The following is a 50494-nucleotide window of genomic DNA, read 5'->3' as shown; positions in this document are numbered from 1 at the left end:
CCATTCTCAGTCTGGGCAGGCACCATCCATAAACTCGGGGTCCTGATGAAAGAGAAGATATTTTCTCCCTCCCCTTTTCTTGGTTCTTCTTCCCTGAGCAGGACACATTTTCTCCTGCTGTTGCCCTTGAACGTAGATTCCAGTTGCTTCCATCTTTGGGCACTGGGACTTGTACCAGTGGTCATCAGTGGCTCTTGGGCCTTTTGACTTGGACTGGAGGCTGTACCATCTGTCTTCCAGGCTCAGTGCTCTGGCATCTGGACTGAGACTTCACTGTGGTCTTTCCTGGCTTTGAAGTTTGCAGGTGGTCATTGTAGAATTTTTTCAACCTCTTTGATTGGGTAAGCCAAGTCCCTAATCACTCCCAACATACAAAAAGTTAGTTCTGTTCCTCTAGAAAACCCTGCCTAACACAGCAGATAATTCATGAATCAGCATGTATGTGTGCTTCTGGCCATTTCTCAATGCCAGGGTCAGAGGTCAAATTTACTTCTTGGTTTTCTGCTACCGGGAAGATTTTCCATCAGTACAGGGTCATTGTTCAGTGGTGCTTTAGTGCAGATCCATCTGGGAATTTGGCTTCATGTTGGTCCTCTGGGCATCAGGAATACCTCGAGAAGCAATAGGCATCAATCGATGGAGAACATGCAAGGCAAATGGAATGTGTTGACTGAATCTTTGTCAATTTCTCATACAATTTACTTGCACTCACAGAAGCTGTTAAGAATTCAGTGATATCTATGCAATTTTCATTTCATGGTAGGTTGCTACTATATATGCCCAAATTAAAGGCTTGGTGGGGCAGACAACATGCTGTTCATGATGGGAGCTCACTTCCTTGGTCATTTGGTGTTCCATGATTAGGTGCTCCATCTCTATAATTTGCCAGTAGTAACATCCCCCATTTCTGATCTTATTTGAGTCTTCTGTTTTTAATCTTAGGCTAGCAGGATGTTTATCTTATTTTTTATTTTATATTGTTATTTTATTCAGTAACCACTGAATTTTATTGAACCCAGAACGTCACACATGCTGGCAAGTTCTTTACCACTAAGCTACATCCTGGCCCTTTTTATTTTATTTTGAGACAGGGTTTTGCTAAGTTGACTAGGCTGGCCTTGAATTCGTGATCCTCCTGCCTCAGATTCTAGAGTAGCTGACTTCAGGTGTATGTGTAGCTGGTTACAATTTTTTATATTGTATATCCCTTAAGAACTTGTAGCTGCTATTATTTCTATTTTTTAATTAATTAGTTTATTAATTAATTTTGGTACCAGGGATTGAACTCCAGCTCACTTAACCACGTGGAGCCACATCCCAACCCTTTTTTGTATTTTATTTAGAGAGAGTCTCGCTTAGTTGCTTAGGACCTCACAAAGTTGCTGAGGCTGGCTTTGAACTGGCAATTCTCCAGCCTAAGCCTCTTGAGCCACTGGAATTACAGGTATACCTGGTTATTATTATTTTTCACAATTTAATCTTTTAATCTTCATAATAACTAGATGATATTTAAACAATCACTTCTGTCATCCAAATCTTTTTTTTTCAGCATTCAATAGTGATAATGGTATTTGCTGTGGAGTTTTGTTAAGATGGTTTGTGTATGTGTTTGTGTGTGTATCCCTAGTGTAACCTTGAACACATAGAAATCCTCACTAAATAGTAGTTGTTGTAACTAATATGCATGTTATAGAGTATACTGTTTTCAGTGGCTTCATCTTTTATTACCAACATAGAACTCATGTATGATTTTTTAAAATTGTTAAGTAATATTTGTTGATTAATGATCAATAACTAAAGGAATCCAAATAACCCATTAGTCAGAGGAACTGAAATTGCCAGTATCCACTTAGATTCCCACAACCCTGACATGTCCTTGTAATCACAAAAGAGAGTGTTCAGACATCAGCTTTACAGGATGGAAGCAATCAGTTTGAATCTATTCAAATTGTTCTGCTGATACTATTTTTCAGAGAATTTGCTTTACAGTCCCATTGCCCAGGATAGATTCAAATGACCTGAATAGTCACACTGCTTATTCATTTCAGAGATGCTGGAATGGGCCGCAGAGGTTTGTTTGGTAAGTCAGCCCTGGTATGTGTGCTTTGGCTGTAAATGCTGCATAATCTCAGTCATGAGTTTTATCACAGTCATCTCTCTCAGGGCTTATGGTTCTTTACCTGTAAAACGATACTATTATACTTCTCATGATGGGTGCACAGCTCACCATGCCTTTTTCTGGCTCCGGGTAAGGAAGACTGCTCTGGCATCATATGGCAATAGTGTGTATGTTTGTGGATTTTCCTAAGTGTGCTGAATTATATGGGAATTTCAAACTAGGATGGAATGCCTTCCAGGTACATGAATATGGAATTATGGTCAGCTGTGTTCTCAGGCCTTTTGCTTTTCCAGGAGGTCTACTTTCTAGAGACCCGATCTGCCTTCCTAAAGAATAGACAGAGGCAGAAAGAAAGATGGCTGTCTGCCGAATGATTATCAGGTATGTGGAACATGTGTGCTTGTACGAAATTATACCCTCGCATCCAACGGATGAACACATTTCCCTCTACTTAGACTTTCCAGAGCTTCTTAAAGCAAATAAAGCTTCTCTCAAGCACTGAGTCTTAGTTGGATTTTCCCAGGGAGTGGATCCTCTTATAAATGGTGAAGAATTACCTTGAAAATCATCCCAGGAGGGCTGGGGATATAGTTCAGTTGGTAGAGTGCCTGCCTCGCAAGCACAAGGCCCTGGGTTAAATCCCCAGCACCAGAAAAGAAAAAAAAAAAAAAAAAAAAAAAAAAAAAAAAAAATCATCCCAGGATTTCTGCAATTACTAATTCATCTTGGCCTTTATAATGCAAAGTCATGTTTCTGATTTTGTTGAGTGCTCTGACAGATGACAAGGAAGGTGAAAGTGTCCTTTTCTCACAGAATTTATTCATTCATCACCATTTATCAAATGTATGAAGTTTGTTCAAGGGCATACTTTTATAGAAGGAAGTAAGGCAAGAAAGAGCTCCCACTCTGGTGTTGGTGAGGTAAGTTCATGTTTGAGATGTGCCATTAAAGCCAGAAGAGTGCAGAAGATGAATAGTGGGTTTGATATGAAGAGTCCATAGGGCCAATGAAGCCTGGGGTACACAATAGGAGAACCCCCGACTCTCTGAGGCATTAGATCCCTTGTCCTCTTCCTTCAGTGAACTTTTTGTCTCTTTTTTTCCCTTTCCTCCTCCTCCTCTTTTTTTTGGTGGTGCTGGGGATGAAAGCCAGGACCTTGCACATGTGTCTGCTGATCTATTTACCCCCAGCCCCAAGAGTCCACCTTCAACAAACCTTGTGTGAATCTGCAGTAGGGGCCCTGTCATCTGTGTTTTAAAATCTATCCACATGAATCTCAAGCACTATAATATTTAAGAATCACTGCTGTAGTTCTTATTCCCACGGTAATAAATATCTCCTTATTTCCTATTTCATTAAAATGTTATGTTTTGTTAACGTGTACATAAGCATCAATTTGGGTTTCAGAGTTCAGAGATAATGTATTTGTGAAACAGAATATTAGCATTTAAATAAATTTAATCAATTCGTTTATTTTTGGTGCTGGGAATCAAACCTGGGGGCCTCCCTCATGTTAAGTGCACACTCTACTACCGAGCTACATTCTGATGTTTGCATTTTAAACTTCTTATAAATAATTTCACTGCTGTCATTATAAGTAAACTTCCTGAACCATGGGAAGAGTCACCATCTCTTACAGGAGCCTCTTCCATGAATGAATCATTCCTTATGTACAGGATGTCATCTCATCAAACCCAGTCTGATCTCTTGGTTGGAGGAAGAAAAGTTGACTATAGTGGAATAATACATTCTTCAAGGTGGTTGTGGAAAATATTTCTTGTCATTGAGATGTTCAGTGTGCTTGAAAGAATAATGAGGAAACTTTTTTTTTGGTGGTGCTGGGGATTGAACCCAGGGCCTTATGCATGCGAGGCAAGCACTCTTCCAACAAACTGAGCTATATCCCCAACCCATGGAAACTGTTTTAAATGCTTTTTGCATCTGAAGGGTGAGGCCATTGGATTAGAAGTTTCAGGATCTCTCCAAATACCCATAATTGATGACTTTCTGTGCATGAGTATACCTTTCCTTTCACATTCTCATCAGAAATTATTTGTATTATTGAAGATTGCCATTCCAACTAGAGTGAAATGAAATCTCCATGTAGTTTTGATTTGTATTTCCCTGATTGTTAAGGATGTTGAACATTTTTTTCATATATATGTTGGCCATTTGTTATTTCTTCTTTTGAGGAATGTCCATTTAGCTCTATTGCTCCTTTCTTGTCTGGGTTACTTATTTTAATATCCAGAATATGTAAAGAATTTTTAAAAAATATACCTTTTAACTTTTTTGGCCTACCATTTTTGTTGCATAAACTCTCACATATTTCTGTGTTTAATTTCAGCATGAGAAATGCACCTTAAAACTAAAGGGACAGCAATTAGGATTTTTTTTATTAAAAATATGAAAAGGGTTGCAAATGGTAAAGTTGACAAAGAGATATTTCTTATTTTCCTCTTTTAGAGAAGATTGGGAATTCCATGATAGAAATCAGCACAAATGAGAGATATTTGAGAGAAGTATCTTTCTCCCACAGGTAGTAGTGTTTCTAGAGAGATGCCCCAAACTTGCTGTGAAACTTCAGAGTTTCTACCTGGACATACTGTCACCTTTATCACTAACATTGAATTTTAAAAATTATTTCACGAAAAGCTACATGAATCTTTTCAAAATTACAGCAGATGTCTCAGAATTCTTCCAATAGGATTGATTAGTTCACATTGAAAGACATTCAAAGGGCAGGGACTCTACATGTTATAAAAATGGGAAAAATCATCATCATCATCATCATGTTTCTGTCCTGAAATGGGTGGAATCTATTCATCAGTCTGAAAAATGCTTTAACCATTATTTAGGAGAGTAGCCACATGCAGGGAACTTGGCAATCAGTGTGGAAAGGTCTTCAGTGAGCACTCATACCTCTCACCACACATGAGTGTTCAAAGGATAGGGAATAGTTCTGAGTACAATCAGTATGGAAAAGATTTCAGCCAGGCTCCAAATGTTACTTACCAGAAAATGTGCACCCAAGACAAATCCTTTGAGTGTCACACCTGCAGGAAAGCCTTTGTCAATCAGTCACACTTGCAGGCCCGCAGGAGAACTCACAATAGAGAAAAAGAAAGCAGACAGAAGTACTGTAGGAAAGCTTTTACTCACTCCACAAGCTATGTGGTGCATGTTCAAGCCCACATTGTAAAACTATCCTGCAAATATACAGAATTGGAAAATGTTTTAGATATTTTGTCCACTTTAATATTCATAGGCAACCCCACACTGAAGAGAAGCCCTTTGAATGTCCAGTGTGTGTGGACATGCATTCCTCCTCCCTTCACAGTCACATGTGAGTGCACAAGGAATAAATCCCTATAAATGCAAAACCATGGTTAAGTTTCACTGGGTTATAGGGTTATGCAGATACACTGGGGAGAAACCTTATACATGTAAGGTATGTGGGAAAGTCTTCAGTTTCCTTGTACCTAAGTAAACATGTAAGAATTCACATAGAGGAGAATTATAAGTGGAAAGAGTGTGCGAATGCCTTTACTACAGCACGGGGCCTTAACGATCAGATGAGAAACATTTGGATGTCACTAGGAGGGCCTTTGTTTCTTCCTCCTATCTTACTTTTCATTTGAGGACTCATACTGGAGAGAAACCTGAATATACCAGTGTGGGAAAATGTTAACATGTTCCTACTGCCTTCACATTCACGTGTGAATTCACACCAGAGAAGACCCTATGAATGTAAGAAATGTGGGAAGGCCTTTACTGTGAGCTCGGGCCTCAATAAACATGCACAAACACATGCTGGAGAGAAGCCCTAGGAATATAACAAAGCCTTCCCTGGCTTCTGTCAACTCACTGATTTCATATGAAAATTCACAATGGTTAGAAGCCCTCTAAATCTAACACATGATTAAAATCCTTTAGGAATTCATGTGTTAAGAAGCACTTGTGAATTTGCACAAAACCATATAAGCATACAATTGTGGAATAAGTGTACTGCCTTTACTACGCATGTACTGACTCACACTGGACAGATACCATATGAGTGTAAGGGATGTGGGAAAACTGTTAGTACATCTTCAGGCCTTATTGAGCATTTAAGTCATTACAGGAGAGAAACACTGAATATGACCAACATGGGAAAAACTGCTTCTTCCTCATGTTACTTTACATGTGAGAAGTCACAGTAGAAACCCTTTGAGTGTCCAGTTGAAGAAGAGCATTTATGTGTTCCTCCTACCTTCACAGGCACATTGGATGTAAGGAATGTGAGAAAGCCATTACTTGTTCATTTCATCTTACTGAAAATACCAAAAGACATGAGAGAATCCCTTTGGATATAAAGAATGACAAAACTCTTAGTAGAGTATTACTCTTGCCTAGTAATACATTCAAAACTATAGTGATGAGAGACATGGTAAGTATAAGCAATGTGTAAAAGTGTTAGGTGTTCCCTTTCACTTCAAGGACATGAAATAACTCATTCTGAAGATGCTTTATCAATCTAAGGAACATAGGAGAGTCATTGGAATGTGCTCACAATTTGGAATGTAAGCATGCAACCCTGAATCCGTATTATGTAAAAAACATGGGTGGGGTGTGGTGGTGCACACCTATAATCCTAGTGAATTTGGAGCTGAGGCAAGAGGATCAAAGCCAGCCTCAGCAATTTAGTGAGGCCCTAAGCAACTTAGTGAGACTGTGTCTCAAAAAAAAGGGCGGGGATGTAGCTCAGTGGTTAGTGCCCATGGGTTCAATCCCCAGTACCAAAAAACAAACATACAAACAAACAAACAAACAAAAAACATGGAAAGTATTGTCTTTTTGGTTCCATGGATTCCATAAATGGCACGATTAGACTGGCCAGGGAGACACATTTCTTTGTAGGTAGGCCAGTCTCCAGAGCTCCTTAGAGCAAAAAAATATCTTTGCCAAGACTTAGTCCCTACTGAATTTCCTAGAAAGTCATGCTTCATAGATTGGTGAGGGGTTACCTGAAAATTATTTCAGTATTTTAATAATCATGTTAATCTTAACTTTCTGGGTGCTGATTGGATATTTATTTCTCTGGGTGCTCTGACAGACTGTAAAGAAAATGAAAGTATCATTTCTCAAATAATTTATTCATATATTGCCATTTACCAAGTCTTTGTAACATGCTCAGGAGTGTGTTGTGATAGAGAAATAGGACAAAAAGAGCTGTCTAGTTATGGTAAGGTAAGTTCACCTATAAAAGATGCCAAAAGCCCTATGATGGAGGAGATCCACAGTGAATAATTGTGGTCAGAGATGTCCTAGGACCACTGACTATGGATAGAATATTGGAGACCTTAGAATCCTTTATAGGCACTGGTGTCACTTCTTTACTTAATAGTGATCATTGGTGGACATATCACTTGGCTCAATTAGCATATGTGTGATGGTCTAAGACTTGATTACCTTTGAGGATGTAGCTATGGACTTCACCCAGGAGGGGGGGGGTCTTTAATGGACCCAACTCAGAGAAACGTATGTAGAGATGTGATGTTGGAGAACTATAAGAACCTGGCTTCAGGTTCTTAAGACTAGAATTATTTATTGTAGCTACACAGGGAACAGAAATATATTATGCAGCACACCTGAGCAGAAATGTAGGTTTTTTTTTTTTTTATCATGGGAAGCTTTGTTATCTCTTACATGAGCCTCTTCCATTAATGTATCTTTGAGTATAAAATATCATCTGTTCAAACACAGCCTGATCTCTTGGTTGGATGAAGAGATTGAACTGATAGCAATAGAAGAAGGCATTTTCCAAGATGTTTGTGGAAAATATTTATCATTGAGTATGTTTTGAAGTATAATGAGGAAACTTTAAAGATCACCTTAGATCTGAAGGTAGAGGTCATTAGACTGTAAATTTTGGGATATCTTCTGCTTCCCAGATATGTCCCTGTAGTCCCAGCTACAGAGGAGAAGGAGGAGGAGGCCAGTTTAGGCAACACACACTCACATACACAGAGAACTGTTGCCATGAACTCAGGCATGGAGATGTCTCAGGTAGTGATTTTATTTTCTTGATTGTATACCCAAAAGTGAGTTTGCTGGATAATACTATAGTTATACTATTGTTTTTTGTTTGTGGTGCTGGGGATCAAATCCAGAGCATCTTGCATATGAGGCAATATACTCTTAATATTATAAGGTATTTAAACATTCTTTTTTCCAAATGACTACCAATTTTTTTTTCACATAAGGGAGTTTATTAAGCAAACAGAGTGTCTCCCTGCAGGGTAAGAGAGAAAATGAGAGGAAAAAAAAAAGGGAAAGAGAAAGGGCACTCGCTAGAGAGTGGAAAGCAAGGAGGAGAAAGAAAGCAAGTGAGTAGGAGAGAAAAGCAAGAGAAAAGATGGCAGGGAAGCTAGCCTTAAGCAGTTGAATTCCGCCGGGCTAACAGGGAACCAATAACGGAGAAGGATACTTGCAAGCTGACTGATGAACCAATAGCTAGCTAGGATGTTTACAGACTGACAAGTAGTTGGGAGGTGGGGAAAATGGCTGCACCGGAAAGGGTGGGGAGAGCAGCTTTCAGACTGACAAGCTAGGTTGTGATGCAAGGGGGGGGGTGGGAGCAGCTTTGTATTACATTCCCCTGTTTCTGTTTTTATAAGAAAATCTTTTGTTCTCCAGTTCTTTGACTAGGGCTAGTTTTGCAGGTGAGATGTAAAAAGTCCATTCTCCCAGGGGCAGTCTTCAACTTCCAGTCTTCCAGAGGCAGATGGTCATGGACTTCATTTCCTCTATTTGACTGATCCCTGATTTCTACACTAACTGCCTATACCCAATTCTGGCTTAACTCCTTTACTGCTGTAGGGAAAGGGGGAGGACCGTTCTGGCTTCTTCGAGTTGGAAGGGGGCAGCCTGGGGCAAGCAGTTTGGAGTTCCCTTTTTAGAAATCGCCTTAATCCAGGGGTCCATGGTAGAAGTCTGGTTGGGGAAGAGCAGGTTGTAAAGGCGTCTGGGGGTGCTTCAATCTGAAGTCCAGTGATGGATGCAGAGCAGAGCATCCAGGCAAAATGGAAGGTGAGGCTGTGTCCGGGGTACACTGGGGCGTCAGATGGGTTTCCACTTGCTTAAAAGACAGTGGAAGAGCCCATCCGAGTCACGGCACCAATGTAAAAAATCCCATGAAAACCATGCTGGACATGGGAAATTGCATAAGGGAGTTTATTAAGCAAACAGAGTGTCTCCCTGCAGGGTAAGAGAAAATGAGAGGAAAAGAAAGGGAAAGAGAAAAGGTGCACGCTAGAGAGAGTGGAAAGCAAGGAGGAGAAAGAAAGCAAGTGAATAGGAGAGAAAAGCAAGAGAAAAGATTACTACCAATTTTTAAAAAAAATTTTTTGTAGTTGTAATATGGACAGAATGCTTTATTTTTATGTGGTGCTGAGGATTGAACCCAGTGTCTCACACATGCTAGGCAAGCACTCTGCCACTGAGCTACAGCCTCAGCCCATGACTACCAATTTGTATTCCTACTAGCATTGTACAAGGCTTCTGTTTCCTTTACCATCTTAACATTTGTTATCTGAATTTTTTATAATAGTGATCCTATCATGCATGGGAGTATATCTCACTGTGGGTTTCATTTGCATATCCCTGGTGATTCCTGATGTAGAGCATCATTTCACATATACCCACTAGCTATTTTTGTGAATTCTATGGAAGAATAGCTATTCTGGTTCTTTGCCTTTATTATTTTTCATTCATTTACTTACTTACAGGTGCTGGGGAATCAAATCCAGGGTCTATGCATGCTAGGCAAATGCTTTGCCACTGAGCTAATCCCACCCTCTCCTTTGCCTTTTTTTTCTAGAGTTGGAGATCAATCCCAGGGTCTTGCACATGCTAGGACACTGGGCCACCTCCCCAGCCCCTGCCTTTGCCTATTTTTAAATTGGGTTATTTGGATTTTTTCCCTCCTCAGCTATATGAGTTCCTTATTTATTTATTTATTTATTTATTTATTGGCAAGTAACCCATTATCAGATTTATGGTTTCTCCCGTTCTTTATTTGTTTGATAGTTTCCTGGGTTTTTCAAAATCTCAAAATGAGTTTGAGATAACCTGTCTTGTTTATTTTGTTGCTTGTGGTTTGGGTGTGAACTCCAAAAAATCATTGCCAAGGTAAGTTTCAGGAAGTTTTTCTTTTGTTCTCTCCTAGGAGTTTTCTGATTTCATGGCCTTAGGTTGAAGTCTTTAGTTCATTTAGGATGGATTTTTGTGTATGGTGTAAGACAGCTGTACAACTGCATTCTCTCCCATGTGCAGTTTTCACAGTATCATTTATATGAGACTCTCCCTTTTGTGTGTTTTTGGTACTTTTGTTGAAAATTACTTGACTGTACATACACGGATTTATTTCTGCGCTTTCTATTCGCTTTCATTGTTCTGCGTGTCTAATTTTATGCCGGTACAACACGTTTGTTCTGGTACTACCTTGCATCGGCAGGCTCATCAATATGAAGAATCACTTTGTATGATCAGAAAAATGAGATTACACTTCATTTATGTATGATCCATCAAAATGTATAAATGCATTCTACTGTCATGTACAACTAATTGGAAAAAAAACTAAAAAAAAAAAAAAAAATGAGTCAACTCTGGGCTCTGCGGCTACGGGCGGAGTCAGCAACCGGGCCTGGTCCGGCCCCTGAACACCCCGTTCCCCCGGCCTGGCTCTCACCTCGCCCTCGGTCTCTGCGCTAGGTTCTCCCTCCGGCCGCAGCTCTGAGGGAGCTACATTTCCCTGACAGACAGTGGTCGGCGGTGCGACGCTGGAGCCCCGGAGACTGGTTCCTCCGGTCGTAGGTCGCAGACGGAAGTGACGTCACGGTTCGCTTCCGTCTTTTCCGCTGCTGACTCCGGGCAGCCGAGTACCTTTTCACCTTCGTGGTCCTGGGGCTTCTTACGGCTTCGGTGGGGCCGGGTGGGACCGACCGGCGCTGGAAGGGGGCGGTGAAAATAAGCGTGTGGCCCGGGCCGCCGAGGAGCCTCTCGGGTGAGGCCTCACCCGTCCCGCTCGCGTCCGCCGGGCTGCGCCTCCTCCCGGGGTCGCCGGTGCTGCTCGGCCGCTCGGGCTGTCCTGTCAGGAGCCACGTCGTGACTGCGGGTAAACGCGCTTCCTCGGGGTTTTTACAGACGCGACGATTGCCTCTTCAGGAGCCTCCGAGGCAGGCTGTGTGGATTATTCCCGGGAGGAGAGACGTTCCGGCCGCTCGGGTCCCGGTGGCTGCGCCCCGCGACCCCGCGCCGGGACCGAGGGCTCGCTCTGTGCTGCGGACCGCTTCGGCTTGCGCGCCCCGCCTGCGTCTCAGGCACGTTGCCTTTAGGTGTCTTGGACGTGCTGCTTTCCGTCGGTAACCGTGAACTTGGGCAGACCGCGAGTCCTTCCCCTAAAGGACAAGAATACTCGTTCTTATCTGAAGTGCGTGGCTGCGCCGCCCGCAGAGCTTCGCCACGGTGGCCTGTGGAAGACACGATGGAGACTTGATTGCACTTAATATTTCAACTTATCATTTTCTCTCCAGAAAGGTGAGCCTTTTTTTGGTGAACTACTTGAAAGGCAGTATTTGAAAATTGCAGACATATTGAGCTCTAAGTGCCTGGTAAGGCGTCCCTTAGAAAATAAAATTTAAAAAAAGGGTTGGGGTTGTGACTCGGCGGTAGCGCGCTCGCCTAGCACGCGTGGGCCCTGGATTAGATCCTCGGCACCGCATAAAGATAAGGTGAAGGTATTGTGTCCACCTACAACGAAAAATATATATTAAAAACGTAATAAAAAGTTATTAACACATAGGCTGGGTAAAAAAGTAAAAGCATGGTTTTGGTTGTTTTTGGTTCTTATCTTTATTCGAGGTTCATATGTTGTAATTGCTTTTTAATTTTCTTTGAACCTGGAGCAGTGGCTGTTGTTTTTCTGTTTTCTTTTAGAAATGACTTATTTTTACAGAAAGTCATACACTCTGATTGTATTCTCTTAGTATGTTTAAATGTTTTTCATTTCTTGTTGTCCCTGCAGATTGAAGAGTGCCTGAATGACTGGGTACGGGATAGTGACAAAATTCAAAGTAGAGCTGTTCTTAGGGAGCTTGTAAATTAGTGGAGGAGGTTAACATATAACTAAGGAAATAAATGGATTTTTACAAATCGACAAAGGTAGAGACAATGCTAGTTTCTCATCTTCATGGGGGGGGGTGTAGGTGAAACAGAATGGAGGAGATTTGAAAGCTTTATATGAATTGTTGGATTACATTTGTGGGGAGAAAGAGGAACTTGCATCAGAGATTACTTCCAGGTTTGATACTATAGTTATTTTCTATGGAAAATAAAGCTAAGGAAATAATTTACTCTTTAATATATAAGTGACAGGGAAACTAAGTTACGAATCTGGCCTTTTTTTTCTTTTCTTTTTCTTTTTGCAGTACTGGGAATTGATTGAATCCAGGGCTTCACACATGCTAGGTAAATGCTCTACAACTGAGCCACACCCAATCCTTTAAAAAATTTTTTATCTTGAGACAGTATCTTGCTAAGATGTCCACATTGACTTGTGATTCCCATGCCTCAGCCTCCAGTTTTGGGGATCACAGGCATGTGCCACCACACTAGGCTTTGTTTTTTTTTTTTTTTTTTCTCTTTTTGAGATGGGGTCTTGCTATCCTGTCCTTACTGGTCTTCAGTTCCTGGGCTCAAGTGATGCTTTTGCCTCAGCCTCTGGAGTAGTTTGGGATGTGAGCATGTGCCACTGTGCCCTGTCAACACACTCTTATTATCTCAGTTTCTTTTAGTCAATTGATTGCAATCAATTCATTGTTAGGGTTGCAGTCTCATGTAGCTTAGCTTGGGAAGCTTACATAGGGAAAAATCTATTTGTAGACTTACTCAGATAGTGGGTTCAACTCATTTCCTTGCAGTTGTAGACTTTGTTACTTGCTGTATGCTGGTGTCTGTCCTTAGTTCTTAGAAGCTATCTGTAGCTCTTGCCACATTCCCACTTTGTTAAACTAACTAGAGGAGTGTCAGAACCTTCCTGTCATAACCTGCACTTTCATTTTGGAGGTTATAAAGTGATCATTTGGTAAAATGCTTGTAAAGGTTAGGTGTTATGTATAACTAAGGGGAAGGAGAGATTGTGGTTGATGAGGCAGACCATGGGATGGTGGGAGAAAGTGGGAGGAGGGTAATAGGAAAAGGCAACTTGTGAATAGGTGGTCCTTTACTGGGCTACAGAGTTTGGTGATATGAGGGAAGGAAAACAGTAATCTCCATTAATTTTAGTAACAGATTTTCCTTTATGTGTAGATGTGTGGAGGTGTACATTTGAGCAGAGAAAAAATAAATTTTGTACTGGTATACCAGGAGCATGGCACAAGCAGACAGTGAGTTCAGGAGGAAAAGCAAAATTATTGTGTCCATTTTTTGCCTCAGGTGAAGGAGTCTGTGGGTATTGTTTTGTGGAGGTTTAAGTGTAGTAGAAGAAGCCATCTCCAACTGCAAGTTCCTGAGTTGGGGCTATGTTGTCTGAGGTGATGTCATGTTTAGCAGTGATACATAGGGCCAAGGTTGAGTCATCTGGGGTGTGGTTTGGGTATCCTTTTTAAGTGGGTACCCGGTGGAGTTAATGTGGCCCTCTGGATTGTAAACCAGTAAAACCCCCAAGCCAGTGGTGACAACACCAGTGGTTAACAGAATGTTGTTTAGCTACACATGAGAGAATTTTTTTTTTTTTTTGCGGTGCTGGGGATCGAACCCAGGGCCCTGTGATTGCAAGGCACTTTACCAACTGAGCCATCTCCCCAGCCTGAGAGAATTTTTTGGTTTGTGTTATTTTTGTTTTATATTGGAAGTTTAGATCCTGTTAATAATATCTCTAACTCTGAAAGGAATAAGGGGTTTCCTGACAAGGCCTTATTTTATGGCTTAAGTATATGTGGAGATGTGTCATTTTGATTTACATTTGGGTATCTGTCAGTTAAGAAATTCCCAGAGGAGGACTGGGGATATAGCTCAGTTGATAGAGTGCTTGCCTGGCATGCACAAGGCCCTGCATTCAATACCTAGCACCACAAAAGAAAGAAAGAAAGAAAAATTCCCAGAGGGATTTTTGTTTCTCCTTGAATGGGACAATTTTTAGGTAATGGCCCCATAGTTTATAATAAATGTAGAGATGGGGCCATTTGTTGATCAGGGCTTCCAGTGCTAAGATGAATATTCCATGTTTGACTACTTGGGTTGTTTCTTGGGTCCTTTTGTTTACTAACGACATCCTAATGGATGGGAAGCATCAATTCTCCACTAAACTTCACCACTGATGAACAACAGTCCCCAAGTCTAAGGATTCTGGTTATTTATCTGTTAATTTCAAGGGACTTTTTAGGTAGTCTTGGAGGACACTTTGATACGAGGCTGAGAACAGGGGAAACCACTGTCTCTTGCAGATTAGTATACCCGAGGTCCCTTGTTTTGCTCCATGCTGTCTTAAGGAGGCCTCAGTACTCATGCAAAGCTTGTGGGTGGTGTTTCCATGACCCAAAGCATAATGGGCATCTGGGTATGGGAGGTCACAGGCTCAAGGTTTGTGAGATCCTTTATTTCCAGGAGACACTGGTAGATGACCAGTCATCCCTTATAATGTGAATATCAGGAGGCCAAGCGGGGCAGTTTCTTGCATTAAATGCTGTGGGGCAACCAGTGGCCACCACAAATGGTCCAGAGACTCTCAGGGCATTAAAAAAGATTCTCAGAACCTCTATCGCAAGGCAGACTTTTTGTTTACTTTCTTTTTTTTTTAACATGAAGGTGCTAATATGAGTGCCTGTTGATTTTAGTTTCAATATAAAATTTGTGAATGTGGAATATTTTGCTACCAGAACTCAAAGAGTACTAGAAGATATTGCAGTTCTTTGTCCTTCGTGAGTGTGCCAACAGAATATCCTTGGGGAAGGATGTTATTATCATACCTGTATTCCTGCAGGTGTGTGTCATTAGGATCTTGTTTTCAAAGATTGTGCATGATGACAGTCTGTTGGATGAGGAAAAGGTGTATTGTGTGTCTTTGGAGTTTGGGGCAAACTACAGCCCAGAGGCTGTTGAAATCATGTTAAGCAGATTTTTAAGAGGTCTATATTTACTGGATGTTGAATGGAGAAAATCAGAAATTTCAGTAATATTGCTGAGGGGTCCTTGATGGAAGGGACCACCCATCTTAGGGTTGTAGTAATGCATCATGAGGTATCCTTTATTTTATTTTCAGATTTAAAAACAGGCAAAATTGAGCTGACAAATGGATAAGCAGTAGAGATAATTTCCTCTTCATGAACTGGGTTTTATGTAAGTTTAAATCCTTGAGGTCATTTACAATGGGCCATTGTTAATAACCTATTTTAGTTAGGGATCCATGGGTCTCATTTTATGAAGCCAGTTTGTACCAAAGTCTTAATTTAATTATTTCTTATGTTAGATTGTTTATAACCAGTAAACACTTATGTTAAAGTGTTTATATACAGTGTTTATCTACCTAGAGGTACAAGCCATTTTATTTATTTTTAACTCTCTTTGTGATGCTGGGAACAAATCCAAGGCCTCATGCATGCTAGGTCTGTGCTCTACCACTAAGCTAAACCCCTAACCCCTAGTTTTAATTTTTTATTTATTTTAAAAATGCATTAACTGATTATATTTATTAGTATTTTTATTTAATTTCAATTTTTTGGTACTAACGATTGAACCCAGGGGTACTTAACCACTGAGCAACAACCCAGCCCCCCCCCCCCCCTTTTTTTTTTTTGCAGTGCTGGGGATTGAGCCCAGGGCCTTGTGTGAGCACTCTGCCAATTGAGCTATCTCCCCAGCCCGCCCAGCCCTTTTTTTGTATTTAATTTTGAGACAGGATCTCAATAAGTTGCTTAGGGTCTTGCTAAGTTGCTGAGGCTGGTTTTTGCAATCCTCCTGCCTCAGCCTCCTTGCTGCAAGTACAGGTGTGCACCACCACACTTGGCTTATTAGTATTTTTACTGACACATAAAATGTGTATGTTTATTGGGTACATTTAGAGCTGGGGTTGTGCCTACTATGTGCAAGGCCCTGGGTTCCATCCCCCCTGTACCACAAAACAAAACAAAAACAAAGTGATGTGTAGGGTAGAGGGAGATATGTCAGCATGTATACAATGTGTAATGGTCAGATCAGGATAATTGGCATATCTTTTACAACTCAGACATACATATCATTTCTTTGTGTTGGGAACATTCAGAATCCTGTTAATCACTTTGAACTGTTCATTTAATTGTTATCAACCCTGACTGTGCCATAGAACATTAGAAGTTATTCTTCCTGTCCATCTGCATCTCTGTGCCAATCCATTTTGAAAGATTTTATGTGTGAGAATAAGAAAAGGAACAGGATGTAGGGAGAGGTTGCCCAGAGGTCCTGGCCCCTAACCCTGCCCTCTTTTCCCTTTTCCAGCCAGATGCTGAAACTAAATATCTAGGATCAGGTAGCTAAAAGCCTAGAACAAAATGAGAAAGGGGAGGGAAGAGACTACCTTATCAGATAACTCCCAACTGAATGGGAATAAAAAACTTTTAAATGCAGTACAAATGCCAGAAACTTTTAAATACAATACAAATGCCAGTTGATCAAAGATAATAGTGGCCATAATTTAATTTTTGATTTTTATTTACTTTTTTCTTTTTTGTGGAACTGGGGATTGAACCCAGGGCTTCAAGCATGCTAGGTAAGCACTCTTCCTCTGAACCATGTCTCTAGCCCTAGTTAGTAATTTTCATATCAAACCACTAGGTACCAGGGGAGAAAATATAAGATAATTGATTAGATTGTGTATAATATGAAAATATTTTATTAAAAATAACATGAAATAATTATATGACAATTATATATGAAAAATAAAAGAAGTTCCATAATTTGATCTTGTTGAAAATTAAAAATTTTACATATTAAACTTTTATGTAACAAAAGATAAAAACAACAACAACAAAAAAATTCTATTTGGGAGGTAAAGACAGGAAGATCTCTTAAACCCAGGAATTCAAGGCCAATCTGGATAACAGAGCAAGACCATGCCTCAAGGGGGGGAAAAAAAAAAAAAAAAAAAAATATATATATATATATATATATATATATATATATATATATATATATAAAGGGTACTACTTGGGATTTGGGCCTATACAATGTAGGTTTTACCTTAACTTTAAAGTGTGCTAACATGACCAATTGACAAAATTTCATGAATACATTAATAATGGGAACTCAAATTATAGTTATACTAGAGGATCCCACTAAATTTGAGCATTGTTCTTCCATTCTTAAAAAGTTACTCTGTGAGAAAATTGGTATGCTTCTCTTTTAACTGTAGACTTGACTGGATTTCTGAGTCACAATATCCATTGCCCTAAAATACTCCACATGTATCCTCTGATAGAATAAATAATAAGTTGAAACTAAAGTCAGTTTTTGTCATTTACAGATTGGTTTCATTTGTGGGCCCTAATATTAAAGTAGTTAATACTGCCTCAAATTAAATCCCTACAGGATAAAACCTGGTTATATAAACATACTAAATAAAGGGGTGATTATCTCCACTATTTCTACATATGGCAGGCCATTATTGCCCATTGTTAAATCTGAAAATAAATAATGGTGCCTCTTAATAGATGACTGCAACATTAAAATATCAGGGTTCCATCTAGGAAGGCCCCATAATCAATACTTGGGTAGTGTTATTATTAACATTGTATTCAGTCAACAACTAGTAACATTTTTTCTCTTATTATGAATTACATGTTTGGTTCATCACCTGTTTCAGGAGCCTTGCAGCCTCATTGGGCATCCACCTCTGAAAGGACACATTTCCTGTTTTCCAGATGACCTCTGGGGTACCTCAGCAACATTATCATCTCATATCATCTTCGCAGACAACATCTTACTATATATATCTTTCTCTAGGACTACAGGTATGACATTACATTAATAACGTTCTCCATGGATATTTTACACATGAGTTCAACATCTTTTTGTCCTTTTGGGTTCTACGGGGAGGATATTCCTCATTTACAAATTTTATATAAAAATGAAAATCAGCAGGCATTCTTGTTAATGCCCTGAGAAACCCCTTTACTCTAGAAGTTTCCACAACCTTATTTAATTTCTTTTGGAGTTCTCTGGAGTACTTATAATGGCCACTAGTTGCCCAACACTAAGAAATCACCCCTTATCAGGTGTATAGTTTGCAAATCAGCTGACCATAAATGTAAGGATTTATTTCTGAGTTCACTTTTGTGTTCCACTGGTCTCTTGTGTCGACTTTTCTGCCAGTGCATGCAGTTTTGCTTACTCTACATTTGTAGTGGATTTTCAAATTGATAGGTGAGGTTTCCAGCTGTGTTCTTGCTCAGAGTCCTTTGGCTATGGTGAGTCTTTTCTGGTTTTATGTGGATTTTAGGACTTAAAAAATATTTCTGGGGGAATGCCGTTGGAATTTGGAAAGGTTGGCATTAATCTGTAGATCATTTTGGGTAATTTTTTTTTACCTCTTCAAGCCCAGAGAATGGACTAAGAGACATAAGGAATAGCAAAAAGCGAGGCTTTACTTTAATGGAAGTCTTGCAAGATTGGGTGCCTGATGGTCAGGGACCCCCAGATTGGGTATAACCAGTGTTTTAACCCCTAAAGTGCAAGATCCCTTCACTGGTTCCTCATTGACTGAGTACTATAGAGTGTACAATCTTCCCAGATGTCACCTAGGTTTTACTGTCTCCTGTTGGATTTTTTAAAGAAATATACCTTTAGTTCCCACCTTCCTTTGTTCTCTTGTGGTAGGAAAGTCCCCTTGGATTCAACACACAGTTTATCTCTGTTGGTCAGGTGGTGGTGGGGCCTTCCTTCTCACCTACTGTTTGTCAAGGGGCTGTGGTAGGTATTAACTGCCTTGTAACTTTCCATTCTGTTCTCCCCTCCAGCCACCTTTCTTACATCCCAAGTAATTTTACATTTAAGGCTAAGTAATGTATTTTGAAAAAGGACCACCAGGATTTTCTGTTTCTCACAAATCTAGGGCCTTAGGTATGATAGGAAAACCTTTCTACCACTGAGGTACACCCCAGCCCAACAGGGGTATTTTAACAATAGTTCTTCTGATCTATGAATACAGTTGTTGGTTTTGGTTTTGTTTTGGTGGTACTGGGAATTGAACTTAGTGCCTCATGCATGCTAGTCAAGCACTCTGTCCCAGAGCTACATCACCATTTGGTTTTCTTTTTCCATTTTTGGGTGTTGTTTTCAATACTTTCATCAATATTTTTAAATTTTCGGTGTACAGATTTTAATCTCCATGTTTAGATTTTTTCTTCAGTTTTTTCTTTTGTAGTTACTGTAAATGGAATTATTTTTTATTTTTTTAAGATAATATTTTGTTAGTGTGTAGAAACCCAACTAATTTTTTATTTTGAGATGACATCAGACCCATGGTTTTGTGCATTCTAGGCAAGCACTCTGCCACTGAACCACATCCCTAGCTCCCAACTGTGTTTTTGGGTTTTTTTTTGGTACCGAGATTGAACCCAGGGGTGTTTAACCCCTGAGCCACATCCCCATCTCTTTATATTTTTTTTTAGAGACAGGGTCTCAATAAGTTGCTTAGGATCTTGCTTAGTTGCTGAGGCTGGCTTTGAACTCATGATCCTTGTGCCTCAGCCTCCAGAGCTGTTGGAATTATAGGCACGTGCCACTGTTCTTGGCAGTCTCTGGAATTAAAAATATTTTTGATCTGCAGTTTGTTGAATCCACTGATATAGTCTATGGCCATACCACCTGAATGTGCCTGACCTTGTCTGAATCTACTGATGTGGAAGCTGTGGATAGCGAGAGCTAACTGCATTTTGTTGAGGATATTTGCATTTATGTTCATTGTGCATATTCTGTGATTTTCTAGTTTTGTATTGTCCTTGACTGATGTTTGATGGTTAATAAGTAATGCTTATTGATGAATGGTTGATATCTACAGGAATGCATTTAACCTTATATACAGTGAAACAGAGATTGCCATTATCCACTTAAATGCATAAGCTGCCCTGACGTGTGCGTGGAATCACAGGCATATTTCACCATCAGCCTTACGGGATGGAAGCCATTAATTTGTCCCATGGTAAGTTCTGCTGATGTTATTTTTCAGAGACTCTGCTCTAGGTGCCCCCTGTATAGTATACTTTCTAGTGCTCTGGGCTTGATGCTGCTGCTTATTCATTTCAGGGATAACTAAAGTCAGCTGAGAGGGTTGTTTTGTAAGTCAGCTCCCTGGTATTTATTCTCTGGTTATAGGTGCTGCTACATGATTTCCTTCACAAGCTCTATTATCACCACAGGCAATTAAAGAGGCATATTTCTCAGGGCTTACAGTTCTTTATTTGTAAAATGAGACTACTAAACTTTTTCTGATGGGTGGCATGACTCACCATCTCTTTTTCTGGCTGTAGTTGTGATCTGGCATTGTATTGTATTTTTCTGTGTGAGTTTTCTCTTTTCTTTTCTTTCTTTCTTTTTTTTTCTTTTTTCTTTTTTTTGTACCAGGTATTAAACCCAGGGTGGATAACCACTGAGCAACACCCCCACCCTATTTTTTATTTTATTTTGAGACAGGGTCTTGCTAAGTTGCTCAGGGCCTTGCTGATTGCTCAGGGCCTCTTTAAGCTGCTGAGAATGGCTTTGCTGGGGTCTTTCTGCTTCAGCCTTTCAAGCTGCCAGGATTAATAGGCATGCTCCACGGTGCCTGACTTTTGTGTTTTCTTCTTATTGCTTTTGTATTTTGCTTTGTTTTCTTTTCTTTTTCTCTTTTTAACCCAAATGCTTATCAGGATTTTTTTTTTTTTTTTGTGGTGCTGGGGATTAGAACCCAGGGCCTTGTGCATGCAAGGCAAACACTTTATCAACTGAGCTATATCCCCAGCCCTCCTATCGGGATTTATTTATGACCTTCAAAACTGGAAATAATCTAAATGTAGCATTATCCATGTACCTGGAGGATGGATAAATTGGTATATCCATACAATGGAATCTTACTCAGCAATAAAAAGGAATGAATAACTAACGCCTGTAACCACATGGATGAATCCAAATACTTCTTCACACAAAAATGCCAAACTCATGCTACCTACCTTATGATTCCAATTATGCAGCATTCTGGAGCAGACGAGTCAACACACTGGTTTGTAGACCAGATCCAGTCCCATTTTTATACAGTATATAAGCTAAGTATTTACATTTTTTACTGGTTAAAATCAGAATATTTCATGACACATGAAAATTATAGAAATTCTAATTTCAGGGTCTAGAAATAGTTATTAAAATATATCCATGCTCATTCTTTTCTATTTTACATATTATCTTTGGCTGTTTTCCTACTATAATGGCAGAGCTGAGTAGTTGCTACAGAGATTATATAGATCAGAAAGCTTAAAATATTTATATATGGCCTTTTCCAGAAAGTTTGTTGACTCATTCTGCTGCAACTAAGATAGCTCAGAGGTTACCAGGGTAAAGTGATGGAGTTGACCAGGAGGGCTTTGTCCAGAGGGTGGCAAAAGTGTTGTGTCTTAACGATGATAGTTACATGACTTCATAAGTTAAAATCAAAACTCAACAAAAATGGATTTTTAAGTACTTTAAAAATAATTTTTAAAAAATGAGAAATAGAAAATGTCAGTAGTTGCCAGCGGATAGGGGATAGACCAACTATAGATAGCACAGGGTAATCCTTTGGGTGATGGAACTATTCTGTGTATCAGTTAGCTATAACTCTGCATTTGCGGCTGGTGCAGTGGTGGGTGACCTTCATTCTAGCTACTAGGGAGGCTGAGTTTGAGGCTAGCCTGGGCAACATGAAGACAGTGTCTTAAAAAAAGCATATCAAAACAAAAATCCCCCAAATGATACATTTGTCAAAATTCATAGACTTGAAACTAAAAAGGGTGATTTTACTAGGTGTAGGATATAACTTTAAGAGGCAGTATTTCTGCATTTCATTTGATAATCTGCGAGCTTTCCTCTGGGAATAAAGTGGGCTTTTGTTTTCTATGCTGGGGCCTGGTGTGTGCTAAGTATACACCCACTGCTGAACTATAGCCCCAGAAAGAAATGCTTGCTTTTAAATTTCACAGAACTCTCAAGTAGTAAGCAAAGGATTAGAAAAAAGGGTCCTGAAACTAGTTCCACAAAGCATGTTACTGTAAAAATATGTATAGACCTTTTTTTTTTTTTTGTATAGACCTTTTTTAAAAATTTTTTTGTTTTAGTTGTTGATGGACACAGTACCTTTATTTATTTATTTTTATGTGGTGCTGAGGGTCAAACGCAGTGCCTCATGCATGCTAGGCAAGCACTCTACCAATAAGCTACACCCCCAGCCCATGTACAGATCTTTAATAGAAAAGAAAAAGTATATGTCTTTATAATAAAAAAATAAAATTTGAACATAGTCAAAAATTTTAAAAATACATAAACTGAAAGGCAACATATGACCTATAAACTACATATTTAGCTAAAACTAAATCCAGTTCTTTATAAGAACTAATTTCAGAATACAAATCACATATAAGTCCACAGCTTATCCATAAGCTCTTCAGAATCTGTGAGTTCAGAGGGAGTGGTTTCAGCTGCAGGCTGGCCCTTATACTGCAGTTGCACAATTTTCCCTTTGGCTCTTTATGATGTAGATGCAGGAGATGTTCAGTCTTAGCCATGAAGGAATATGCTGTACTGGAAGTTTCTGGAAAAGGAGACCAAAGCCATATGGTGATATGCTTGCTTCAGAGCAACAGGGCTCATCCAGAAGGGTCCTGGCCAGGACATTTTCAGATTTCACTTCCATCATCATTGTCCTCATCCTCTTCCTTCTTCTCTAAGTGTTTTCATGTACTTACTAGCTAAAATCATCTTTGGTAATAAATCTGCAAGAAACTGAAATGTTTCTGATACCTCTGCAATATTTGTTAAATAAGTCAGTGCTTTCTATTTTTTTCCACTGCCATATCTGTAGGAACAGGTGACTAGGTACTGAAGAGACCTCCTTTATCATCAGACACCATGCACTGAACTAGTAGGGCTGGAAACCACCTAGGGAAAGTCAAAGCAGTTAATTGTGTGACAAGCACTGCCCAGCTTCGGCACAGGAAGGCTGTGGTCAGCACTCATCAACACAAGGTGCTATGGACCCAGGAGGGGCTGGGTGCGCTGCACACATCCTGGATCCGCCTGTCCTGCTTAAATGTGTGCAAGGCAAGCCCTGGGGGCTACAGTGACTGCCTAGGCCCCTGTGCCACCAAGCAGGCAGGTAGTGAGAAAAGGGACCAAAGTCTTTGTGGTGTGGTCAGGGAGCTGTGGACATCCTCGTTGGTCCACACGTTCAACTCTAGGCACTGTGGTGGGGGCTTGAGTGTTTTCCTAAGTGCATCGACTTGTGTGGGAATTTTGAACTAGAGTGGAATGACTTAGTCATGTGAATGTGGGAATCATGGTCACCTCTGGGTTTTTATGCCTTTCTTTTTTCCCTTTTCCTACTAGACTTATTTTCTAGGGCCCCAATCTGCCTTCATGAAGAAAGGACAGAGGCAGAAAGGATAGCGGTTGACTGCCCGACAAATTGTTATCAGGTAGGAAGAACGTATATCCTCCGAATGGCATACTTGCTCGCCCCAGGTAGACATTTCCATCTAGGTGTTCTTTCTTGTCTGCAGAGATTCTTAAAGCATATAAACCCTCATCAAGGACTGAGTCCCAGTTGAATTTCTCCAGAGAATGCAGCCTATTATACTGGGAAATTATTATCCTAAAAATAATCCTGGGATTTCTTTGCACCAACTGCATGTCTTGCATTTTGCTGAATGTTGTGATAGATGATAGGAAGGTGAATGTTTCTTTTTATGAAAGACTTTATTCACTTATCATTTATCAAATGTATGAAATGTGCTAGGAGTGTGTGTGTGTGTGTGTGTGTGTGTGTGTGTTTGTGTTTGGGGTACTGGGGATTAAACCCAGGGACACTCAACCACCGAACCACATTCTCAGTTGTTTTTTGTATTTTATTTAGAGACAGGGGCTCACTGAATTACTTAGTGCCTTGCTAAGTTGCTGAGGCTGGCTTTGAATTGGTGATCCTCCTGCCTCAGCTCTCCAAGCCATTGGGATTACAGGCGTGTGCCATGGTGCCTGGCCAGGAGTATATTTTAATAGAGGAAAGTAAGATGAGAAAGAGCTCCTGTTCTGACTGTGGTGAGATACATTTGTTTTCAGTGTGCCATTAAAGCCATATGAGTGGAGAAGATGAATAGTGGGTGAGTGTGGATACAAAGAAGAGTCTCTGAACCACGAAACCCTGAGGTAGATAATGGGAGAACTTCCAACTCTGTTTAGGCATTGTCATCCCTTCTCATTCTCCAGTGAACTTTATGGAGGTGTTTCTTGGCCTAAACAAGGATGTGTGTGTTGTTACAGGAGCCTGTGACCTTTGAGGACGTGGTCGTGGACTTCTCCCAGGAAGAATGGGCTTTACTGGACCAAACTCAGAGAAGCCTATACAGAGAGGTGATGCTGGAGAACTACCAGAACCTGGCTGCTGTAGGTAAGACCGCCATCATTCCTGTAACTCATGAAACAGAAATATATTATGTATTTACTGTGTTGCAGTATCAGTGATGTGAACCATGAGGACAGTGGAAAATAACTGGCATAGTCCCTGTCTGGATACATTGTTATCTACTGTGGTGGTTTTTAAGATGTAGTCCTAGGATCAATAGTTTCACCATTACTCTCTCATAAAAGTGCATTTTCAGCCTCCACCTTCAATACACTGAATCAGAAATTCTTCAGTTGGAACCCTGTCATCTGTGTTTTAACAGTTTCTCCATATGAATCTGATATACTGTAATGTTTTAAGACTCACTTGTGTAGATTTTCCCTGCATGATAACAAAATCTCTTTGTTTCACTTTATTTCCTATTTGATTAACACTTAGTGCTTTGTAAATGTCTACATAATCATCAGTTTGGGTTTCAGGGGTCAGATATTAAGAGGGGATATTTGCATAATGAAGTCTTTTTAATAATCATTTCACTTCTGTCTTTAGAACCAAAGATCCTAAATCATGAGAAAGTTTATGATCTCTTGAATGAATCACTTCCATTAATGCATCTTTCCTCGTGTACAGGATGTCAGCTCATCAAACCCAGCCTGATCTCTTGTTTGGAAGCAGAAGAAGAGTTGAGGACAGTGGAGAGAGGTGTCATCCAAGGTAGAAAGTATTTGTGAAAAACATCCCTGGTCAATGAGAAGTTCATTATGTTTGCAGTATAATAGGGATATATATATATATATTTTTTTTTTTTTTTTTTTTTTTTCTCCCTGATGCCAGTGGTGGAACATAGGGTCTTGAACATGCTAAGCAAGAACTCTACCACTGAGGAGACTTTATTTTTTGTGGTACTGGGATAGAACCCAGAGGTGCTCTACCACTAAGCTACATCTCCAGCCCTTTTTATTCTTTATTGTGAGACAGGGTCTTTGCTGAGTCACCCAGCCTGCCTCAAACTTTCAATTCGCCTGACTCAACTTTCTGAGTTGCTGGAATTATAGGCATGTACCACTGTGCCTGCCAGAGGAAACTAAAAAATACCCTTTGAGACCGAGGCCATTGAACTTGGAAGCTTTGGGATATCTTCACATCCCAGTACTCCATTACTTCCTGTTTATTCCAGACATTTTTACAGTCTCAACCAGTGACTTGCTCTTTTCTTCTTTGAGTTTATGGTTTTCATGTATGTTTTTTTGTCCAGATCTTTCTTATTTTCCTTTCCTGATAATACTGTTTCTGTTCACCAGGACATTTAATTTTCAGAATAAGTTAATAATTTCTAAATTTTGACCATGTCCTTATGATTCTCAAATTTAATTTTATTTTAGTTATTATTGTCATTATTTTGTTACTGGGAATTGAACCCAGGGCCTCATATGTGGTAACCGAGCTGCATCCCTTGCTCCTTGAATTTTAGACCTAGCCAAACTGCTTTATTCTATCCTGGCTTTATATTTTATCATGTTTAATATGAAAACAGGTACAAATGAGATGTATCATTTTTAACTTTTCTAACTGTTTCATTGTGGAAACACTTTTATATATGTTTTTCTTTTTTACTTTAGAATGGGCAGCACTTCAACAGGATGTTTTTTGGTTAAAAATGGCAAGTGGGATACAACCGGTAAGATTCATAACGGATTTTTTTTTCTTAGTTGTAGATGGACATAATACCTTTATAATATTTATTTATTTTTATGTGGTCCTGAGAATGGAACCCAGTGCCTCACACGTACTAGGGAACTGCTCTACTACCGAGCTACTATCCCAGCCCTGGATATTATTTTCCACATTTAGAGAGGAATGGGCATTTCATGATGGAAATCAGTGCAAGCTAGAGATATTTGAGAGAAATAACCTTTACCCACAGGGAAAAGGTTTCTAGAGAGATACCCAAAAGCTGGTGTGAAACTTCAGTTTCCCTATGGATATATTACACCCACATGACTGGATATTGTTTAAAATAATCTCATGAAAATCTACAGAAATTCTTTCACAGAGCAGATGGCATGGGTTTCTTGCAGTAGGGTTTCTTCATTCATAGTCAATGAAACTCAGAGGGCAATAGCTATATATGTGTATTATGAAAATAACAAAACTCATAATCATCATAATGCTTCTACCTTGACATGGGTGGAATCTACTCATAAAGTTTGAAAAACTTCTTCTTTACCATTCATTTTTAATTTTTTTTGATCAATAGGCAAGTAGCCACAATGGAGAGGAGCTCTATGACTTTAAGCCACATGGAGAAATCTTCAAAGAACACTCACACTTTCTGACACACCTGGGTACTCAAATTAGAGGGAACGCTTGGGATTATGATCAGTTTGGAAATGACTTTCCTACTCTGCACAAGGACACTTCTACAGAGAAACTTGCTGTGTTCAGTCGATATGGAAAAGATTTCGGTGTGACTCCTGGTGTTGCTTACCAGGCAACTTGTATGCAGGCCAAATCATTTGAATGCAGTGACTTCGGGGAAGCTTTTGTTAGTCAGTCTCACCTTCCGGCACATGGGAGAATTCACAGTGAAGACAAGCTCTTCCAGTGGGAGCAGTGTGGTGATGCCTTTAATCGCTCCATGAGCCAAGCTACACATGTTCAAACATACACTGGGAAAAAAGCCTATGAATGTAAGGAGTGCGGAAAAAGTTTTAAATATTCTGCCAATCTTAATATTCATATGCGAACCCATACAGGAGAGAAACCTTATCAGTGTAAGGAATGTGGCAAAGCCTTTTCTAGGTGTTATCCACTAACTCAGCATTTAAAAACTCACACTGAAGAAAAGCCCTTTGAATGTAAAGTTTGTGGAAAATGCTTTAGAAATTCTTCATGCCTTAATGATCACTTTCGAGTGCACACTGGAATAAAACCCTATAAATGTAAGGACTGTGGCAAAGCCTTCACAGGGCGTTCTGGCCTTAGTAAACACTTGCCAACTCACACTGGAGAGAAACCATATGAGTGTAAGGAATGCGAGAAAGCCTTCACTTCATCCTCAGGCCTTATCAAACACATGAAAAGTCACACAGGAGAGAGACCCTTCGAATGTGACCATTGTGGGAAAGCTTTTGCTTCTTCCTCATCCCTTATTACACATTTGAGAACACACACTGGAGAGAAACCCTTTGAGTGTAAGGTATGTGGGAAAGCATTTACGTGTTCTTCTTACCTTCGCATTCATATGCGAACTCACACTGGAGAAAAACCCTATGTATGTAAGGAATGTGGCAGAGCCTTCACCGAGCGCACAAGCCTCACTAAACATTTACGAACACACACTGGAGAGAACCCCTTTGAGTGTGACATGTGTGGGAAAGCATTTGCGTGTTCCTCCTATCTTCACAATCACGTGCGAATTCACACGGGAGAGAAACCTTATGTATGTAAAGAATGTGGGAAAGCCTTCACTGTTTCCTCACACCTAAGTAACATGTAGAATTCACACAGGAGAGAAACCTCATAAATGTGAGGAATGTGGGAAAGCCTTCACTGTGCGCTCAGGTCTCACTAAACATGTTCGAACTCACACTGGGGAGAAGCCCTATGATTGTAAAGAATGTGGGAAAGCCTTCACTACGTCCTCGGGCCTCATCGAACATATAAGAAGTCACACAGGAGAGAAACCCTATGAATGTGACCAGTGTGGGAAAGCCTTTGCTTCCTCCTCATATCTTATTGCACATTTAAGAATTCACACTGGAGAGAAGCCCTTTGAATGTAACATGTGTGGGAAAGCATTTACGTGTTCTTCCTACCTTCACATTCACATGCGAACTCACACTGGAGAGAAACCCTATGAATGTAAGGAATGTGGGAAAGCCTTTACTGTTACTCACACCTAAGTAAGCACATAAGAATTCACAGTGGAACAAAACCCTATAAATGTAAGGATTATGGGATGGCTTTCAATAGTTCTTCTCATCTTACTGAGCATATGGAAACACTGGCAAGAAACTCTTTGGATGTAAGGAATGAGGAAACTGCTTTAGGAAGCCCTCTTGCCTTAGTAATACATTCAGATTCACAGTGGCAAGAAACCTTATCAATGTAAGCCATGTGTATTCATCTGTCACTTCAAAGACCTCCCACATTCCAAGATGCCCCATGAACTTAAGTGTGGGAAGTCATCAGAAGCTGTTCACAATCCAACATGCAAGAACTCGCCTTGAGCTGTACCATGTCAGAAACATAGAAAGCTGTCAACTATTTCTTGGGATCTCACCGAATGTATAAGATTTTCAGTGGAGAGAAACATCAATATAAGATGTGGAAAAGTTGTAGTTCTGCTAAGTGCTTTGATGGTCAGTCACCTCTGATAGCCCAAATGGAGAAAGAAGTCATGAAAGTAAAGTGTTGGCAAGTCATTTTTTACATTATTCTTCAACTTTTAATAAACATGATATTCACACTTAAGAGAAATTGTTCATCTATGGGATATGAGAATTGCTTCCCTGGATCCTGAAAAGCTGACAAGAGATGTGGTTTTCTTGGTGATGGTATAGATTGCTTTTGAACACTTATGGTTTCAATATTTCAAATATTTTGAATATTTGTGTATTCTTACAACTTTTCAGTTTCAAATGTCTGATTACTACTTTTTTGCTTTTTCTGCTAACATTACTGAGATATGACTGATTACTAAAATTGTATATATTTAGGGTATACCAATCTGATTTATAATATATGTATACATTGTGAAATGATTACTACAATCAAGCTAATTAAAATGTCCCTTATGTGATATAGTGAGTGACCTTTTATTTTTGGTGTTGTGAAACATTTTCTACTATCTTAGCAAATTAATTTTTTAAAATATATTTTTAGTTGTAGATGGATACAATGCCTTTATTTTATTCACTTATTTTTATGTGGTGCTGAGGATCAAACCTAAGGCCTCACATATGCTAGGCAAGTAATCTATCACTGAGCTATAACCCCAGTCCAGCAAATTCAATTTTACTGTACATTTGTATTAACTATATTCACCATGCTGCATATAAGGTCTCAAGAATTTACTCATAACTGAGAGTTTCACCCTTTTATGGAAATCTTATCATTTCCCCCTTCTACCTTCTGGTTACCACAATTGTATTTTCTTTCTGTGGGTTTTAGATTCTTTTTTTGTTTGTTTCTTTTGTTTTATTTGTTCTTTTTATATATATATGACAGAGTGTATTTTGACATATTATACATACATGGAATGTAACTTATTCTAATTAGAAATTCCATTCTTGTGGTTGTATTGACTTTTAGATTCTGTATTTAAGTATAATCACATAGTATTTATGTTTCTAAAATTTGGCTTATTTCACATAGCATAATGTGCTCCAGGTTCACCCCTGTTGTCCTGAATGGCAGAATCTTCTCTGTTTAAGGGTAAGTATTCCATTTCTCCCTCTCTCTCTCTCTCTCTCTCTCTCTCACACACACACACACACACACACAATTTCTTTATCCCTTCATACATAAAGGTGGCAGTTATCAGTATTGTTGCATTGCACATGAATGTGTACATCTCTTCAGATACTCATTTTATTTCCTTGGATGTATATCCATAATGGGATAGTGAGATCATTTGGCTGTTTTATTTTTAATTTTAAGAGGAATCTCCATACTATTCTCCAGATGGCTCTACCAGTTTTTATTCCATTAAGCTGTGTACAAGAGTACTGTGTGTTATTGCAGCGATTGGAGTTAACTGAGGCAGGAGGATTGCAAGTTCAAAGCCAGCCTCAACAACGTATCGAGGCCCTAAGCAACTTAGCGAGACCCTGTCTCAGAGTAAAAAATGAAAAGGGCTGGGGATGTGGCTCAGTGGTTAAGCGCCCCTGGGTTTAGTCCCTGGTACTGAAAAAAAAAAAAAAAAAGTGTTGTTTTCTTCTAATATTATATTGGTTTTCTTATAAGAGCCATGAAGTGATATTTCATTGTGGTTCTGATTTTCATTTCCTTGATATCCAATGATTTCGAGCATCTTCATGTTCCTGTCAACCAATTCTGTATCTTCCGGGAAAATTGTATGGTCAGGTCCTTTGCCCATCTTAAAATTGGAGTTTTCTTTTGCTATTACATTTAGTGTACATTTATTTCCTTATGTAAGATGTTAGCCTGTAATTGCATATGTAGTTTATAAATATTTTCTTCCATTTTAGGGTTGCCTTTTTAATTTGTTGTTTTTTTTTGCTGCGAAGAAACCTTTTAGTTTGATGTAGCCCTTCTTATTTATTTTTGCATTTGTTGACTCTGCTTTTGGTTTGAACTCCAAAAATTTGCCAAGACCAGTGTCATAGTACTTTTCCCCATTTTCTTCTAGGAGTTTTATGATTTTTCATGTCCTCAGATTCATGTCTAATCCATTTTGAATGGGTTTTTGTGTGTTGCATTCTTTTGCATGTGGATATTTAGTTTTCACATTACCATTTATTGAACAGAGTATCTTTTCTGCATCTTATGTTTTTGGGATATTTGTGAACATTGTCCATGTGTTCCTGGGTTTCTTTTATGCCAATATCATACTGTTTGGATTTTTTTCCCTCCAGTAATAGGAATTGAACCCAGTGATGCTCTATCATTGGGCCGTATTCCCAGCTTTTTATTAATTTTGAGACAGGTCTGATTAAGTTTCTGAGACTGGCCTCAAACTTGCAATCTTCCTGCCCCAGCCTCCCTTGCTGGTATTATAGGTGTGTACCACCACAACTGGCTCATACTGTTTTGATTACTGTAAATTTTTGATATAATTTGAAATCAGGAAGTGTGATGCTTCTAATTTTGTTTTTGTTTAGGGTTTTGTTTTATTCTTTTGGCCTTTTGGAATATCTTGTGGTTAGGAATGAATTTTAGGAATTTTAAAATAGTTTTGTGACAAATGCCATTGGAATCTTGAAGAGGATGGCATTAAGTGTCTAGATTACTTTAGGTAGTGATGGGTATTTTCACAACATTACTAGTCCATGAACATCTTTCTGTTTATTTGTATCTTTAATGTCATTCATCAATGTTATGTTGGTTTTAGTTTGTCACCCTTTCATCTCCCTGGTTAAAGTGTATTAGTATTTTACTGCTTTTGATGTTGTCATTGAGATTGTTTTCTTAATTTTTTAGATTGTTCATCCTGACTTATCTGCGTTGACTTTGTATCATGCCACTTTTCTGAATTTATTATTTCTAACAAATTTTTAATGCGTTATTAGGATTTTCTCTATTCAAGATTATGTCATTTGCAATTTTCCTTCTTTCGTATTTGGATTCTTTTTATTTCTTCTTGCTTAGTTGCTATGACTAGAACTTCTGGTATGACAAATAGAAGTTGCAAGCATGGATGCTCTTATTCTTGATCTTTTTTTTTTGGTACCAGGGATTGAACTCTGGAACACTCAGACCTGAATTCAGAGACCATTGAGCGACATCCCAGTCCTATTTTATGTTTTATTTAGAGACAGTCTCACTGATTTACTTAGCACCTCACTTTTACTGAGTCTGCTTTGAAACGATCCTCCTGTCTCAGCCTCCTGAGCTGCTTGGATTACAGGCATGTGCCCCCACGCTTGGCTTGTTCTTGATCTTAAAGGAAAGCTTTGAACTTTTCATCATTTAGTTATGATGATAGCCCTTGCTTGTCATATATAGTCATTATGATAAGGTACATTCATCCTATGCCTCATTTGTTGAGAACTGGTAACATGAAAGATGTTGAATTTTGTTAAATGCTTTTTTTTTTTTTTCAGTGATGAGTTTTTCCCTTTTTGTTATGTGAAATGTGACATTTATTGATTTTTACATGCATTGAATTACCCTTACATTATAGGCATAAATCCCTGTTGGCCACATTTAATAACTGCTTCAAATGTGAGTGGACTGCTGGGCATGGTGGTGCATGCCTCTAATTCCAGTGACTCAGGAGGCTGAAATAGGAGGATCTCAAGGTCAAGACCATCCTCAGCAACTTAGTGAGACTCTGTTTCAAAATAAAAAATAAAAAGAACGGGCGATGTAGCTCAGCGGTAAAGTGTCCCTGGGTTCAATCCCTAGTATCCTCCCCCAATATAAATGGACTGAATTTGCCCATCAAAGGACATAGGGACTGATTGCATCAAAATCCAGGACATACTCTATGGTGCCTACAGGAGACTCCCTTTACCTTTAGGGATATAAGTATATGGAAAGTATAGGGACGGGAAAAGATATTCCTCGCAAATGGAAACCAAAAGAGAATAGGGGTGTCTGTATTTGCATCAGAGAATATAGACTATGTCAAAAACTGTAATGGGAGAAAGGGGGATATAGGATGGTGAAATGGCTACTTCATTAAGAGGATATAACAGTTGTATGTCAGCTTTTGGTCACTGTGATAAAATACCTGAGAAAATCAACTTAAAGGAGCAAAGTTTTATTTTGGCCTGTGATTTCAGATGTGAAATCCATGTCCACTTGGCCCTATTGCTCTGGGTCTGTGATGAGGCAGAACATCATAGTAGGGAGCCATGTGCAGAGTTGCTCATCTCATGGTGCCTGGAAAGTAGAGAGATAGAGAAAGAAAGGGCCAGGGACAAGATATTGAACCTTGAAGGACACACCTCTGTGACCTATTTCTTCCAACTGGGCCCTACCGGCTCAATAACCACCTCCCAATAACACCACCAGCTGGGGTGGTGTTCAACATGAGACTTTAGGGGACATTTCAGATCCAAACCATAAGAAATTGTAAGTATATATATATGTACTTAACAGCAGAAGAAAGTATAGAGCCAGGTGTGGTGGTGCACACCTGTAATCCCAGAGACTTAGGAGACTGAGGCAGGAGTATTGTCAGTTCAAAGCCAACCTCAGCAACATAGCAAGGCCCTACGCAACTCAGTGAGACCTTGTCTCTAAATAAAATATAAAAAAAGGGCTGGGGATGTGGCTCAGTGGTTGAATGCCCCTGAGTTCAATCCCTGGAACCACCACCCCCCACCCCCAGGCAAAAAAAAATATAGAAAGCAAGTAACAAGGTGAAAAATAGGTAGCAATGCAATCCTAGAGTCTTAAATACCCCACTATTCAACAATGGATAGATTATCTGAACTGAAAGTCAATCAGGAAGCATTGGACCTGAACTTGTCTTTATATTAAGTGGACAACAGAACTTGGCAGAACATTTCATCCAAAACTAACAATACACATTCTGTTCAAGTGCACAGGGGACATGCTCCATCTTATTTCACATTTTGTCACTCATCCTTCATTAGGATCAGAATTCAACACAATTTTACATTACCTTGATCTTGAGCCACTAGATCCACAGTAACTATGCTTGTTTAATGGCTGCTGATGAGTTTGGATTTAATTCAGTCCTCTTAATGATTTTCATTTTTCTCTCTCTTTTTAAAAGTAATTGGCACCCCTACTTTCTTCCACACACTATTTTCTTCCCACATTTTTATTGTGCATTTTAGTTGTACATAATTGTGGAATTTGTTGTTACATATTTGTATGTGCACACAATATAATAGTATAATTTGGCCAGCATCCCTCCCCAGCACTTCCCTCCCCCTTTTTTTCTTTTTTAATGGATTTTTTCCTCATTAAATTATTTTAATTTTTTTCAAGTGCAAGAATAGTGCTATTGTCAAAAGTTCAAGGTCAATGGATCAACTATATATATATATTGAATAAGGTGTCTTTAAACAGAAATACACATAAAAAAGTTACATATTTGTGACAAAAAAAAAAAAAAAAAAATGCCGGGGCTGGGGAGATAGCTCAGTTGGTAGAGTGCTTACCTTGCATGCACAAGGCCCTGGGTTCAATCCCCAGCACCGCACAAAAAAAAAAAAAAAAAAAAAAAAAAAAAAAAATGCCATCACTACAGGCTCTCGGGACCTGATTTTGTGTTTCCCCTAGGAGCGAGGGTTCTGTACTTATTAATTCATTGAGATAACACTATAGAACACAGCCTGTAAGGACTGCCAGGAGGAAGGCAGCTCTCCTGCCTGGTTTCTAGCCAGTCTAGAGCTCTGAGCTGAGGGAGCGCCTCCTTTCTGCATTTGCAACTCCAGTGTCTACCAGGCATGACAAACTGGCAGGCCCCCCACAGGTGTTTGTGGGATGCTAAATGAGTAAAGGGCTCTAACTTTGCTGAGTCCCACCTGGTGGACATGCTCTCAGCAAGCTTCCTAGAGTTCCATGACTCCAAGGCAATGGGGCCTTCCCTGTGCCCTGCAGACAAGCAGGGAGCTATCCTTCAGCCTGGCCTGCACTCTGGACCCACCAGGATGTTGCTCCCCTTTGTGGAAGCTAGTAGGAAAGGAGAGAAAAGGAAAACAGAGTGCGTGCTGTGCATTCTCTGGCACAAATTGAGGAAAATCTGGCCTATTGCTTATGATTCTTTGACTCATGTGCAGCTTTTTCAATGCAAATGAATATATTCATTAAAATCATGTAAAAGTAGACAGTAAATCTAATTTTTTCCCCCAGGTTAAGCTAGTTAGGGAAATATCAACCACAGCCAGTAGGCCTTCTGTGCTTGAAGACCAGCTGGACTTTGTGAGCCCTGGTCATGCCAAATGAGCAAACTCACTCTGTGCCTATTTTAATTTTTAAAGTCTGAAATTTATGTGCTCCATTACCTTAAGACCTTTCTACTTTAAGTTTTAATATCTTTCCTCTCTCATATAGTATATAAACAATTTTGAACACTACTAGCTAGTTGACTTATAGGCTGCTCTAGAATGGCACAAAGTTAAGCAGTGCTAATCCCTGAGAGTAGTGTGCATAGTACACAAATGGGCATGCATGATAACCAGGGACAATCCCTAGACCTGGACATTGAACAGACTCAGAGATATATTGTGATCTCTGAAGAATTGTTTCCAGTTTTTTGCAGCTCTTTCTATTGAGATGGAGTCTGTTTCTTCCTTTGTTTCTTGGTTGACCTTGTAATTTTTAAAAATTATTAATTAAAATTATAATTTCATTTGGCATTTTAACTGAATTGAATCTGTGTGCTCCCTGTTCAGCCTAGTGCATGACCTGCAGGGCTGGGGACTGGACCTGGGATCTGGCACATACCAGGCAAGGACTCTACCACTGAGTTATATTCCATCTCCTAGGAGTTTAAGGTTTTGTTTGGTTTTCAGTGCTGGGGATAAATCCAGGGTCTTGCACATGCTAGGCAAGTGCTCTACCACTGAGCTACACCCTAACCCTAAATTAAGAACTGAGGAAAGGGACAGCCTGAACTTCAACAATTACTTCTAGTCCTCCTCTTCCTCCTCTTCCCTCCTCTTCCCCCCCTCTCCCCTCTCTCTCCCCGCAACCCCCACATCCCCACCCCTTTTTTTATGCTTTATTTTGAGATAGGGTCTCCCTGGGATGCTTAGGACCTCATCTTCCCCAGTTGCTGGGATTATAGGCATGCCCTGTCTTGACTGGCAGTCTCAAACTTTCTTGGGCTAGATAAGGTAATACACTCAGGACTTCTGCCAGTTTTTTTCTTGGTCATTGTCTTCATTAACTGCATGCAGGTGCTCAAGCCCCAGATGGTGATACGTGAATACATGGGAGCAGTGTGTGTGTACGAATCCGTGCACGATGACTCATTAATGTGGAATGGCTTCTAGTATGTGTTTGTGGGAATAGTGTGCTAGTCTGGATCTGCTTGCCATCTTTTTTTGTAGTATCCTTTAACAGTTTTCTGTGGTTTGGTGACTCTGTCCCAAAGGTCCATGTCTTAAAGGCCTGATCCCCAAGGTAGTGCCTTTTTAAAGTGGGGCCTGGTGGGAGTTTTTTAGGTCATTTGGGGCATCTTCCTGATGAGGATCAAGGGAACTTTGCCTTTGAGTCCCTGTTCCTGGCTCATAATGTAAGTGGTTTGCTCCACTGTGTGCTTCCACCTTGATGTACCATCCTTGCCAAGTGCCCAGTGCTGCAGGGCTACCCAGTCTTTGGAACCTCTAGAGTTGTGAACCCAAACAAATAATTTCAACCACATTGGAAAGAACGAAGTTTCCATCTACATTAGTAGAGCACATTATCTTTTATATAGTAGTTCTTATAAAATCCATTAAAACACTATTAGAACTAGTAAATTAAGCAGGGTTACAGGTAACAAGGTGAATAAGTAAAAATCAATTGTATTTTCACACACTATCTTTTCACATATATTGTACTATCAGTACATTATCAATCCAAACGTGACATTAAGCTGGGCATGGCGACGAATGCCATATAATCTGTGACTCACAAGTCTGAGTCAGGAGGATCACAAGTTTGAAGCCAGCCTAGGCAACTTGGTAAGTTGAGGATGCAGTTAAGTGCCCTTTGGTGGTTCTTCAATATCACAGTAGTGTGAGTGTGCATACACACGTGTGTATAGAACTTCTTCACCTTGATAAAATGAAAAGAATTTAAAAGGTACAATGAGCAGAGTGCCCGTGGTGTGCTCCTGTAGTTCCAGCTACTTGGGAGGCTGAAGCAGGAGAATCACTTGAGCCCCAAAATTCAAGGAGAGACTGGGCAACATTTGGACAGCATGTCTCAAGAAACCAAACGGGTTGGGGTTGTAGCTCAGTGGTATAGTGCTTTCCTAGCATGTGTGAGGCACTGGTTCATTCTTCAGCACCACATAAAATAAAAGGTATGTCCATCTACAACTTAAAAAGAAAGAAAGAAAAAAAAAAAAAAACAATTGCAAAGGATTTGAATAAACGTTTCTCCAAAGACATACAAATGGCTAAAAGGCAAGTGAGAAGATGCTCAACATTACTAGTTTGAGGAAAATGCTAATAAAAATATCACTTCATACCATTAGGATGTTTAATATGAAAAAGATTAGCAAATCTAATACCATTAGGATGTTTAATATGAAAAAGATTAGCAAAAGGGTGTGGAGAAATTGGAACCCTGGTGGGAATGCCAAATGTTGCAGTGTCTTTGGAAATAGTTTGATAGGTTTTAAAAATCTTTAAACATACTCTATGAATCAGCAATTCCTCTCCTGGGTATATACTCAAGAGAAAACCATGTATGCACCAAGGGATATATGTGAATTTTCATGACAGCATTAGTCTCAATACAAAGTAAAAACTCAGATATCAACTAATGAATAGATAGTAAAACATGGTATATATCCATAAACAATATTATTTGGCAATAAAAAGAAATAGCTACTGCAACGCAGATGAACCTTGGAAAACATGCTAGGTGAAAAAAGCTGTTCAAAAAAACTTGTTTTTATTCATATGAAATGTCCACAAAAGGTAAATCAGTAGACAGACAGTAGTCTTATGGTTGCCTTGAGATTGAGGGGGGAGGTAAGCGAAGGGTCTTGACATCTGAAGGGTTCTTTTGGGTAATGCAAATCTAAAATTATGGTTTCACAACACTGTACATGCCTTAAAAAGGATTAAATGGTATAGTTTTAAGTGGGGGATTTGTGTTTTATGGGAACTTTCTCTTTTGGGGTGGCAGCCAAGCCCCTCGTCCTTGGCCTCCGGGGGTTCAGGCTCCAACGGGGCCATCTGCACCCTCACGCTGGGAATCTGCCAGCTCCGCCCTAAGTTGCCCCGCGTGCCCGAGGCCCGAGCCCCGCCCTGCGGCCCTCGAGGGCGGAAGGGCGGAGCGGAAGTGACGTCACCAACGGGCTCTTCCGGCGTAGGCTCTGCGCGGCCAAGTTCGGTTTTTCGCTTAGCTGTGGTTGATCTCCCTGCTTTGGGGAGGCAGGGCGGAGGGACGCTGGCAGGGCTAGTGGAAGTGCGAGGGCCGCGCGGGCCTCCGAGGAGGCGGCGCTCGCCGGGCCGAGAGGCCGCGCGGCGTCGGCGGCGCTCGCCGGGCCGAGAGGCCGCGCGGCGTCGGCGGCGACGGTGCGGCGAGGCACTTCCTCCGGCCGCCTCCCGAAACTGCGCTGGCCTCTTCCGACGCCGCCCCGCAGGCCTTGTGGACTCCCCCGGAGGAGAGCAGTTTGCCGCGGTGGGGTCAGGTGGGCGCGGGCCCGCGTCCTCCCGCTGCCCGGCCTGGCGCGTCCGCCGCGTCCGGTGAGCCCCGGGGGGAAGTTGGCACCGAGGGCTTCTTCCTGCTTTTGCTGCAGAGGTTTCATCCGAGCACTCGGTTTTCTCTTTGCACATCCCTTGTTTTTGGCAATGAGGTGGAAAGATAAAGCTGCTTTTGTAGGTGTGTAGGGTGTGCGTATTTCTGTTTGTGAGTGTAGACTGGCGCCAGCAGGTGGGCACCTAGAGACGGCGCCTGTGGTCTGCACCTTTACCAGGCTTCGTGGGCGTTAGCCCTCAGGATCCCTCAGCGGGTCTTGGTAGGTCAGTTTGAAGAAAATACTCCAGTGGGAAGAACTTATTTATATGACTCTGTGTTGGTCATTAGGTGTATTTTATTTTTATGTGGCACAGGGGTTTGAGCCCAGGTGCACTCTGTGACTCCGCTACATCTCCATTCCTTTAATTTTTTAAATTTTGAGACAGGGTTTCGTTAAATTGCTGAGTCTGACCTGGGATTTGGGATCCTCCTGCCTCGGCATCCCAGATCCCTGGGATTACAGGTGTGTGCCACGGCGCCTGGCTCAGCAACTTAGCAAAACCCTGTCTCACAATAAAAAACAAAGGGGCTGGGATGTTGCTCAGTGATTAAGTGCCCCTGAGTTCAGTTCCCAGTATGCGTGTATGTATGTATAAATAAATACACACAAATAAATACACAAACACGAATACACATTTATGAATAAATACATAAATCACTCAATCATAAATGTTCCCAAATCTGAAAATATTGAAATTTTAAACACTTCTGGTCCAAAGCATTTTGGATACAGGATTTTCGACTTAAAACATCTGCAACTTTTAACGGAATAAGATGTGTTTTGTTATGGTTCTGATATATGTGAAGAAGTACCGTTTTGGTTTATACTTTGGGTATCTGTAGGAGATTCCCAGAGGATTTTTTATTTTTTTAAAATTTTTTATTGAACCATTGTCAGAAAAATCAAAATGGAGCAATATTGGTTAGGGCACTTAAAGTGGAGTCAGAGGCCATGTCAAACCAGGATTAGGCACATCCACAGCTCACCTGTGGAACTGAGCTGCTTGCGCATACCCATCTGAATACATACTGGACTTTGTGAATGGGGCTGCACTACAACTTTGGAAGGAAATTCACTGGCCTTCCTAACAGTTTGTGAAACATCCCCTTTGCTTCTTGAGAGTGTCCAACTCCTTTCTTCCAAGACAGTTTGGTTCTTGCTGCACCAATCACAATTCTTGACAGATGAGCTCCAATTAAACATCCCTGCAATTTAAGCTATTAAAAACAGCCACCACATCTCAAACCTACCAGTATGTTTTCAAGCTTGAATTTGGTATTGCCCTGATTGCAACCCTGTATCACCAAATAAATTCTCTCTCTCATTTTTCCTCCACTAGGTTGAATTTTCACCTCAGTGAACAATTTGAAAGGAAAAATTTTCAGATGCTGGTCCCATAGTTGACAGTAAACTCAGACATGGGACCTGTTGACTGCCTAAAGCTTCTGTTGTTTCCTGGGTCCCATCCTTTGCTAGACCATCCTGGCTAATGGATGAAGAGTAGCAACTCTCTGCTAAGCGTCTTCATGAATGATGGTCAGCAGTGCCGTTTTTGTAGTCTACACACTCATTATTGTTAAGTTAATCCTAAGGGGCTGTTTGGTTGTCAGACCTTGAATTGAACTGCAAATCACAAGTCCTCTCAGAGGAATCTCATCTCTTACCACAAAGTCCTTGTAATTGTAATTATGTAGTTAGTTCTGTAACAGTTGTAATGGTTAAGGGTAGCATTTACTTGAACCCACTTCTTTTTTTTTTGTTTTCCCTTTTGATTCTGGGGATTAAACCCAGAGGCGCTTTACCACTGAGATCTATCTCCAGCTTTTTTATTTTTTATTTTGAGACAGGGTCTCATTAAATTGCTTAGGGCCTCACTAAGTTGCTAAGACTGGCCTCAATCTTTTGATCCTTCTATCTCAGCCCCCCGAGCTTTTTTTTTTCTATTTAGTACCAGAGATTGAACCCAGGAATGCTTAACCACTGAGCCACATCCCCACCCTTTTTAATCTTTTATTTTGATACAGGGTCTCACTAAGTTGTTGAGACTGGCTTTAAACTTTTGATCCTCCTGCCTCAGCCTCCTGAGTTGCTAGGATTACAGGTGTGGGCCACAGTGCCTGGCTATTTGGATTTCTAAGGCAAGTGCTTTATCACAATCAAACACAGAGAGTAGCCTGGTTGATACGATCCTGCCGAATGCTTTTTGTTTGAAGAAACCCAGCTCTAGGGCTGGGGTTGTAGCTCAGTGGTAGAGCCCTTGCCTTACACGTGTGAGGCACTGGGTTCAATCCTCAGCACCACATAAAAATAAATAAATAAAATAAAGGTATTGTGTCCATCTACAACTAAAAAATAGAAAAAAAAAATCCATCTCTAACCAGGTGTGGTGATGCACATTTTTAATCTCAGTGACTTGGGAGGTTGAGGCAGGAGGATTGCAAGTTCAAGGCCAACTTCAGAAACTTAGGCCCTAAGCCACTTAGTGAGACCCTTCCTCAAAATTACAACTAAACAATGACAGGGTATATAGCTCAGTGATAAAGCACAAAGAACCCCTGGGTTAAATTCCTAGTATAAAAAAAAAAAAAAAAAAAAAAAAAAAAAAAGGAAAGAAACCTACCCAGCTCTATGGTCAGGCCCAAAGGCTTGACTGATTACTTCCAAATTCTTATCTCCTGACAACACTGTCTCAGTTTTGTGAGAGACTGGGTCTGGAGATAGAAAGGGAACTCTAATAACATATATCCTATAGTTGATAGAGTTTCTAAAGATGGCTGTACTTGGAGGGAGCCCCTTCCATAACACTGGGCCTCAGACCTTGTTGGAAATGGTGTTATTGCAGCCTCCAGGGAGGTGAAGTTTGCTGGGTTGCCTGGTGCAAGGTAGGAGCAGCCTCAGGGAAAGCAGGAAGCCCAGAGGGAATGAGGGCACCAGTATGGGTGCAAGGGCACAGCAGGAGGTCATGTGACTGCTTTCTTGGTGTCAGACGAGCTGGGGCTGATATGTAAGGCATAGGAGACAGTGTTCCTACCACCCTTGCACTTTTGAATAATTCAGTACATTTCCTGAAAACTGACGTATATTGTCATGGACAGTTATTTAGCTCTAATCTAGGGGATGGAACCCAGGGCCTCTCACATGCTAGGCCAGTTCTCTACCTCTGAGCTACACCTGCTGCTCTAATCTAGGTATGCTTTAGCAGTGTTGAGAAGAATTTCAGTTGTTGTCCAACAATTATAGAATGTCTTGGATGACTCAGGTGCTTTGCCAGCTAAAGGGGGACATTGGTGTCCAAAGGGGATACAGTGCTGTACCTTGAGATGCAAAAACTCTCCAAAGGAAAGGTGGTTGCTGTGTCACATGACATCATCTATAACATTCTTAGAGGAACATAGAGTTTGTTAAGGTTTTTTTTTCCTTCCAGAAATATTAGAGTTCAATGTGTATCCACCCAATAAATTTAGTTACAAGATGTATAAAAGTGCTTTACAGACATGAGAAGATATAAACATGACCATGACTCCAGTAGATTTTAACATTTTCTCCCAAATTGTTTCTTTAAATAATAGAGAAAAATTAGGATATGCACTTGAGATAGATGAGCACAGCACCTAATGTATACACCCAGGATCTATATGTAGGTAGAAATGGGAAGAAATCACAGGAGACAATGGTATGAGAATGGACTGGGAGGGGTGAGAGGGCTTTCTAGGGAGATGAACATGTTTCGTTTCTTGTTTAGGCTTTTGATTATTCAGGTGTATGCAATGGTCAGAGTTCACCCTCTGAATGTGTATTTGGTTATACATCAACCTCAATTTTTAAAAAATCCAGTGTTCTTTGTAGTGCCAAAAGACTACACATATTTGGGCATGTTTAGCCCAAGGAGCTCCAGGGTGAGACCCATGGTGGTGGGTACAGTTTATACTAGGAATCTGGGTAGGTGGTTCTTGTAATCCAATGTTACTTCAGTGTTTCTGTCTTTTTATAGAACAAGCTTTGTGTAATTTTTGTGAGGTTGAATTTGGTTCTTGGTTAATGGAACTATGGAAATGTCATTATTTGTCATCATTTGAATACCACGTAAGTCAGTATGTGGGCTTTACTTACTCAAGATTGTTATTTTTATTAAAATTAAGTGAAATTTAAAAATACTGTTCTTCAGTTCTAGTTTCATATGAAGTGATCACTAGTGGACACGTGACTAGTGATCATTGTGTCACACAGGGCAGGTCTAGACTGACTGCTGTTCAGGTTAGGAAGTACAGATTGAGCATTCCTAATCCAAAAACCTAAAATCCAAAACTTTGTGAGCACATGACTGAATCCAGTAAATGCTACTAATATTCCAAAGTCCCCCACAATTCTGAAATCTGAAACATTTCTGGTCCCAAATATTTTGGATAAGGAATACTCAACCTGTAACAACAGTTGTAGTAGATCTGGTGTTAGAGGCACCGTGATGGCATCCAAGTCCTCATTCACCACTTCCTAACTGGATAATAGACTGAACCCATTACCAGCATCCTCTAAATCTGAGTTTTTCAGTACTTGTAGGAATAGATAAAGCCAGATACAGGGACGCACACCTGTCATTCCAGCAATTTGGGAGGATAAGGCAGGAAGATTGCAAGTCCAAGGACAGCCTGGGCAACTTAGCAAGATCCTGTCTCAGAGATCAAAGGACTGGGGTGTGGCTTAGTGGTAGAGTGCTCTTGGGTTCAATCCTCAGTACCCAAAGTGGGGAGGGTAATAATATCTACTGTAAAGGGTTATTAATTATAAGTGACCTTATATTATATACATAAAGCTGCTATTATAACTCTAGTCTGGTCTTTCGTAAATAGCAATTGATGTTACTGAGAGTATGTAGTACATTGTTTTCAGTCTTTCACAAATGACATCTACAAGGAATGCTAATGTATGATGTTTAATTATTAATAATTAATACCTGTTGATTGATGGTGATGTGAACAGGACTAAGTTAATCCTGAATAAAGAGGGATGAAGGAATGAAGATGGCACTGTTGGTGTAGCTTCATAAGCTGTCCTGAAGTGCTCTCTGACTCAGGAAAGAATTTTTCAGATGCCACAATGTCATAGGATGGCAGCCATTGATTTGTCCCGTGGTAAGTCCTACTGATGATATTTTTCAGAGATTCTCTAAGGTTCTCCCTGTGTAGAGTCCAGTGCACTCTCAGGAAATGAAGTTGGCCAGGGAATTTTGTTTTCAGTCAATCCCTTGGGGAGAAGTGCTGTAGAACTTCTTCATGATTTTTTTTTTTTTTTTTTTTTTTTTTGGGTGCTGGGGTTTGAACCCAGGGCCTTGTGCTTACAAGGCAAGCACTCTACTGACTGAGCTATCTCCCCAGCCCCCATGATTTTTTTTTAACCAGTGCACTACAGTTGTACATAATGGTGGGATTTTTATTACATATTAGTGCATGCACACAATATGACAATATAATTTGGCCAGTATCACTCCCCGGCATTTCCCCCTCGCTTCCCTCCTCCCACTCTTTCATGAGTTTTATTGCTGTGGGTGAACAGTCACCTCTCAAAAGGCTAGAACTTTCCTCATGTTTAATGGGATTGCCATCCTTTTCCTGTGTGGGCAGCATGGCACACAGTCTCCTTTTCTGGCTCTCGGTGAGGCAGACTGCTGTGACGTCCATACGGGAGTATCGTGTACTTCATATTGAGTGTGCAGGGTTACACGGAATTTCAAACTAGGATGGAATGACTTCCAGGCATGTGAATTGTGGAAGTTATGGGCAGCTCTGAGATCTCATGCTGTGTTAGTCAGCTTTTCATTGCAATGAAAAGCTGTGATCGAAGTACATGACAAGAACAATTTAGAGGGGAAAAAGTTCATTTTGGGCTCACAGTTTCAGTTAGTCCATAGTTGGCTGATTCCATTGTTGTGGGCCTGAGGCAGGGCAGAATTTCATGGTGAAAGGGTGTGGTGGAAGAAAGTTGCTTAACTTATGGCAACCAGGAAGCAGAGAGAAAGAGAGCAAAAAGCTGGGGACAAGATGCAATCCCCAAGGGCATGCCCCCCAGAGACCTACTTCTTCCAGCTGTGCTCCACCTGCTTACGGTTACACTTACTGATTCATTTAAGTTATTCATCTGTCAAATGGATTAATCCATGGATGAGGTTACAGCCTCTGAACATTGCCTCACACGTGAGCTTCTCAGGTGACACCTCATAGCCACACCAAAACACATACCTTATTTCTTTTCCTTGAGGTCTTTTGTAGAGGGACCCAGTTTGCCTTAATGAAGACAAGATAGAAGCAGAAAGGAAGATGACTGTCTGCCAAACTGTGATCAGGTATGCAGAACACATATCCTTGTACAAAATCCTGAACATGCCTCTAGTAAGGGGACTTGTTTTCTTCAACTCATAATTATCTTCAAGCTTCTTATTGTTTGAGGTGGGTTCTGAGAGGTGTTTCTTCCCCCACCTGGGATTTTTTTTGAGACATGTTGTCTAAGCTGATCTCAAGCAGTTCTTCCATTTCAGCCTCCTGAGTAACTGGGACCACAGGCATATACCACCATACCTGACTTCTAGAACTCCTTAAAGCAGATAAGGCACCACTCAGTAACTTAAGTCCCTAATTGAATTTCCCCAGGGAGTAGAGCCACTCATTGGCATAGAATCACCCTGAAAGTCTTCCTAGTATTTCATGTTTACTAATTTATGTTCCCTCATGGTGCTGACTTTCTTATTTTGCTGAGTGCTCTGACAGATGGTGAAATGAAAGTGTTTTTTTTTTTTTTAAAGAATATGTTCATTTGTTACTGTTTATTAAGTATTTACATGGTACTCAAGAATGTGCTACAGTAGAGGGAAATGAGATGAGTACCTAATCTGGTTGTGTTGAGAGAAGATCACATGTAAGAAGTGCCGTCGGAGCCATATAACTAGAGGAGATGGACAGTGAGTGAGTGTGCATAGAGAAGAGTTCCTAGCCCCACTGAACCCTGGGGTAGACAATGAGAGACCTCTGAACTCTGTACAGGCTTTGGTCTCACTTCCTCATCCTCTAGTGAACATTGGCAGATGTGTTACTTGGCTCAAACCAGCATGTGTATGATGGTTTAGGACTTGGTGACCTTTGATGATGTGGCTGTGAACTTCACCCAGGAGGAGTGGATTTTACTGGACCCAACTCAGAGAAACCTGTACAGAGATGTGATGCTGGAGAACTATGAGAACCTGGCCACAGTAGCATCATTCTGGGTAGCCTCTTAGGAAATATATTTTGTGTGTATTTACTGTGTTGCAGTATCAGTGAAGTCAACTCTGAATATAGTGGGAAAAAATAGAGACACAGCCTTTATCATAATAGCTTTTAATCTGCAGCAACATCACCATCACTGTTTGAGATTGTATTTTCTCAGTCTCCACCTTTCACATACTTAGAAACTCTGCAGTCAGGGCCCTGTCATATGTGTTGAGCAAGTTCTCCAGATGAATCTTACACACTTAAAGATCACAGGTGTACTAGCTGGGATTGTAGTTCAGTGGTAGAGTGCTTGCCTAGCATGAACAAGGCCCTGGGTTCTATCCCTAGCACTGCAAAAAAACCAACCAAACAAACAAAAAACAATCAGGTGTGATTTTCATTCTCCATGAATGAAGATGACTGTTTCACTCTATTTCCTATTTGGATTAAAGGGGGGGGGGGAGGGTCTTAGTGCTTTGTAAATGTGAACATAAGCCTGAATTTGGGTTTTAGGGGTCAGAGACAACTAATTTTGTGGGACATAGGCAGAGGAGATATTTGTTTTTTTAACCTTTTGAAATAATTTCACTGCTTTCATTAGAACTGTAGTTCTTGAATCATGAGAAGGTTTATCATCTCTTCCATTATTAGCCTCTTCCATGAATATGTCTTTCCCTAGGTACAGGATGTCAACTCCTTAAACCCAGCCTAATCTCTTGGTTGGAGCAGGAAGAGTCAAGGATAGTGGAAGGAGGAGTTCTTCAAGGTGAGTGTTCATTGAGAATACCCCTGGTCAGTAAATTCACTCTAAGTATAAAGAGGAAACTTTTAAAGATGCACTTGATCTCAGAAGCATCAGGTCATTTTTATGAGAAGTTAGGAAATCTTCAGCCTTCTGTACTCTTACTGTGCCAACTCAGACTTTCCTATATAATCTCAAAATATAACCTGTTGCATTTCTTCTTTAGATTCATTGTTTTGATGTATGATTCTTGTCTTTTGTTTGTTTCCTTCCAAGATAAATGTTCTTTGTATTCATCACCAATTTTTAACTTTCATAGGATCTATTGATAATAAAGCATCTAAAATTTTGATCCCATGTCCATATCTTTGCCAGAGTTTTGACATAGTAAAAATTGTGAATTCTTTTTTTTTTTTTTTTTTTTTTTTTTGCTTTACTGTGTTTAATTTGAAAACAAGTGTAAATGATCCCTATCATTTTCACCTTTCTATCATTTCTGTCTCCAGACCCTTATATATCTTTTCCTCTTTTACTTAGAATGGAAACTGGGACTTAAAATCAAAGGGGCTGCACATCAGCAGGATTTTTTGAGGGAACAGACCTTCAGTGAGATACTCATGGTAAGACTAACAAGGGATATTTCTAATTTTCTAAAGTCAAAGAAGACTGGGAATTCCATTATAGAAAATCAGAGTGAGGGAGATTTGAGAGAAGGAGCAGGACCAGTGGCTCTGGAGGGAAAATTGGAATATGATGAATTTGGGGGTGTCCCAAACCTAACTTGAGAAACTTGTTGCTCCTGAGTTCCCATCAGTACATTACCAGATATGTAACTAGATAGTTTTTGTTTTTTTTGTTTTGTTTTGTTTTGTTTTTTGCGGTGCTGGGGATTGAACCCAGGGCCTTATGCTTGCAAGGCAAACACTCTACCGACTGAGCTATCTCCCCAGCCCTACTACATAGTTTTTAAAAGACTGTCATTAATCTATAGAAATCTTTTAAGTTTAGAATAGATGACAGAGTATACTGGCAAAAATATTCCATCATTTCACTTTAAAGAAATCAATAAGCCATTCAGGGTGGTGTATACCTGTAATTCCAGCAAGAGACCAAGGTGGGCGGATCACAAATTTGAGATCAACCTTGGCAGTTTAGTAAGATTGTCTCAGTAAGAAGGGTTGGGGATGTAACTCAGTGGTAGCGCATGTCTGGGTTTGATTTCCCATACCATGGGGAGGTGGGAAGGAAAAAGAAAAAGAACAAATAAATCAGTAAGCCAGAAATGATACTTGCTTATAGTTCCAGCTACTCAGGAAACTGAGGCAGAGGGTCACTTGAACCCCACAGTTCTCAAAGCCAGCCTGGACAACATAGAATCTGTCTCTAAACAAACAACAACAACAACAACAACAACAAAAAAAAAAAAAAAGAAAGAAAGAAAGAAAGATAGAAAAAGAAATCAGAAGAGCAGAAGCTGTATGCATATAATGACAATGGCAGAATGGAGACCATCATAATTTTCAGTCTTCAGATGCATGTAATCTATTAATGAGTCTGAAAAATACTTTAATCATTATTCATCCCTTTATCAACAGGCAAGAAGCCACAGTGAAGGGGAACTCTGTGACTGTAAGCCATGTGGCGAATTCATCAGTGGGCGTACTTGCTTTAAGTCATATGTGAGAATGTAAAATACAGGGACCACTGCTCATTGTGATCAACATGGAATAGTCTTCCTTTCTTTGCACAAGAGAACCTCTACTGAAGAAAAACTTTTTGTGTTGAATCAGCGTAGCCAAACCTTCAGCTTGCCTCCCAAAGCTACTTACCAGAAAATGTGCACTCAGGACAAACCCTTTGAACACAGTGACTGTGGGAGAGCTTTTGTTGATCCACTGCACCTTCAGGCCCATAGAAGCACTCACAATGGAGGCAAACTCCATGAACTGAGGGAATACGGGATGAATTTCATTCACTCCACCAGCCTTGCTGTGCATATACAGACACTCAGTGCAGAAAAATCCTATAAGTGTAAGGAATGTGGAAAAGGCTTTAGATATTCTGCATACCTAAATATTCACATGGGAACCCATAGTGGAGATAACACCTATGTATGTAAGGAATGTGGGAAAGCCTTCACCAGGTCTTGTCAGCTTACTCAACATAGAAAAACTCACTGGAGAAAAACCTTATAAAGGTACAGAATGTGGGAAAGTTTTCACTGTTTCTTCTTGCTTAAGTCAACAGGCTAAAATTCACATGGAAAAGAAACCCTGTGAACGAAAGAAATGTGGGACTGTTTTCAAAGAGTCTTCACAACTCACTGAACATGTGAAAAACCACACTGCAGAGAAGCCCTCTGAATGTAAGGTGTGTGGAAAATCCTTCAGAAATTCCTCATGCCTTCATGATCACCTTCAAATTCACACTGGAACAAAACCTTTCAAATGTAAAGACTGTGGCAAAGCCTTCACAGAGCGTTCTGGCCTTAGGAAACATTTACCAACTCACACTGGAGAGAAACCATATGACTGCAAGAATTGTGGGAAAGCCTTTGCTAGATCCTTCCGCCTCAGCGAACACATAAGAACTCACACTGGAGAGAAGCCTTTTATATGTGTCAAATGTGGGAAAGCATTTGCTATTTCCTCTAATCTTAGTGGACATTTGAGGATTCACACTGGAGAGAAGCCCTTTGAGTGCAAGGAATGTGGGAAAGCATTTACACATTCCTCCAGTCTTAACAATCACATGCGAACCCACAGTGCCAAAAAACCATACATGTGTCTACAGTGTGGGAAAACCTTCAAGTTTCCCACATGTGTTACCCTTCACATGAGAATCCACACTGGAGAAAAACCTTATGAATGTAAGCAGTGTGGGAAAACCTTCAGATATTCTAATTCATTTCAATTACATGAAAGAACTCATACTGGAGAGAAACCCTATGAATGTAAGGAGTGTGGGAAAGTCTTCAATTCTTCCAGTTCCTTTCAGAATCATGAATGAAGGTATGTAGAAAGGAAACCGTCAATATAAGGAATGTGGGAAAACCTCAAGGTGTCCCTGTTCACTTCAAAGACTTGAAAAAACTCTGTGAGTGTAAGGAATTTGGAAACATCTTCACTCAGGTCTTAACAAACGTGTAAGGCTTCACACTGAGGCCAGACCATATGTAGTTAGGATTGTGGAAGAGATTTTGCTAAACTCTAAAGATTTACTGTACACATCAGTAATCTCATTGGAGGGAAACATTATGAATGTAGACAGACTGGTTAGTCCTTCCTTAATTTCACAAACCTTAATATGCTGATGGAAACTCAGTGGTGAGAATGTTTGTGTTTAATGTTATGGTTCCCTTTCTTCCAGATTCATATTTTGAAGTCCTAACTCCTAGTTCCTCACAATGTAACGGACATTACACAGGTGAGTAATTTAAATGAGGTTGGAGAAAATAAATGAGGCTCTTAGTGCCCAATACAACATCACTGGTATCCCCATAAGAAAAGAAAGGACACCTTTACCCCCACAAGACCATGAGGAGTCACTAGAAAGATGACTGGCTTTCTGCAAACCCAGGACAGAGATCTGGAACATGTCCTCCTGTTATGGGATCCAGAGGAAACCAACC

At 40.2% G+C, this 50494-nt stretch overlaps 2 protein-coding genes across 2 annotated transcripts; both read left to right on the top strand.

Annotated features, from left to right (window-relative positions):
- The first annotated feature begins 11010 nt into the window (after positions 1-11010).
- LOC124968517 (zinc finger protein 266-like) lies at positions 11011-29570 on the top strand. The gene is given in 10 exon segments (XM_047531047.1): positions 11011-11698; positions 17994-18141; positions 20190-20330; positions 23741-23829; positions 24671-24797; positions 25383-25466; positions 26372-26430; positions 27010-28238; positions 28240-28637; positions 28640-29570. Coding segments are annotated over 8 exon segments (2238 nt in total). The 5' UTR covers positions 11011-11698; positions 17994-18141; positions 20190-20305; the 3' UTR covers positions 28867-29570.
- An 8513-nt stretch (positions 29571-38083) lies between these two features.
- On the top strand, positions 38084-50245 carry LOC124968075 (zinc finger protein 266-like). Its single transcript, XM_047530446.1, is given in 9 exon segments — positions 38084-38110; positions 38268-38450; positions 38545-38577; positions 38614-38830; positions 46801-46887; positions 47401-47483; positions 48459-49039; positions 49041-49874; positions 50233-50245. Coding segments are annotated over 9 exon segments (2058 nt in total).
- The last annotated feature ends 249 nt before the right edge of the window (positions 50246-50494 follow it).

This window comes from Sciurus carolinensis, chromosome 17 (assembly GCF_902686445.1).
Source record: "Sciurus carolinensis chromosome 17, mSciCar1.2, whole genome shotgun sequence".
In the NCBI taxonomy this organism is placed as follows: Eukaryota; Metazoa; Chordata; class Mammalia; order Rodentia; family Sciuridae; genus Sciurus; species Sciurus carolinensis.
Note: the sequence above shows the minus strand (reverse complement) of the source record. Positions and strands in the feature narration are given on the sequence as shown.